We start from the raw sequence: 72,089 nt of genomic DNA on the forward strand, positions 1-72,089 counted from the left end.
GGGGACGGTCTAAAGTTACATCTGTGTAGGACAGATCAGGGACTCATGAAGAAATTACTTTACCGGGTGTAAATCCACGCCACATAATGTAGATCAATAACCAAAATAGATTTTTTCAAAGTCAATGTGTCATATCATAGCTGACACCCCATTCTTTCTGCAGACATCTTTGAATTTTAATTCGGAGCAGATTTTTAAAAGTGTTTTGGGGAAATAGGGACATAAAAACTGAATGAGATTTTACTGAAATCCTGTTACCAAACTTTGGATCTGCACAGTTCTTCCATTAAATGTGTTTTTGTAAAATTTCCACTGTAAATTGTAAAAAAAATAGTCATTGTTCAGAGTTGTATGGGTTGTTAAACTTTGAAATCAATGTTTTTTGTTTGGTATATATGAGTCTCAGCACAATTCTGTCACAGTGGAACAGGTATATGTAGTATAACTTTATGTACTTTACCACTACAATGTAATGCCTGTGCAACTATTATTTTGTATTCCAAGTAAAAGAACATGTATATGAATGTACCGTCCGAAAGCTGATCCTGGACCAGCGTTCAGAGCAAAACGTTAGTTCGTTCTCTCTATTTTCTTGCTTTGTCCTTTTACCAGAGCAGAGGGGATCTCTGGGAAGCGGTGCTCATGACAACCAACATAAACAAGTTTCAGTAGCTATATTTATCCGTTGGTTTCACAAAACGGGGTGCCAAACCCAAGGAAAGCTGCTGCCATTGCTTTCTGTGGGGACCAGTACTATGAAATAATTGGATCTATTTAACAAAGCATGGACGAAAGGTAAGACTTTAACCCTTTCCATTTTGGCACCAGGCCCCTTTGATACCACGAGTTAGTTGGAGTTGGGGACTCTTCCGAAACTGCTGCTGCCTCCCGCCATGCTTCATTGCTTGGATAAGTGGCTAGCTAGCTATTTTGTCAGTCAGCAGGTTGACGCTAGAAAGCAACCATTTATTGAAAAATATATGTCAGTAATTCATTTTATAACAGTACCTAGCTAGTGCATATTGTTGTCGCTATGCTAGCTAACGTTGACTAACTTAACAGGGGGTTTGCTAGCACTAACTAGCTAGATAGTAAGCTGTGTCACTGTGCGTATATGCATGCAATACTGGGTTCATACGGACAAATAAAACATTGCATTCTTACAAGAATTGCTGCTACGTTAGAGAAGCGGACTAATCAGTGGTTTAAGTCGAATTATTAGCTAGCTATCCTGTTGACAGTACGTTAGCTCTGCACTACTACCTGGACCTTTCTATGCACACAACTATTGTGGACATGCAGGGGGGATTGGGACACTGCTATAAGAAATATAGTTCGTATGGTATCGGGGCCAGTGGCGATTTTAGCCCGTAAATCTTGGTGGGGCAAAACATTTTTTAAAGTGGGATGCATGCCAGCAAAGCCACTAAACAATACATGAATTGCACTATAACGGTGACAACTGTTGGGTCTACGTAAAGCTGTTCCAACAGCAGTCCCAACATCTTACCACTGCCACACCTGGCTATCAGTAGAGCCATGTAGCATTTCGCTACACCCGCAATAACATCTGCTAAACACGTGTATGTGACAAATAAAAATCGACTTTATTTGAAGCCTTGTCTGGCAGCGAAACAGTTAATTCAGCCGAATTTACTGCCTTTAAAAAAGCATAGCTGATATGGCTGACTTGCTTAAACAAATGTGGTTTCTAATGACAATTTAGATGCACAAACTATGGAATGGAATAAAGGGAGGACAAGCGGTTAAAAGAGGCAACCCGTAATTTCGATTAAGACATTAATGAGCGAGCTAGAACGGATGTAGGCAATATAACTATTTGTTTAGAAATGTACAGCAACAGTTCTTACAGTGTTCTCCCTGTACACCAATTCAGAACCGTATGATAAATAAAGTGGGTAATAAGCAGACAATGAAAGCTCTTACAATCTTCTATGATTACATTTCTCTAAAACAGGGTAGGGATAGCCCCTTTTATTTTTCAATTTTCACCTAAATGACATACCCAAATCGAACTGCCTGTAGCTCAGGCCCTGAAGCAAGGAAATGCATATTCTTGGTACCATTTGAAAGGAAACACTTTGAAGTTTGTGGAAATGTGATTTGAATGTAGGAGAATATAACACAATAGATCTGGTAGAAGAAAATACAAATAAAAAACCAACCAGTGTTTTTTTTTATCACCATCTTTGAAATGCAAGTGAAAGGTCACTGATAGGCTACATGTGCACCAGCAAGTCAGAACAGTAGGTGAAATTAAGAGGGGTAAATAGACCAAATTATTAGGGTAAGGCACATGGGCTTCTAACATCTTACTACACAACATACACTTAGTATAACTTTATTAGCTACAGTATACATATCAACCTGGCATATTACATCATTTATGCAGCAGCATACAATACATTTTTGGACTCACCTTGTTGTACTGTGCTCACTTGAACAGGAAGGTGGCGCGGCAGTCATTTGTGGGCATATTTTGTCATCAAAGTCTGGAATTTTTCTGGATTCATGGTGCTTTCGAAAACAACTGTGAACAAGGTTGAATCATGATGACGTCATTGATCTTCAGGTCGTAGGTCTAGAAAGAGGCCGGATTAACAATTCCAAGTTGGATGACCATTCAAAATGTATTTTCCCAGTCAGAGCTCATTTATTCCTGACTTCCCAGTTGTCTTGAACTCACTGAAGTCAAGTTTTTGCAGTTCCCAAGTTAACAGTTGTTAGAGCGCGGCACAAATTATGCTTAATTGACAGCATGGCCAATGTTGAACGTTTATCATTTTAAACTTGGAAAAGATCCTATTAATCCCAGATTTGGGACCACATAGCCACTCCTCTGAATAGAAGGCTAGTGATTTATTTGCAATGCTTGCAGTTAGCCACTGTCACTGATTCCTTCCAAACCACTCATTGTTGAATTTTCGATTTCCAACTTGTTGTGTAATGTTTGTTAGTGGTCAACCTATTTCAAGTTTTCATAACAATCGGTAATCTGCATTTTTGGACGCCGATTATGGCCGATTACAATACAATCCACGAGGAGACTGTGTGGCAGGCTGTCCACCTGTTACGCGAGTGCAGCAAGGAGCCAAGGTAAATTGCTAGCTAGCATTAAACTTATCTTATAAAAAACAATCAATCTTAACATAATCACTAGTTAACTACATAAGGTTGATGATATTACTAGTTTAATTAGCTTCTCCTGCGTTGCATATAATCAATGCAGTGCCTATTAATTTATCATCGAATCAAGGCCTACTTCGCCAAACGGATGATGATTTAACAAGAGCTCATTTGTGAAAAATCACAATCGTTGCACCAATATACCTAGCCATAATCATCAATGCCTTTCTTAAAATCAATACACAAGTATATATTTTTAAACCTGCATATTTAGTTAAAATAAATGCATGTTAGCAGGCAATATTAACTAGGGAAATTGTGTCACTTCTCTTGTGTTCAGTGCAAGCAGAGTCAGGGTATATGCAGCAGTTTGGGCCGCCTGTGTGAAGACCATTTCTTCCTAACAAAGACCGTAATGAATTTGACAGAATTTTACATAATTATGACATAACATTGAAGGATGTGCAATGTAACAGAAATATTTAGACTTGGGGATGCTACCCGTTCGTTAAAATACGGAACGGTTCCATATTTCACTGACAGAATAAATGTTTTGTTTTCGAAATGATCGTTTCCGGATTTGACCATATTAATGACCTAAGGCTCGTATTTCTGTGTGTTTATTATAATTAAGTCTATGATTTGATAGAGCAGTCTGACTGAGCGGTGGTAGGCAGCAGCAGGCTCGTAAGCATTCATTCAAACAGCACTTTTTTGCGTTTGCCAGTAGCACTTCGCAGTGCTTGAAGTACAGCGCTGTTTATGACTTCAAGCCTATTGTCGTGTCTTTACTATCATTAACTGAAGACTGATAGTTTTTGTCAAAGATTCTCTGTAATTAGTTATTACATGATTAGACTTAATCCTATAATGATTTTCTGAAAAGTTTACAGGCAGGCCTCTCTCATCTTTTTAAGTGGGAGAACTTGCACAATTGGTGGCTGACTAAATACTTTTTTGCCCCACTGTATGTATGTATGTATGTATGTATGTATGTATGTATGTATGTATGTATGTATGTATGTATATATTTTACATTGTTTGCAAACTGATATGTGACACTTATTAATGCCAAAATAACATGTAAAACAGGTTAAAAATGCTCAGCCCCACCTGCCCTGAATGATGGGTTGCCACTGATTGGGACACTGCACTGCTATTATAGTTCAGTGTTATGCTTTGTTCTGCTCTTGTAAGTTTGTCCAACAATAAACAATGTAGCTACCTAGCTAACAACTTAGCTTGATGTGCATTGTTCATCAAGTCCTTAATCCTAATAACAGTTCAGCCATTATCCACATATTACTTTTCATCTCTAATGTAATGCTGTATTTCCTTTTATATGTGCACTACACCAACGCATCATTCCGTGGTAGCTAGGTATAACCTGTGTAGGCATTACATTGTAGTGGTTCTGTAAGTACAGACAGTTATACTACATAGTACCACAGTTATACTACAGTAGTTATTTCACTGGTAGTCACTCTGATATGAATTAGGCCTATACAATGTAGTCATTTTTACTGAAGTTCTAAACCGTTCAGCTATGTATGCGTAACACCAGTGAAAAGACAACATGGTGATAGGCCTACTCCATAGTAACCATTTATTTGCAAGGGTGTCCTTAAATATTAGATATCTTTATTGCCTTAAGTTCTCAGATAAAGTGTGCAAAACTCTGTGGTTATCTCAAGGAAATATGTGTGAGAGAGAAAAAAACGAGTGAAAATGAGGAACCTTGAGATCTGGAGTGCATAGAAATTAGCATGAAGAACACTATCCTGACCGCGGCCCTCTGCATCAACAGATGGTAAGACTGAGACAGTACAGTGTGTCATCTGTTCAGTGTAGCCACAGCTGCAGAGTTGGTATTGGGCATTGTGCATTTAAAAGGAGTATGATTCTCTGCAAGCTCAGAAAAATGTATACATACATTTAAAAATGGTGCATTATTGAGATCGAGAGCACAATTTATTGAACTCTTTTTATATGATTTAGCAAATATCACTCTACAGAAAATCTATGGTTGATGCTCATCCTCTAATTGAGCAATAAGGCCCGAGGGGGTGTTGTATTTGGCCAATATACCACGGCTAAGGCCTATTCTTAAGCACTATGCAACGCGGAGTGCCTCGATACAGCCCTTAACTGTTGTACATTGGCCATATACCTTATTGCTATTATAACCAGATTACCAACGTAATTAGAACAGTTACAATGTAATTTTTTGTCATACGCGTATGGTCTGAAATACCACCGCTGTCAGCCAATCAGAATGTCAGCCAATCAGAATTCAGGGCTTGAACCACCCAGTTTATAATGTCCCTTATGTACTGAATGCGTGTTAATGTGCATGTGTGTTCTTGATTTACAAGGCCATTTCACAAGACCATTCTGGGGGGAATTTCTAAAATATGACGCATGCACTTCAATGGCATTCTTATTCAATTGCCTTAGTATATTGCTCTAATTGCCACAAACACTGTAGGAATATTTACACTAATTTGCTTGATGTAACAATAGTACACATTGCAACACTGCAGTTTATCACCACAGCCAAATGAGCAAGAGAGAAAACAATGAGTGGGTCAGATTATCACTTAAAAGTCAACAACAGTGCTCAACAGCTTATCTAACTAAATTGGTTAATTATGACTCGTTAAATTAATTTACCAATATTGAGACAGTGAAGTGCTCCAGAGGTTTATTTACACCCCCCCTCAAGCAGTTGCTTTGTTTCATTTTTCTGCTTTGTATGATTCAGAAATGTTTGTAAAAACTCAGCAAAAAATAAACGTCCTCTCACTGTCAACTGTGTTTATTTTCAGCAAACTTAACATGTGTAAATGTTTGTACGAACATAACAAGATTCAACAACTGAGCAAGTTCCACAGATATGTGACTAACAGAAATGGAATAATGTGTCCCTGAACAAAAGGGGGGTCAAATTAATCCAAAGTAACAGTCAGTATCTGGTCTGGCCACCAGTTGCATTAAGTACTGCAGTGTATCTCCTCCTCATGGACTGCACCTTACTTGCCAGTTCTTGTTGTGAGTTGTGACATTTTGGGGGGAATGGCCCTAGCCCTCACCTTCCGATCCAACAGGTCCCAGACGTGCTCAATAGGATTGAGATCCAGGCCCTTCGCTGACCATGGCAGAACACTGACATTCCTGTCTTGCATCACGCACAGAACGAGCAGTATGGCTGGTGGCATTGTCATGCTGGAGGGTCATGTCAGGATGAGCCTGCAGGAAGGGTACCACATGAGGGAGGAGGATGTCTTCCCTGTAACGCACAGCGTTGAGATTGCTTGCAATGACAAAAAGCTCAGTCCGATGATTCTGTGACACACCGCCCCAGACCCTCCACCTCCAAATCGATCCCACTCCAGAGTACAGGCCTCGGTGTAACGCTCATTCCTTCGACGATAAACGCGAATCCAACCATCACCCCTAGTGAGTTTAGGTTGATTTGTAAAAATGACTATGTTTCATTCATCTAGTGTGCTAAGACTTAATTGTTAAGCAGTACACCAACTATGAAAATGTGCCATTTACATTCAGATGTGAACATTTTACTAGACTAATTTGTTGTTTGTATTTTGTAGCAAAATGCAGCCTGTTTTTCCAACGAGCAGAAAACAGTACGACCACACACCCTTACAAACGATGCTATCATATATTTCCGTAATCATGATAATTTGTGACTTCATTATTATCTTTGAATGTAGAATCAGTGCAAATAGATAAAGTATATTTAGCAATGTTGATCAACAAAAAGTAGCCTTTTTGTGTGGCAATTGGTATTCTTTTGAAGAAAAGGCCTGAGATATTAGAGTTCAACCCAGTGCTCTTAACTGCACCATTAGACTGACTGCCCTAATCTCAACTCCAATTAAACAGTCTGACTACCCAGATAATTGATTAAAAGTGTTGGCAAGCAGAATACCTGTGGTGACTGACTTTCTTGTGTTTGGACACTATGGATCTCACAAGCTCTTATTTCCATGTCTGCCTGTGTTTGCAGAGCATGTTTAATCAGTTTTATCGCACTGAAGAAATATCCTATGTATACAATTACCAAGATAATATGAAATGACGTGCATTATGTGAATTTTTCTGATAGGGACCATCTCCTATGATTTTGGATATTGTTGAACTTTGCATTGAGCAACGGTTCAATAGTTAGGATAATTGCTCCCTTTCAGAAGGACATTTTCTAAATGAATATTGATGTATTGACCATGTTTTTGCTGTTTTTCACAGGTTCGATGCTTGAATAGAATCTCCAGATTCATGGCAGCGAGGCAGAATAAAGGTATTGACGAGGTATAGTAATTAAATCATCTCCGGAAATGATAAAATAGTACATTCTAAAATAAATCTAGGCCTAACCTTTGATTAGACAAGTTGACTCATGAAAAGACATGACTTGCGTCTAGGCTATGTTTAATTCTGGCTGTAGTAGTAGTTTTGTTATTGCAGGGTGCCCTATGTTCTGTACAATTTATTTTGTATAATGGATGCCTGTTTATATGAATAAACAGTTTAACAGTGTAAAATAGTCTTAGGGGAATGTATACCAGATTGTGTATAATATCTGAAGTTTTTGCCAAACACATTTTACTCACACAGTATGCTCTTCTCAATGCAAATCTTAGCTCTATCAAATTGTGTTTTCAGCTTTGGAACAACAAAGAAAAGTAGACATTATGCCGAGCAAATCCGTAGAGCAGTATACATTTAACTGTGTATATGCAAGGTGTCTAATCGTGGCTTGTTCCTTGGTACAAGCCATGTAGTTCAAGCCCATAGCTGCTTCTTCCTTCACTTAATGCAGTAATGCTCTTTCAGATGAAATGTCTAAGACATCTCATAATAACTTGGAGCATGCTGTCTAGAGCAGTCACTTGTGACTGTGTGCAAACCCCCCCTCAGCTTGGCGATATTGTAATGAGCAAAATGGTACCGTCACTCCATTATGCATACAAGCCATTGCTGGCAGTGTGCATGTCCCTCAGGCTGCAGTATTCATTAAGGGAAGCTTACCGGGCTGAAAGCTGGAGGCATGTGATAACGGGATATGATTTTCATATTTAATACATTCCTTGGAAGAGCACGCGCGTGCCGCAGATTGATAGAAGAATCAATTGCTACTTTAGTGAAACACTTTCTACTTTGCCCTGCAGCTACCGATGGAATCACTCAGCCAAGAAATGAACTTTTCTTCTTTTTTACCTGCTTTGTGGATCTGCTGGGCAGAGCTGCATGGTCTACAGTGAATGTTATTAAGCAGCTAACTGTTTGGTATTTAAGACTCTTATCAGAAAAGAAACAGAAGCCATGCTTTTTGTTATGTTTGGAGGGAGATTTTTTTTAGCCTTCTCTTCCCCCCTCAGTTCCATAGCAGACAGGAATCGCAACTTGCGCAGAGGATTGCTTATAAGATTAAAGTTAAAGCATGACTCGTGTAACATTCTTCTCAATTAGGGATTTGAAAATAAATAAATATGACCTTGATCCTAAACAATGTTTTGTGAAAAAAAAGTGATACTTTTAAAACACTCAGTTTAGGAAAAAGCCCTTATTACCGGATTTGCAAGTGTTGCATTTAAGGAGAATAAACTGAATAATACAAGCAGAAAATTGTAAGAGCAGTATTATACCAACACAAACTGTTTCCGCTGCTTGTGAATGGAGGGTATCCTTGACCATTTGATGCTATTTTGCCAATCTTGTCTAATTGTTAATGGTACTTCATGTGGTATTCTGATTATATCCCAATTTAATTATATTACCATAGCCATTGGAATTTGCATAGCTAAAATTGAAAGGGGGGCTGTGACTAGAAACATTTTGCTCTTGAGGATTGTATTTGAGCATAATGATATCAAGTAGCAGTCAATTTTCACTTTAATTCGAGTTACACAATACACTTGCATCCCCAACAAATGGTCTCCAAAAATGCCTTGCTATTTATTAGCATTTTGTTATTTGATATTGAGTAACCATGAATCTACATGTATGCACCTGGTTATTTCCTGTTTTTCAGGGAGAGGTATTACATGGCCATCCTCTGGGTGTTTCCCCCTTTCCACATGCCAGGGGTTTATACCAACCATCTGTAATTTTCATGGGTCGGCAGACTTCCAGAGAGTCCAGGGCTGAAGATGCCACCATAAGTGTACACTTACAAGAAGCCGAGCATCATTCGCCCCAATCATCGCTCACGTGCCTCGGAATACCGGCAAAGTGGCCTTTTTGAAGGACTCCAAAGTTTCCAGAGAGGTTGTTGCCGACAGCGGAGCGCATTTATCAGATGACATTTCGGGCTCAAACGATTCCCCCGACGGCTGTAATTTGAGTGACAAACATGAAAGGATGGCAGCAGTGGTTCCATCCAGCTTAACAGCCAGCGCCAGTGTGCCTTTTGGATGTGATTAACAATCTCCTACACCTCGAGTGACCTTGACGAGGCCTGAGAAGAATAGCCTATCATCCCAGCAGTATCAGCCATATGTCTGACAGGAATTCACCTGCAGAATACACTCAGTAGAGGGTCTGCCCACCAGGATAGCATAAAAAAAGAAGTTGGAGAGAGTCTTGCAAAGATCACCAACTCAAACTGACTTGGGAAAATAATCTCAAGATGTGCCAGGTTAGTGATCTTATTCCTGAAAGAAATGACATACTAGAAGATATCCAGACTCTGTATGTTCTCCATTGTTTTACTGTACTCTCTAATACTTTATTTATTAGCAATTTGATTGAAATGTGTGTTCTTTTTAAGAAATGGCTAAAATAATTTGTATTATACTAATAATGATCTATATACACAGTTATTTAAATAGCCTGTTGTGTATGGGTTTTCAGAGAGGAGTGAAGACCTCAGTATATCCAGTTCCAGTGGAGCTGTCAGTGATCAGGAGTGGCAGTGACCTGTCAATCTCCCTGACCGAGTCTGACCTGGCTGAGGTACCAACGGTGCCACATAATGTCGTCTATGTAGACGGCCATAGCAGGAGGACAGACACCCAGGGACAGGGATCTCCACAGCATCAGCATACCCAATCAAGAATCACTTGACACTCCAGAGCCTAGGAACGGATCTGAACCAAATAGAGAATCCATGTCTTAAGGAATACCATTGGAGAGGTACGTATGAGTTACATTACAAGTTTTGCCTTATACTGGGAATAATCTAATCAAAGTTTATTTGTCACGTGTGCCTAATACAACAGGTGTAGTAGACCTTAGAGTGAAATGCTTACTTACAGGCTCTAACCAATGGTGCGGGGAAAAAAAGGTGTGTGTGTGTGTGTGTGTGTGTGTGTGTGTGTGTGTAGGTAAGTAAAGAAATAAATCGGCCATTCCGATTAATCGGTCGACCTCTATTGCGTACAGGGACTATGATGGTCTGCTGACATGTTGAAAATGTCAGTGAAGACACCTGCCAGTTGGTCAGCACATGCCCGGAGCACACTTTCTGGTAATCCATCTGGCCCCGTAGCCTGTGTATGTTGACATGTTTAAAGGTCTTACTCACGTCGGCTACGGAGAGCGTGATCACACAGTCGTCCGGAACAGCTGATGCTCTCATGCATGCCTCAGTGTTGCTTGCCTCGAAGCGAGCATAGAAGTGATTTAGCTCGTCTGGTAGGCTTGTGTCACTGGGCAGCTCGTGGCTGTGCTTCCCTTTGTAGTCTGTAATAGTTTGCAAGCCCTGCCACATCCGACGAGCGTCTGAGCCGGTGTAGTATGATTCAATCTTAGCCCTGTATTGACGCTTTGCCTGTTTGATGGTTTGTTGCAGGGCATAGGGGGATTTCTTGTAAGCTTCCGGGTTAGAGTCCCGCACCTTGAAAGCGGCAGCTCTACCCTTTAGCTCAGTGCGAATGTTGCCTGTAATCCATGGCTTCTAGATGGGGTATGTATGTACAGTGGGGACGACGTCCTCAATGCACTTATTGATAAAGCCAGTGACTGATGTGGTGTATTCCTCAATGTCATCGGATGAATCCCGGGAACATGTTCCAGTCTGTGATAGCAAAGCAGTCCTGTAGTTTAGCATCTGCTTCATCTGACCATTTTTTTCATAGACCGAGTCACTGGTGCTTCCTGCTTTAATTTTTGCTTGTAAGCAGGAATCGGGAGGATAGAGTTGTGGTCGGATTGACCAAATGGAGGGCGAGGGAGAGCTTTGTACGCGTCTCTGTGTTTGGAGTACAGGTGATTTAGAATTTCTTTCCCTCTGGTTGCACATTTAACATGTTGATACCTGTCCCAGACCTGCTGTTTTCAACTCTCTATAGACAGCAGGAGCGGTAGAGATACTCTTAATGATCGGCTATGAAAAGCCAACTGACATTTACTCCTGAGGTGCTGACTTGCTGCACCCTTCACAACTACTGTGATTATTATTATTTGACCATGCTGGTCATTTATGAACATTTTAACATCTTGGCCATGTTCTGTTATAATCTCCACCCAGCACAGCCAGAAGAGGACTGGCCAACCCTCATAGCCTGGTTCCTCTCTAGGTTTCTTCCTAGGTTTTGGCCTTTCTAGGTAGTTTTTCCTAGCCACCGTGCTTCTACACCTGCATTGCTTGCTGTTTGGGGTTTTAGGCTGGGTTTCTGTACAGCACTTTGAGATATCAGCTGATGTAAGAAGGGCGATATAAATACATTTGATTTGATAGAGATTTGGTAGAACTGATTTAAGTTTCCCTGCATTAAAGCCTCCGGCCACTAGGAGCGCTGCCTCTGGGTGAGTGGTTTCCTGTTTGCTTATTTCCTTATACAGCTGACTAAGTGCGGTCTTAGTGCCAGCATCTGTCTGTGGTGGTAAATAAACAGCCATGAAAGTATAGCTGAGAACTCTCTAGGCAAGTAGTGTGGCCTGCAGTTTATCACAATATACTCTACTTCAGGCGCGCAAAATCTAGAGACTTCCTTAGATATTGTGCACCAGCTGTTGTTTACAAATATGCACAGACCGCCCCCCTCGTCTGAACGGAGTGTGCTGTTCTTTCTTGCCGGTGCAGCGTGTATCCCGCAAGCGGAATATCCATGTCGTCATTCAGCCACGATTCCGTGAAGCATAGGATATTACAGTTTTTGATGTCCTGTTGGTAGGATATTCGTGATCGTACCACGTCTAGTTTATTGTCCAATGATTGCACGTTGGTGAGTAGTATTGATGGTAACGGCAGCTTTCCTAGTTGCCTTCTGCGGGTCCAGACGAGGCATCCGGCTCTTCGTCCTCTGCGTCGCTTCCTTTTGCGAATAATTGGGATGTCTGACCTGTGGGGTGTTTGGAAAATATAGTGTGAGTCCTGCTTGTTGTTGTTGTTGAAGAAATCTTCGTCTAATCCGAGGTGAGTGATCGCTGTCCTGATATCCATCATAACAAACACTGTTCTTTTCATTGTTGATACATTTTGCTACATTTTCTTCCCAGTCTAACTATTTGTTTAATTTGGGCAGTTTATTGTTGAGTGAATTAAACAGAGGGGCAAGCTAAAGCAGCAAAACTACAGCTCTACTTTAGGATGTTCCAGAGTGGCCAAACTGAATTGGACTGTACTGGGGATTATGCTCAAGACTATTGACTTGTGCCACATCTGCAGCTGACAGAGAGGATGATGGGAGTCACGCTCCACGTGATCCACCGCACTCAGTTCAGCTCAACAGCATGGGCCTTAGCCTCAGCGCAACTTATAGGGAGGGTTTAGGACCCGTGACAAACATTATTGCCATAATCCAAGATAATGCTGTAACCAAGCAATTTTCTGCTTGAGAGACCTCAGGAAGTCTGTGTGGAGGAGGATATTTGTGGCTCCATAGTGTTCTGGAGGGTGGGCATGTGGACTGGCACTCACACTAAGAAATCCAGCACTTGGTGTCCTCTAATTGTAAGGATCGCTTGGGATGGATTTCACTGTGAAGGGAGTGTGCATTTCCGTCCATCAATCCAGACCTTTACTGTCCTCTGAAAAAGTCTGATTGTAGTCTATAGACCTAGCTTTAATAAACAGCTGTCCTCTATATGTGTTATGATAGTTCTCAGTATACTGTATGTGTTGGTAGAATAGTAACTGTTGGGGGGTGAAACTCAAATGCATATGTACAGTATAATAAACAACTGTAGCTTGTAAGTGATTTGGATTTTGCAAAGCATTGTGTAGATTCCTCAATGCATAGGCCTTATATATTATCTTGTATTTTACAAATGTTTTCCAAAGCCACATTGTTAACATGGAGCCCTGTATATGAGGGGAAAAACAAGGCTTTGATGTAAAGCTCAGAGCAGCCTGTCTCCAGCGCCACGCCACCTCACGCAACGTCAAGGTTAGAGTTTATATCGCTCTTCCCATTCAGCTCCCAGGCAGGAAAACAAGCCTTGGCAATTCATTCCATTATTCCATTTAATTTCCTCCTGGTGTGACCTGGGTAAGGGAGGAGAGAACAGAAATACACTTGGTTTTCTTCAGTAGTCCTAATAACGGCTGGAGTCTTTCAAACAGGGATGTCGTGTTGTACTCATCAAATCAATGTTTATTCGTCACGTGCACAGGATATTGATGTAAAGGGTAGAGTGAAATGCTTACTTGCAAGCTCTCAATGTATTACAATGGAGCAGTATAATTCTCAGTATTAAGAAATAAGTAATACAAATTAGTTTAAAAACAATTGTGACGATGATAATATGTATACAATAAGAATACAGTGCATTCGGAAAGTATTCAAGACCTCTTGATTTTTACCACTTTTGTTACGTTACAACCTTATTCCAAAAAAACATGTCATTGTTTTTTCCCTCATCAATCTACACACAATACCCTATAATGGCAAAAAAATGTGTTTTAATAGTCTTTGCAAATGTATTCTAAAACCCCCCCCTGGAAATATCACATTTATGTAAGTATTCAGACCCTTTACTCAGTACTTTGTTGAAGCACCTTTGGCATTGATTACAGCCTCGAGTCTTCTTGGGTATGATGCTACAAGCTTGGCACATCTGTATTTGGGGAGTTTCTCCCATTCTTCTCTGCAGATCCTCTCAAGCTCTGTCAGGTTGGATGGTGAGTGTCGCTGCACAGCTATTTTCAGGTCTCTCCAGCGATGTTCAAGTCCGGGCTCTGGCTGGGCCACTCAAGAACATTCAGAGACTTGTCACAAAGCCACTCCTGCGTTGTCTTGGCTGTGTGCTTAGCATCATTGTCCTGTTGGAAGGTGAACCTTTGCCCCAGTCTGAGGTCCTGAGCGCTCTGGAGCAGGTTTTCATCAAGGAAATGTTTTGGTACCCTTCCCCAGATCTGTGCCTCGACACAATCCTGTCTCGGAGCTCTACGGACAATTTCTTTGACCTCATGGCTTGGTTTTTGCTCTGACATGCACTGCCAACTGTGGGACCTTATATAGACAGGAGGATTTTTATTCATTTAATCAATTAAATGAATAAAAATTAAATCAATCAAATGTTTCTTCAAATGCAGTCTCATAAACCATCAATCGCTATGATGAAACTGGCTATCATAAGGACCGCCACAGGAAAGGAAGAAGGAGAGTGATGGAGTGCTGCATCAGATGACCTGGCCTCCACAATCACCCGATCTTAACCCAATGGAGAGGGTTTGGGATGAGTTGGACCGCAGAGTGAAGGAAAAGCAGCCAACAAGTGCTCAGAATATGTGGGAACTCCTTCAAGACAGTTGGAAAAGCATTCCAGGTGAAGCTGGTTGATAGAATGCCAAGATTGTGCAAAGTTGTCATCAAGGCAAATGGTGTCTACTTTGAAGAATATAAAATGTATTTTGATTTGTATAACACTTTTTTGGTTACTACATATTTGTTCTTTCATAGTTTTGATGTTTCCACTATTATTCTACAATGTAGAAAATAGTAAAAATAAAGAAAAACCTTTGAATGAGTAGGTGTGTCCAAACTTTTGACTGGTACTGTATATTAACCTTTATTTAAGCAGAGAGTCCCCATTGAGCCCAGGGTCTCTTTTCACAAAGTATCCCAGCTTATGCAATTTCAAATACAAAACCAGTAAAATACAGCACAACACAAATATTCTGTAATCCATGGCTTATTGTTAGGGTATGTACGTACAGTGGGGACGACGTCCTCAATGCACTCATTGATAAAGCTAGTGACTGATGTGTACTCCTCAATACCATCGGAAGAATCCCGGAACATGTTCCAATCTGTGATAGCAGAACAGTCCTGTAGTTTAGCATCTTTTTTATAGACCGAGTCACTGGTGCTTCCTGCTTTAATTTTAGCTTGTAAGCAGGAATCGGGAGGATAGAGTTGTGGTCGGATTTACCAAATGGAGGGCAAGGGAGAGCTTTGTACGCTTCTCGGTGTGTGGAGTACAGGTGATCTAGATTTTTTTTCCCCCCTCTGGTTGCACATTAATTAACATGTTGATGGAAATTTGGTAGAACTGATTTAAGTTTCTCTGCATTAAAGTCTCTGGCCACTAGGAGCGCCGCCTCTGGGGGAGTGGTTTCCTGTTTGCTTATTTCCTTATACAGTTGACTGAGTGCGGTCTTAGTGCCAACATCTGTCTGTGGTGGTAAGATTAACAGCCACGAAAGTATAGCTGAAAACTCTCTAGACAAGTAGTGTGGCCTACTTCAGGCGAGCAAAATTTTGAGACTTCCTTAGATTTCGTGCACCAGCTGTTGTTTACAAATATGCACAGACCGCCCCCCTCCCGTCTTGTGCTATTTTATCTTGCCGGTGCAGCGTATATCCCGCTAGCTGAATATCCATGTCGTCATTCAGCCCCGATTCCGTGAAACATAGGATATTACAGTTTTTGATGTCCCGTTGGTAGGATATTCGTGATCGTACCTCGTCTAATTTATTGTACAATGATTGCACGTTGGCGAGTAGTATTGACGGTAACGGCAGCTTTCACATTGGCCTTCTTCGGGTCCTGACCAGGCATCCGGCTCTTTGTCCTCGGTACCTGCGTTGCTTCCTCTTGCAAATAACAGTGATGTTGGCCCTGTGGGGTGTTTGGAGAATGCCTTGTGCGTCCTCCTTGTTGTAGAAACAATCTTTGTCTTATCCGAAGTGAGTGATCGCTGTCCTGGCGGCAGGGTAGCCTAGTGGTTAGAGCGTTGGACTAGTAACTGGAAGGTTGCAAGTTCAAGCCCCCGAGCTGACAAGGTACAAATCTGTCATTCTGCCCCTGAACAGGCAGTTAACCCACTGTTCCTAGGCCATCATTGAAAATAAGAATTTGTTCTTAACTGACTTGCCTAGTTAAATAAAGGTAAAATAAATATCCAGAAGCTCTTTTTTTGCCATAAGATACAGTTGCAGAAACATTATGTACAAAATAAGTTACAAATAAAGCGAAAAAAAAACACATAATAGCACAATTGGTTGGGCGCCCGTAAAACTGCTGCCATTTATTCCGGCGCCATTTTGGAGCTCCCCAGGGGTGCGTGCTCAGTTCCCTCCTGTACTCCTTGTTCACCCACGACTGCATGGCCAAGCACGACTCCAACACCATCATTAAGTTTGCAGACGACACAACTGTGGTAGGCCTGATCACCGACAGCCTTTAGGCAGGAGGTCAGAGACCTGGCCGGGTGGTGCCAGAATAACAACCTATCCCTCAATGTAACCAAGACTAAGGAGATGATTGTGGACTACAGGAAAAGGAGGATCAAGCACTCCTCCATTCTCATCGATGGTGCTGTAGTGGAGCAGGTTGAGAGCTTCAAATTCCTTGGTGTCCACATCAACAACAAATTAGAATGGTCCAAACACACCAAGACAGCTGTGAAGAGGGCACGATAAAGCCTATTCCCCCTCAGGAAACTAAAAATATTTGGCATGGGTCCTGAGATCCTCAAAAGGTTCTACAGCTGCAACATCGAGAGCATCCTGACTGGTTGCATCACTGCCCGGTACGGCAATTGCTCAGACTCTGACCGCAAGGCACTACAGAGGGTAGTGCGTATGGCCCAGTACATCACTGGGGCTAAGCTGCCTGCCATCCAGGACCTCTACACCAGGCGGTGTCAGAGGAAGGCCCTAAATTGTCAAAGACCCCAGCCACCCCAGCTATAGACTGTTCTCTCTAGTACCGCATAGCAAGCTGTACCGGAGTGCCAAGTCTAGGACAAAAAGGCTTCTCAACAGTTTTTACCCCCAAGCCATAAGACTCCCGAACAGGTGATCAAATGGCTACCCGGACTATTTGCATTGTGTGTCCCCCCCCAACCCCTCTTTTTACGCTGCTGCTACTGTCTGTTTATCATATATGCATAGTCACTTTAACTATAGATTCATGTACATACTACCTCCATTTGGCCGACCAACCGGTGCTCCCGCACAATGGCTAAACTGGCTATCTGCATTGTGTCCCACCACCCGCCAACCCCTCTTTTACGCTACTGCTACTCTGTTCATCATATATGCATAGTCACTTTAACCATATCTACATGTACATACTACCTCAATCAGCCTGACTAAGTGGTGTTTTTGTGGATTTTTTTTCCTTAATGAATTTACATACAGATGTATGTAGCCTCACTATTGTATATAGCCTGTCTTTTTTTTTTACTGGTGTTTTATTTCTTTACTTACCTATTGTTCACCTAATACCTTTTTTGCACTGTTGGTTAGAGCCTGTAAGTAAGCATTTCACTGTAAGGTCTACACCTGTTGTTTTCGGCGCACGTGACAAATACACTTTTATTTGAACAATTACATTCCTCAGTAAGAAAGTCCCCAATCAATATTTTAAATTCTCCTAGCGGCACAGTAGAAACTGTTCTTGAGGTGTCAGGTCACAGTTATTGTGTGTTCTTACTTACAACAGTTAATAGTTATACTTATTGTAGTGTTATTTGCTCCACCAGGTCAAAACCATTGATACAACTAGTATTATTTTCCAGCATTTTCCATTTTCTTTGTGTGTGAAAAGAAATAGCCTGAAAGACACCAATCACTCATGTGAGACCATTACATGTGGGAAATCATGGTGAAATATCCACTGTATGCAGTGTCAGTGTAATATTGCTCCCAAGAGTCTGACCCTTTCATCCCTACTAACAATGCACTCCTGATGATGTCAAGACTCTCTAAGACACAGACAGCCACACCAAACGTGTGGTTTGAGACCTCGCGATGAAGCTCTCACAGCAATACGGAGAGGTTTGGTGCACACAACAAATTCTCTTTTCTTTTGTAAAAAGGTCCTTTATTTGAAGAGCACTGACAAATAACGTGGAGAGAAAGATGATAACTATGAGGAGGGAGGGGGGGGCAGAGCTTTTGCCCAAGCTACTTCAGTTGCATTGAAGAGGACTTAGTGCCGATGGATGGTGCACTGCAGAATGTCATGGATATAATTCAAGCTGCCAGCTTAATCAGGATGTTACCAGGAAACAACCTGCAAAAAGGAAGGAGCAATTGTTTGCTGACCCCTAACCCCAGAGCCCATTATAGATTGTCATAAATTATTTTAGCCCCTTTTATGTTGGGTGGCTCAGGATTTCTGCTGGGGTTTTTGGGGAATTCAATGAGGGACACCCAGAGCTTAATGCTCCACATGCATTAGGCACCCTTTTCTCATAACCTCACATGGACAGATTAAAGTGTAAATCTCCCACCAAAATCAATCATCTTTGGGTAATTTCTTGTTGGCACTTGGAGGTTGGACTATGTTATCTGTCCGAATTTGGTTGAAACTGGTATTTTTTTAATAATAGTTTTATGAGTCCATGTGTTTTTTCCAGGCCCTAAAGTAGATTTTGAGGCAGCCACCTTGTTATATTGAAATGGTGTGACTTTTATGTAAGTTATGAACCCCCTGTTTATTAGTTGACATTTTAATGTTTCCAGTGCTGAGGCACTTTATTTCCCTGCCTGGTACTCTGCATAAATTGACATCGAATTGAATGGTTGAGCCCATCTCTGACATTGGTTAACATGTCAATCAATTCAAATGCTACCATAGTACCTTGATCTCTTACACACACACATTAGGACATTCCTTGAGTACCAAGTTGAAATCAAATTAACTGGAAAAATCTGTGAAATCCATCAGCCATTTTTGTCTCTGTGTGTTCATTTGACCTGTATGTTATTTTAGGCTGTCCATCCTGGTGTTCTTCCTTCTACTGGAGAGCATCGAACAACTATTCCACAGAAGAGAAAGAAATGTGTACTGGGTCTCATTAGTTGGTGATAGCAAATGTAAAAAAGTGGTCAGGTAGAAATTATAGTGGTCTTAAGTTTGGCTGCAATTCTTTTCATTATCAACCAGTGTTTGTGGAGCTGGAGGAAAATGTATTCTCCTGCCACCAAGGGCTCTCACTTTTAAATTAAGTGTCATTCATTTAAGTGTCATTGCAGCACATCTTGGTTTCTAAGGGTTTTTGAAAGACACTGGATTGTCATAATAACCACACTTTGCAGCTGAATCATGGTTGTTCTGGCTTTTGGGAGTCAGGTAAATTCAACGGCTATTTGGCATTTGAAACTAAAGTGACAATTTGTCTTGTGATGTTCCATTTGTGTACACAATAAAGATCTAACAACATGTATCAATAAGTGTTTGCCATCGAAAGCAAGAAAGGAAATAACATCTTGCCCAATTATGTCCTTTTTGCCAGATTGATCAGAACTACTGTCACCTAGTTGTCAGCTTGTGAGTTTTAGTCCTGCCATGGCCTTTGCCATGAGTTTACTGTGTGTGGTGTGGCTCATCCCTAATGTGGAGTGTACTGAGAACAGCTGCTGTGCTCTGTACCCCTGACCTTTGGGCTGCTGGACTGAGCTCCGGGTTCCATGGCGATGGCTCACTCTGCTCTACATGTTCGGCAGCCTTTGTAACGCCAGGGAAGGCTTGAATGGAGAGGACCTTGATACATGTGGAGCAGTCGTCCTTCACCAGCTTCAGAGGTTGTTAAAGACCACATCAAAGGGTTGGTTGCCTGTTACCTGAAGAGATAGTTAGCTTTAACTGGTCGACCACTGAGCCCAGGAAAATAAGGTACGGCTTCTGTGAACTCTGCACCAGATAAGGCATTTTGATGTCACTGTTTTTGAAAATGTGATTTAAACTTTTAATGCATTCTTTTCATTTGTAAATGGAGTTGTGTGGTAGGTGAGGCAGTTCAAATGATCTTCATTGTCATGCTGGTTAGCACAGTAATCTTGGCCTTTTGAAATGAAGCCATGTACCGGATTTCTTTCTTTGCGTCCTTGATATTTTTTTCTAGAGAAAATTATGATTGATATTAATTTGTATAATTACTTAATCATTATTCAATATGGCAAATATGTGCAATAAGATCACAGGTTGAAAAGGTTTCAGTCGGTCTTGCTGTTTCAGGGTCCCTCAGTGTTATATTTGCTAAATCTTGCAACTAGCCTGAGTGAGTCAAGATGGGGATATTTTGAACTCTCTGTTCCTGTAATAACTGTGAGCTATAATTGAGTCATTCAGACCAGAGATATCAGTGCTCTACAAGTGACCGAGTTCAATAGACCAATCTTCCCGTCGAAATGAAAAGTGAACTGATTCAAAGAGGAATTCCACTTTTCAGACAAAGAGCAGATTAGTTCCTGTGTGTTTTTCTTGACAGTTAGAGTGGAGTTTAGATGTCGGGGGTGAGAACACATTTAGAACAGGTTGCGATTGGATCGAATGGCCGTGAACTGGCCTCCATCCTCCACAAATGTAAAAGTAATTTGTGTAACCTCCAGCAGTAGCCTAACTGTGTGTGTGAATGTGATGAGCAAATTAAACTCTATCTGTGACTTTGGTTTCTTTTGATAATCAGGAGCTCCAGATTGAACCATAGCTCCAAGCTCTGCTATGCTCTGCTAAATAAAGTATCCTGATGTGTTTTATACCCTACAGTGATCACTTGACTTTTTCTCCGTATGTAGCCAACCTCTGTTTCATTAGGTTAACTTCCATTCACAAATATCAGTTAAGTTCCAATTCTTTTCAGTATATCAAGATGTCAAACTATACCACTTTTTATTTGTGTGTACCATGTGTTTTTCTTTCCATCTACAAGGTTTTTCACCATACATGCATGAATGAGCAAAAACCATGCAGAACATGATGGTTTATGTTTGTAAAGTGTTTACAGTATATAGATAAGACAGTATAAGTACATTATCTCACTGTAACGAAAGATGTTTATGTTGTATCTTACTATGTTACATATCCATTGAGACAACAGGCCTGTGTTCCTCACGATGCTGTGTGTCTCCACCCCTGTCCTCCACGCTGCAGCTCCTGTCTCCCACCTGACGCTGCTCCTCTGGGATCACTGGTTCAAGCACACCCTTCTGCTGAAGGACCACCATGTCCTCACCACCGAGCGCCTCGTCCAGCTGTTCACTCCACTGCTACTGCCGCACAATGCCTCCTATAGCACCAAGGTATGCATCTCACAATACACTAGTACAGTTTCTTTTACATACAGTACAGACTCCAGGGGTTTGAATCCCAGTTTTTTCCCACTTCTGGCTTGTTACTGTAGCAGTCTTCATGCACTGCAAGCACATAGGGCTCTAAAGTGCTACCAATTTGGTTGCATATGCTCTAAAAATGTTGTTTTGCGACCTGGAATTTTAATTTGGGAGCACCAGTGCCCTAAAGACAAAAGCGAGCGCATATTCGTTAACATCATGGTTGTACGGAAGAGTATTAGGGCCAAGTAATGAAAAGAAAAAAAGGGATAAGTCTTGGTACCAGTTTAGGTTTTTTGCACATATAGTACTTTGAAAACTTGAAATACAAGGATAAAGTTGAAACTTTGAGAATAAAGTTACAATGAATTTTTTAGGATAAAGTCTAAATTAAATGGCAATATTTTGAGAAAGTCAATTTAACTTTACAAATTAAATCCAAATAGTAAATTAAATGTTTTATTTTGAAGACTTTACATTTTATTTAGAGAATGAAGTAAAAATATTGAGAGTAAAGTAAACATTTTGAGAATTAAGTCGCAATTATATTTCCAGTGTTTAATTGCATAGCTACCTGGCTCCATGTTGCTGTGCACTGTAAAAAGGCCTTAGATGACCTGGTAAAACCTATGGCTTTAGTAACACGGTTTCCACCGACATAACATATGGCTAAAGCATCTATGCAGCAATTTATTGCAATACCATATGGTTTCGTTTTGTCATATGTGTCCATATGCCATATCGCCTTGGGACCTTTGGTCGTGTACTGCCGTCAGCGTCGTACGTGCCTAAGCTTCACACCTTGAGGATCGATTGACTTGGTTGTAGATCTGTTGTATAGTGTCTTGTGTTACTACGAAACCTCCTTCTGAAAATATCCAATCGGCTGCGCAACCTCTTCAAGGCCATAATACCAATAATATGGTTACTATGTAGTAAAAGACCAAGGATTTCCTTGTTACTGAAGCCAATTCTAAAATATAGTTTCACCAGGCCATCTAACTCAGGCATTTCAACGGTGGCGTGCACAGCAACAGGGAGCCAGGGAAGGATGCACTTAACCAAATCCCCTACTTTAGTCTTGACATTCAACTGTGACTTTATTCTCCAAAATGTTTACTTCATTCTCTAAATATTGCCACTTTATTCACAAAATGTTACAACTTTATTCTCAAAGCATTTAGAGTTTTTAGAAGTACTGTCTGTGCAACAATGAAAAAACTCGAAGTACCACCACCCTCTATGTATTTTCCTCTTCACTTGGCGGTAAGACTCTTCTGTGTGGCTGTACCATTACAACAGTGAAAACGGCTTCTAGCCCAAACAGTTCCAAAGACATGACTCATATTACCTGCGCAACTTTTTCTTTCTTCCAACGGCAGATCGGTGGTCCTTATTTTACATTCAGAAACCATGTCGCGGGCCATTCTAAAACTATTCGCGGGTCATTTGTTTACACTTTGTACAGTCATGTTACCTCTTAGCTAGCTAGCTAACAACCTGGTAACTTTACTAGTAGGCTATATCTGAACATTTTGGGGGCACAGAAAGAAAGGAAAAGGGATAGCTTCTTCAGGAGATCATTGATCTTAGTAATGAATGAATGACTGATCTCATGCATGTCATCAGTCACAAACATAGGAAAATAGTGTTTTTATACAATGTAGAAACCTAATATTCAATAACATCTATTTGTATGAACATTTTAGCTTTTTATAATAAACAAATTAATTTACAGGGTTACATATTTGTTTCAATGGCACAACATGTGTTTCAGAAGTAGCTAAAACATACAGTTTTGGCCCAACATATACTACCGTTCAAAAGTTTGGGGTCACTTAGAAATGTCCTTGAAGGAAAAGGTGTACAGAGGCCCATTATCAGCAACCATCACTCCTGTGTTCCAATGGCACATTGTGTTAGCTAATCCAAGTTTATAATTTTAAAAGGCTAATTGTCCATTAGAAACCCTTTTGCAATTATGTTAGCATAGCTGAAAACTGTTGTCCTGATTAGAAGAAATAAAACTGGCCTTCTTTAGACTAGTTGAGTATCTGGAGCATCAGCATTTGTGAGATCGATTACATGCTCTAAATGGCCAGAAACAAAGAACTTTCTTCTGAAACTCGTCACTCTATTCTTGTTCTGAGAAGTGAAGGCTATTCCATTCGAGAAATTGCCAAGAAACTGAAGATCTGGTGCAATGCTGTGTACTACTCCCTTCACAGAACAGCGCAAACTGACTCTAACCAGAATAGAAAGAGGAGTGGGAGGCCCCAGTGCACAACTGAGCATGAGGACAAGTACATTAGAGTGTCTAGTTTGAGAAACAGATGCCTCACAAGTCCTCAACTGGCAGCTTAATTAAATCATACTCGCAAAACATCCGTCTCAACGTATACAGTGGAGAGGCGAATCCGGGATGCTGGACTTATAGGCAGAGTTGCAAAGGAAAAGCCATATCTCAGACTGGACAATAAAAATTAAGATGGGCAAAAGAACACAGACACTGGACAGAGGAACTCTGCCTAGAAGCCTCTTCACTGTTGACGTTGAGACTGGTGTTTTGCGGGTACTATTTAACAAAGTTCTTTGTTTCTGGCCATTTTGAGCCTGGAATCAAACCCACAAATGCTGATGCTTTAGATACTCAACTAGTCTAAAGAAGGCCAGTTTTATTGCTTCTTTAATCAGAACAACAGTTTTCAGTTGTGCTAACATAATTGAAAAAGGGTTTTCTAATGATCAATTAGCCTTTAGCTAACACAACGTGTCATTGGAACACAAGAGTGATGGTTGCTGATAATGGGCCTCTGTACGCCTATGTAGATATTCCATATAAAAATCTGCCGTTTGCAATAGTCATTTACAACACTGTATTTCTGATCAAATTGATGTTAAATTGATGTTATTTTAATGGACAAAAAGTTTGCTTTTCTTTCAAAAACAAGGACATTTCTAAGTGACCCCAAACTTTTGAACAGTAGTCTGTATGTGTGATATGTAGGCCATATCTCAATCGATAAAAGTAAAGAATTCTGGTACTCCTACATTTTATGTTAGGACACCATTGCCACCAATGAAAAGGTTCATTTAGAGCCCTGCAAGCACGTCATGCATTACAAGGATATCTTAAAACATTTTTACTGACACCTACAGTGTTAAACCTCAGACAACACGATATCAGGGGCTTTCGTATGTTAGTTGTCTTTCAAAGATAGCAGCCATTGTATGGACAATCGGTGTTAAGAAGGAGATAGCACTTTGGGCCTCTTTGTCTCTGTGGGTGTGAAACATAGTGATTCTCATTCATCAGATTACTACACAGGGTGACCTTGACCGAAGGGAAACTCTGACCCATGCACTAATCGCAAATAACAGTCTCTGCCCAGTCTCCTTTCATCCTGTGGCTTATTCTCCTGAAAACACAGGCCTTTAATTTGTTATTAGCTGAACTATTGCTGAGGCCTAGGCCTGTGTGAATGAGGCAGGCATTAGACCTTCTTCACAACCGAGGCGGGAGTCTTTGAAAGTCCCTACTCATTGACCTTGCAACAGAGTATGCCTAATTAAACGGCCGATGAAATTAGTGACTATTCACCAGGCCCACAGAGGCTGAAATCTTGAGATAAGAGCATCTCATCTTCCTTCCTGAATCGTCTCTGTTACTTTCTTTGTTTGTGTGCTTAGGGTTTTCATTTAACTGAGACACATGTAACTGTATCACAAACCAAATCAATGTGTAGGTCTATACAGATTAATCTCTTAACATTTGATGGAGTGGGAAATATCTGTTCTTCCCAACAAAGGATAAGTTTATTTCTTGTAATATAATCAGTTTTGAAAAACAACTATCTTATTTGAATTCAATTTCCTGACGCAAGACAGAGAGGCAGAGAGAGGCTCTAGAAGCTCTTGAAAATATGAACTGACAAAGAGAAGGGAGGTGCCGCCATCCTGATCATCATGTCCAAGTGCACCAGGAAGAGCTCGAGTGTGTGTCTCTCTCTTGCTCGCTCTCACTTTCAGGGATTTATTGGCATGGGAAACATGTTTACATTGCCAAAGCAAGGGAAATATATAATAAACAAAAGTTAAATAAAAAATGAACAGTAAACATTAGACTTACAAAAGTTCCAAAATAATAAAGACATTTCAAATGTCATATTATGTGTGTATATATATGCACAGTGTAGTAATGATGTGCAAATAGTCTCGCTCTCTCTCTTTCTCGCCCTATCTCTCACAAACACACAGAGCAGCTTATTCTCCTTCACTCTCATACACGAGAGCAAACTGAATTTCTATTCACGTCTTGCCACACAGCCTTCACCACTCTGTAACAAACGGGAGCATGCAGCTCGCATGCACACTCAAAGAGGCCCTTTGAGTATTCAAGGACCAACAGTTGCATTCATTGATATTTAAAATGCAGTGGTTTGGGTTTGTGAGAGCTCTCTCTGCTCTGTGGTACATTTGACTATATTTAAAAAGAGAAATATCTGGAATAGGGATCAGGACATTTTTGATTGTCAATGTTGAAGAGGAGATCAGATTGGAGTTGGTGTTTGTTCCCCTCTCAGGATATGAAAGCCTGTACACACTGTAAGTCTCCCAATGACCTGCCTATAACAACTAATATTGTACATGTACTTAAAGTTTGTGTCTAAAATCCTCCTGATCATCCCCTTCATATTAGTGCTCATTAAAAGTTGTGAACAGCCATCTGAGCTGAGAGGCAGCCTTTGAAGACAAGAGAGGGCCTATCTCTCAGATGATGATGGCTGGTTTGATATGGTGAAAGGAATCTGTATGTCATCACACAGTATCCTCGTCTCCCAGGAGATAAGTGGAGAGGAAGGAAGAGAGCAGTTTGTCTCTATCCTCTCTGCCAAGTGGAGATATCTTAACGTATTTCACATTAATGTGAGGATGATTGCATTCTTTAGGCGCTTGTCTAATCTCATGCGAGAGGGAGAGAGAAATGTGCAGTGCTCGTTCAGGATGTGTGCAGTGCTCTGTACCACAGCCAGGCCTGGTAGATTACTTGTTTAATTGGTCGTAGTTCAATTTGACTCTCCCTTCACAATGTGGAAGCAATTAGAATGTGGTTTTAATTTGCCATGGTTGCAGGCCAAAGTGCTGCTGAGGACACTTTTGTCCCGTTCCAGTGAGGAGTGCCCCTCGGTGGAATTGGCGAGTGAGTCGTCATCCTGTGGCCTTCCCTCATTCCCCTATGACAGTGCTGTGGAGGTCAGACCTGCTCAGGAGCACAGCGCTGCAGGAATGCAAGGTCATTATTGCTCTCTCACCATGTCTGGCTGGCCACTTGGTACAGTAGCTAATGTGCTAGTCCAAGTAGTAATGCATCACTCTCCAGGTTATGATAGTGAACTGTGTAACCAGTCAAGACTAAAACTAATGAGGGAAGTTGGGAGTATGACCCTGTCCAATGATGCCTGTGTTTTTAGACTAGAACTATTTCAATCAGAAGCAATTTGCAGATATTTCAAGTTTAGTTTTCACAACATCACAAACAGAAAAAAGTCCGAATGGTGCCATTTCTGTTAAGTATGAGCAATCGCTATACTGAAATGAAACTTCCCTCATATGACAAAGAATCACAACACTTTTAACGTAGGCCTCTTTCTGAAGCCCTGGCAGCCCGTCTTCATAGGGCCCTCTATTCAGACAAAGGGAAACCCAGAGTCCCAGCCTCCCCCTGTCTCTGAGCTCTGTGTGGGGCTCCCTTTCTTACAGGACTACAAAGTGGTGAAGAGGACAGCCAGGACGAGAGCCCCGTGGAAAGTATTCCTATTGGAGGTAAAAAGGCAGTGCTGAGCCCTGCATTCAGAGTTCTTGTGTAGCGTTGGTTTTCCTCTCACAGCCGCTGATAATGGGCTCTTTTAAATGGATGGCTGTGGCAGGATGATCAAGGTCAATCTGGGGTCAAAGTCCCACCTGTAGAGCTGTGCAATTCCTCTAATTATCCTGAAGAAACAGTGCATGTTTTCAGCTGGCCAGAGTAGAGGCGTGGCCAAATTGATCATTCACACCCATATAATGCAGCGGTTTCATTGTCAGGACACTGGGGTGTAGCTAGAGATTGGCCATTGGTTCTTATTATCTTCTAAACAATGCTATGCAGCAGCATACTTGAAAAGGCGAGATGTGAAGGCATGCTGAAAGCGGCGTGGGTTCCAGTTCACACCAGAATCTCAGAAACACTTGGCTAGCATAGATTTCATACTGAGCATTTCATCTGTGAGTATCTCCAAGGGCGCAAGCCCACAGAACCAGTCCAGTTTCAAATCATAACTAATCAAAAGAAAAATATTTTTTGAAAAGAGACATTTGCCATCCAGTTTCATGGCTGGAGCCACTGCTGTGTAACAGTGAGTGTTGTCTATCTGTTACCACACACTGTCAGCACAAACGGAAGGTAATGAGTTAAGAATGTGTGGCTGTATATGCTTAAAGTGACATGCATTTATTATTTCTACAAACAAAACAACTACAATGGACAGATACTTAGATATACAGTGCCTTCGGAAAGTATTCAGACCCCTCGACTTTTTCCACATTTTGTTACGTTACAGCCTTATTCTAGAATGGATTAAATAAATAAAAAATCCTCATCAATCTACACGCAATACCCCATAATGACAAAGCGAAACAGGTTTTTAGATTTTTTTTTTGCAAATGTATTAAAAATAAACTGAAATGCCTTATTTACATAAGTATTCAGACCCTTTTTCTATGAGACTCGAAATTGAGCTCAGGTGCCTCCTGTTTCCATTGATCATCCTTGAGATGTTTCTACAACTTGATTGGAGTCCACCTGTGGTAAATTCAATTGATTGGACATGATTTGGAAAGGCACACACCTGTCTATATAAGGTCCCACCGTTGACAGTGCATGTCAGAGCAAAAACCAAGCCATGAGGTCAAAGGAATTGTCCAGAGAGCACAGATCTGCGGAGGCACAGATCTGGGAAGGGTACCAAAAATGTCTCCAGCATTTAAGGTCCCCAAGAACACCGTAGCTTCCATCATCCTTAAATAGAAGAAGTTTGGAACCACCAAGACTCTTCCTAGAGCTGGCCACCCGACCAAACTGAACAATTGGGGGAGAAGGGCCTTGGTCAGGGAGGTGTTGTCACTCTGACAGAGCTTCCTCTGTGGAGAAGACAACCATCTCTGCAGCACTCCACCAATCAGGCCTTTATGGTAGAGTGGCCAGACGGACGCCACTCAGTAAAAGGCACATGACAGCCGGCTTGGAGTTTGCCAAAAGGCGTCTAAAGGACTCTGACTATGAGAAACAAGATTCTCTGGTCTGATGAAATTTGAGATTGAACTATTTGACCTTAAAGTGTCCCGTCTGGAAGAAACCTTCCCTACGGTAAGGCATGGTGGTGGCAGCATCATGCGGTGGGGATGTTTTTCTACAGCAGGGACTGGGAGACTAGTCTGGATCAAGGGAAAGATGAAAAGAGCAAAGTACAGAGCGGTCCTTGATGAAAACCTGCCCCAGAGCGCTCAGGACGTAAGACTGGGGCAAAGGTTCACCTTCCAACAGGACAATGACCAAAGTACACAGCCAAGACAACACAGGAGTGGCTTTGGGACAAGTCTCTGAATGCCCGGACTTGAACTTGATCAAACATCTTTGGAGAGACCTGAAAATGGCTGTGTACCGACGCTCCCCATCCAACCTTTTATTTATTTATTTTATTTTACCTTTATTTAACCAGGTAGGCAAGTTGAGAACAAGTTCTCATTTACAATTGCGACCTGGCCAAGATAAAGCAAAGCAGTTCGACAGATACAACGACACAGAGTTACACATGGAGTAAAACAAACATACAGTCAATAACACAGTATAAACAAGTCTATATACAATGTGAGCAAATGAGGTGAGAAGGGAGGTAAAGGCAAAAAAGGCCATGGTGGCAAAGTAAATACAATATAGCAAGTAAAACACTGGAATGGTAGTTTTGCTATGGAAGAATGTGCAAAGTAGAAATAAAAATAATGGGGTGCAAAGGAGCAAAATTAATTAATTAAAATTAAATACAGTTGGGAAAGAGGTAGTTGTTTGGGCTAAATTATAGGTGGGCTATGTACAGGTGCAGTAATCTGTGAGCTGCTCTGACAGTTGGTGCTTAAAGCTAGTGAGGGAGATAAGTGTTTCCAGTTTCAGAGATTTTTGTAGTTCGTTCCAGTCATTGGCAGCAGAGAACTGGAAGGAGAGGCGGCCAAAGAAAGAATTGGTTTTGGGGGTGACTAGAGAGATATACCTGCTGGAGCGTGTGCTACAGGTGGGAGATGCTATGGTGACCAGCGAGCTGAGATAAGGGGGGACTTTACCTAGCAGGGTCTTGTAGATGACATGGAGCCAGTGGGTTAGGCGACGAGTATGAAGCGAGGGCCAGCCAACGAGAGCGTACAGGTCGCAATGGTGGGTAGTATATGGGGCTTTGGTGACAAAACGGATTGCACTGTGATAGACTGCATCCAATTTGTTGAGTAGGGTATTGGAGGCTATTTTGTAAAGGACATCGCCAAAGTCGAGGATTGGTAGGATGGTCAGTTTTACAAGGGTATGTTTGGCAGCATGAGTGAAGGATGCTTTGTTGCGAAATAGGAAGCCAATTCTAGATTTAACTTTGGATTGGAGATGTTTGATATGGGTCTGGAAGGAGAGTTTACAGTCTAACCAGACACCTAAGTATTTGTAGTTGTCCACGTATTCTAAGTCAGAGCCGTCCAGAGTAGTGATGTTGGACAGGCGGGTAGGTGCAGGTAGCGATCGGTTGAAGAGCATGCATTTAGTTTTACTTGTCTTTAAGAGCAATTGGAGGCCACGGAATGAGAGTTGTATGGCATTGAAGCTTGCCTGGAGGGTTGTTAACACAGTGTCCAAAGAAGGGCCGGAAGTATACAGAATGGTGTCGTCTGCGTAGAGGTGGATCAGAGACTCACCAGCAGCAAGAGCGACCTCATTGATGTATACAGAGAAGAGAGTCGGTCCAAGAATTGAAGCCTGTGGCACCCCCATAGAGACTGCCAGAGGTCCGGACAGCAGACCCTCCGATTTGACACACTGAACTCTATCAGAGAAGTAGTTGGTGAACCAGGCGAGGCAATCATTTGAGAAACCAAGGCTGTCGAGTCTGCCGATGAGGATGTGGTGATTGACAGAGTCGAAAGCCTTGGCCAGATCAATGAATACGGCTGCACAGTAATGTTTCTTATCGATGGCGGTTAAGATATCGTTTAGGACCTTGAGTGTGGCTGAGGTGCACCCATGACCAGCTCTGAAACCAGATTGCATAGCAGAGAAGGTATGGTGAGATTCGAAATGGTCGGTAATCTGTTTATTGACTTGGCTTTCGAAGACCTTAGAAAGGCACGGTAGGATAGATATAGGTCTGTAGCAGTTTGGGTCAAGAGTGTCCCCCCCTTTGAAGAGGGGGATGACCGCAGCTGCTTTCCAATCTTTGGGAATCTCAGACGACACGAAAGAGAGGTTGAACAGGCTAGTAATAGGGGTGGCAACAATTTCGGCAGATAATTTTAGAAAGAAAGGGTCCAGATTGTCTAGCCCGGCTGATTTGTAGGGGTCCAGATTTTGCAGCTCTTTCAGAACATCAGCTGAATGGATTTGGGAGAAGGAGAAATGGGGAAGGCTTGGGCGAGTTGCTGTTGGGGGTGCAGTGCTGTTGACCGGGGTAGGAGTAGCCAGGTGGAAAGCATGGCCATCCGTAGAAAAATGCTTATTGAAATTCTCAATTATGGTGGATTTATCAGTGGTGACAGTGTTTCCTATCTTCAGTGCAGTGGGCAGCTGGGAGGAGGTGTTCTTATTCTCCATGGACTTTACAGTGTCCCAGAACTTTTTTGAGTTAGTGTTGCAGGAAGCAAATTTCTGCTTGAAAAAGCTAGCCTTGGCTTTTCTAACTGCCTGTGTATAATGGTTTCTAGTTTCCCTGAACAGCTGCATATCACGGGGGCTGTTCGATGCTAATGCAGAACGCCATAGGATGTCTTTGTGTTGGTTAAGGGCAGTCAGGTCTGGGGAGAACCAAGGGCTATATCTGTTCCTGGTTCTAAATTTCTTGAATGGGGCATGTTTATTTAAGATGGTTAGGAAGGCATTTAAAAAAAATATCCAGGCATCCTCTACTGACGGGATGAGATCAATATCCTTCCAGGATACCCCGGCCAGGTCGATTAGAAAGGCCTGCTCGCAGAAGTGTTTCAGGGAGCGTTTTACAGTGATGAGTGGAGGTCGTTTGACCGCTGACCCATTACAGATGCAGGCAATGAGGCAGTGATCGCTGAGATCTTGGTTGAAGACAGCAGAGGTGTATTTAGAGGGGAAGTTGGTTAGGATGATATCTATGAGGGTGCCCGTGTTTAAGGCTTTGGGGAGGTACCTGGTAGGTTCATGGATAATTTGTGTGAGATTGAGGGCATCAAGTTTAGATTGTAGGTTGGCTGGGGTGTTAAGCATGTTCCAGTTTAGGTCGCCTAGCAGCACGAACTCTGAAGATAGATGGGGGGCAATCAGTTCACATATGGTGTCCAGAGCACAGCTGGGGGCAGAGGGTGGTCTATAGCAGGCGGCAACGGTGAGAGACTTGTTTTTAGAGAGGTGGATTTTTAAAAGTAGAAGTTCAAATTGTTTGAGACCTGGATAGTAGGACAGAACTCTGCAGGCTATCTTTGCAGTAGATTGCAACACCACCCCCTTTGGCAGTTCTATCTTGTCTGAAAATGTTGTAGTTTGGAATTAAAATTTCTGAATTTTTGGTGGTCTTCCTAAGCCAGGATTCAGACACAGCTAGAACATCCGGGTTGGCAGAGTGTGCTAAAGCAGTGAATAGAACAAACTTAGGGAGGAGGCTTCTAATGTTAACATGCATGAAACCAAGGCTATTACGGTTACAGAAGTCGTCAAAAGAGAGCGCCTGGGGAATAGGAGTGGAGCTAGGCACTGCAGGGCCTGGATTCACCTCTACATCGCCAGAGAAACATAGGAGGAGTAGAATAAGGGTACGGCTAAAAGCTATGAGAATTGGTCGTCTAGAACATCTGGAACATAGAGTAAAAGGAGGTTTCTGGGGGCGGTAAAATAGCATCAAGGTATAATGTACAGACAAAGGTATGGTAGTATGTGAATACAGTGGAGGTAAACCTAGGTATTGAGTGATGAAGAGAGAGATATTGTCTCTAGAAACATCATTGAAACCAGGAGATGTCATTACATGTGTGGGTGGTGGAACTAATAGGTTGGATAAGGTATAGTGAGCAGGACTAGAGGCTCTACAGTGAAATAAGCCAATAAACACTAACCAGAACAGCAATGGACAAGACATGTTGACATTAAGGAGAGGCATGCTTAGTCGAGTGATCAAAAGGGTCCAGTGAGTGGAGAAGTTGGTTGGGGGTCACAGCGATTTAGACAACCTGACAGAGCTTGAGAGGATCTGCAGAGAAGAATGGGAGAAACTCCCCAAATACAGGTGTGCCAAGCTTGTTGAAGCAGCCTCAAGTCTTCTTGGGTCTGCTGCTACAAAGTACTGAGTAAAGTGTCTGAGTAGTTATGTAAATGTGATATTTCAGTTTTTTAAATTTTTTTATACATTTGCAAAAATGTCAACCAGTTTTTTTTTTTTTTGTCATTTTGAGATATTGTGTGTAGATTGATATGGAGAGATAAAAACGATTGAATCCAGTTTAGAATAAGGCTGTAATGTAACAAAATGTGGAAAAAGTCATAGGGTCTGAATACTTTCCGAATGCACTGTATTTTTCACATAAATGTTACATTGTTTAATCATTTCTGTAAGGCCAAACATTAATTTGTTGCCCACAGAGTCCAAAGTATGCGATCATTAGCCAACTCTTGACATTTCTAGCCTGAAACTGGGATTAAAATGACTATATTGCTATGCTATTATGTTGATTTACAATGGTGGACAAATTTTACAACCTTTCAGCTTCTTTATTGATTTTGAAGACTGTGTAGTTGTCAAATATGATACCTAATCCACTGTATATAGAAGTAGTTAGTGTTTTATTTAATGAAAATCACCCAATCTCTTCTGAGTAGGAGTGCCTGCCAACCTGATACAGAGATAATGTGGAGGGTGAATATGGTGTGTTGGAAACTGTTTCTCTTCTTGGCTTGCGCATGTACACTACTTACATACACAGTTTAGCCTGCCCTGCTCTGAAGACCCAAAGAGCCAGCCATCAGTGTGTGTTGTCTCATCAAACACACAGCCTCTAAAAGTTGGAAACTTGGGTCTTGAGTCAATATTTAAATGGGGCATTTTGTGTTTTTTGAACAGAGACGACAAAAGCATATCAGCTGCTTAAACACACCTACTCATTCAAAGGGTTTCTTTATTTTTACTATTTTCTGCACTGTAGAATAAGAGTGAAGACATCACAACTATGAAATAACACTTGGAATCATGTAGTTACCAAAAAAGTGTTAACCAAATTCAAATATTTCTTCAAAGTTGCCACCCTTTGCCTTGATGACAGCTTTGCACAATCTTGGCATTCTCTCAACTAGCTTCATGAGGAATGCTTTTCCAACAGTCTTGAAGGAGTTCCCACATATGCTGAGCACTTGTTCAAATATAAAATATATTTTGATTTGTTTAACAGCTTTTTTGTTACTACATGATTCCATATGTGTTATTTCGTAGTTGTGATGTCTTCACTATTATTCTACAATGTAGAAAATAGTAAAAACAAAGAAAACCCCTTGAATGAGTAGGTGTGTCCAAACTTTTGACTGGTACTGTATGAGAAAAAAAAACATCAAGCGCTATGATGAAACAGCTTATCATGTAATAGATTTATTGATTGATTGATTTAATTTGGCAGTTAATAAAACACATATACTGCATACACATTACATACATTTTAATAATGTGACCGGGATATTACAAAACACTCCCTAAATTCCATGGTGCAAAAACATTACAACATTTAGGCTACATAGATACCGATACATTACATACAGACATGAAGAAAGTTGTTATATTGCTCGATCATTAGCCAAATTTTGACATTCTTTTTCAAATTTAATTATGAAGATAGATGCACAAATCAAAATGTTTGATCTTTGTTTGCTCTTTAAGGAATAAATGATGGCTATGAAGTGGATAGTGGGAGAGTTGAGTACTCCTCTCATCAAGACCCTTCCCCTTGGTATAACATTATTCTTCTTCTTCACTCCCTTTATGGGAAATAGGCCACCAGACACCAAAGTGGATGATGTACATTTGCATGTGGCTCTAATAATTCCCTGTTAATTTCCGTTAGATCAACGGTGTGCCACCCATTAACTTGTGCATGAAAACAAAAGGCCAGACTGTTATCAAGCCTAAAGTCTGCTCTCACTAAAGGGTTCATGTTTCAGGAGGCTAGCTTTAAAAGCAGACCGTTGTGGTACTATGTGTACAAATTGTGTTTAAACAAATATAAAATCAAGTATATTATAATAACTGTTTTTAAAGGAAGACTCACAAGGATGAGTTTTAAGGTGACACATCCTTTTAATTTCCAGAGCTTCCACACGTCATGAAGAGCATTTAGGCTGTTCAAATCAAAGCATTGAGTGGTAGGAAAAGAACATCTAAATAGCTCCATGTTTTCACACATCTGAATATCAACATGACTTCATCAAAAATCTGCAATTGTGCGGTCCCCAGAGCGCCTCTTCACCGGGAGCCCATTTGTGAAGGTAATGGCTGCGTAAACGTTATGAGGAATAATCTTCTCTGATTTCATGTGATTACTGGGCACCACGCTGACACAAGGGCCCAATGTGTTCGTCTCCCTGGCCAGGCCAGCGGGCTCTCCCAGTCTACCTATTAGCAGAGGAAAAGACATAATGGCCCAGCTCTATTGAGGCGCTGCTGTCTGCCAGTGCCAGCCCAATGACTGAACCTCTTTAATAAACATGAGCCAATTTCAGACTCCAGACCCTCTGATGGCTCCCGTCTCCACCGTCATTAAGGCGCATAGTAAGCCCAAATCTAAGGCGATAAAACAAGTGTAAATGTAGAGGAAATGGCAAGAATCGCAGCTCTGATTGGCCACTGTGGTCGTGGTGGTCCTGTGCATAAATGATTGAAATGGGACTAATGAGTAGTTTTGCATGCTTGACATCTAATCTGGTCAGGCAAAGAGTGAGTTGTTGTAGGGTGACTACTGAGAGTGGTCACCATCATACCTCTTTCCTGCTCCTCTGTGATGCCACTCCCCCCCCCTCCCCCCCGATGCTTATGTTTTAAGCATTCCACTTACTACAGTCACTTCTTGCGCTTTATTGCTTCAACAAGTGGTCTCAAAGTCCTGCACTTGAACGGAAACATAACACTGCAGGATGCTCTGCCCTTCTCTTTCTCTCTCTCTTGTTCTATCTCAATGTCTCTCTCTCCCCATCTCTTTTCCCCTTCCTCTATTCCTCCCTGTCACTTCTTCTCTTACCGTCTCCTTATGTATTTTCCTTTCTTCCCTTCTTCTCCCTTTTTCATTGTTTGCTTTATTTTGTCAGTGAGCCGACAAATGCCATCAAAATACTCTGTGGCTGGAATCCAAATAAAAAACGGCCTCCACTCTGTTGTCTTAGACAATAATTATGATTTGCCAGTTAAGCCTAGACTACAGCTGAGGGATTGTAGTTTAAAGCAGAGGCTTTGGTGAAAAAAATGCATTTATAGCCCTTTGTGTGGCTCCTCATTATGTGTGGGCCCGATTCATTAAGTAATTGGTTTGCAGTTGTTTACATGAGTATTAAGGCTCTCTATTCAGGAGCCTTTGAGAGATACATTGTGCAAATGTTGCATGTTATGAATGCAGAATGAGAGGCGGGGGCCAGTCCTATTGGCCAAGCACTACACTCGGCTGAAAAGCAAGAGAAAAGCGCTGGGTGCTGCTTTGCATAGCAATGACTTTGCCTTAATACGCTTTAAAGATTAAATATATGCAGTCTATACACGATACAAAGAGATACTCTTAACACATTTATATGTGCTCATTTCACTATTATGGCATTGGAGAGAATTGAGGTCTTTCATATTCTGTTTTTTTCCTCTCGCCTCCACGCAATGTTTTTCAGCAAGACACTTTATAGAATGTGCTGTTTTATTGTATTATGAATCACAGCCAAGCAGACAGATCTGCAACATTTTTTTAAGGATTCATCCATTAAAAATCTTTTGCTGCCATTGTGAGTGGTGAAGCAAAATCACTTTGTGGTTGAGTGGGGATGAAAGGAATAATGCAGGAAGGAGTGAGACTTAATAAGCAGCTGCACTCCATGTAAAGACCACTTGTTCCCCTTTGTCTGCGGGTGCATGCCTCTGCTTCCTCTTCTGCAAGAAACTTTGTGCTGTTTTTCTTCCTTTACTGTAGGCATTTCAGATGGCGTTTCTTTTCTCTTATTTTTTCTTCTGTTTTTTTCTTATAAAAAAAGCTACAGAAAACATAGTCCACCCACACAGACAGTGTGGTGAAGAAGGTGCAACAGCGCCTCTCAACCACAGGAGGCTGAAGAGATTTGGCTTGGCCCCTAAAACTCTCACAAACTTTTACAGACGCACAATTGAGAACATCTTATCGTGCTGTATCACCGCATGGTACAGCAACTGCACCGGCTGCAACCGCAGGGCTCTCCACCGGGAAAAAACTACCTGTTCATCCCGCTATCATCCAGAAGGTGAGGTCAGCACAGGTGCATCATAGCTGGGATTGAGAGACTGAAAAACAGCCTCGGCCTGTTCACCACGCTATCATCCAGAAGGCGAGGTCAGTACAGGTGCATCAAAATTGGTACGAGAGACTGAAAAACAACTTCTATCTTAAGGCCATCCGACTGTTAAATAGCCATCACTAGCCAGCTTCCACCCGGTTACGCAACCCTGCACCATAGAGGCTGCTACCCCATATACATAGACTTGTAAACACTAGTCACTTTAATGTTTACACACTGCTTTACTCATCTCATATGTATATACTGTATTCTATTCTACTGTCTTTTAGTCAATGCCACTCCGACATTGCTCAATCTAATATTTATATATTTCGTAATTCCATTTTTAAACTTTTAGATTTGTATCTGCGCTGTTAGATACTACTGCACTGTTGGAGCTAGGAACACAAGCATTTCGCTACACCCGCAATAACATCTGCTAAAGATGTGTATGTGACCAGTAAAATTTGATTTGATTTATCTCTCCCTCTCCAGTCATCAGTGGCTGCTATGTTTGTGATGGCGTGTCCCTGCTTGACAAAAACCTTAACTTGACAATTAGTGTGTGGAGCGTTCCCTTGGAGAACAGTATGTGCTCATCACTCAGACAAAGTGTCATAATCAGAAGTTAGCCCTCTGTGGAAGAGGCAAGAGGAAACGATGTGTGTGGCTCTCTCGCAGAACAGGGAGGGAGAGCAGGAGGGAGGGAGAAAAATAGAGAGATTGCCCCAGAAAGAGGCAGGTAAAGAGACAGACAAACAGGGAGAGATTAGATAGAAATGTGGTAAAGGACTTTTGGCAGTGAAAGACCCACAGGGGCAAACTGCTTTATTTCAGTGCACATTCCTGGCAAAGTTAGACAAACACCCAGTCTGAAAACAAAAACTTGCTCCTACCCCTCGACACTTCTTACTGGCCCTTCATTTGTAGATCTGAAAGCATCGACATTGTGTAAGCAATATGGGTGTAACTCCATATACTGTAACCCACTGCAATGGTCTATGATTTGATTTGGGACCAGATAAGAGAAACAGGCAGTGATAGACAGAGAACGACAGAATGGCAGGCAGCATTGAGAGGCTACTGCCAGAGGAGGTCACTCTCCTGCATTGGGTTCCTCTTCATTCGCACCATGCCCAACACTCACCATGCCCAACACTCACCATGCCCAACACTCACCATCAAGTATCCATCTGTCTAATCCCTGGTTAATCACACAATATCATGTCTTTTCATTTCTATTCATGACAAAAGTAAAGTTTTGTTTTTCATAAAAGGAACATTTTATTAGAAAATAATTTGTCACATCCCGATAAGTAATTTGTCTAACTTAGGTAGTTTAAAACAATTTGATAATGTAGTGTAAACTTGTGAATAATTTGAAATGGTCTAGAATTCAATTGAATATATTTAGGCTATTCCATTTGACTTCTGTCAATCATTGTTGTGTTCTGTTCTGTCAAGCAGCTGTGATTCCAATGAAGGAGCTGCCTGCTATCAATGAATGTAATTGAGTGTGAATCTGTGGCACCATTTTTACAGCTCTAGCAGTTCCTCTTCATGGCCAGCAGAGAGCACTCACATGTTAGAGAGCACAGAATGGAAGCAGTGAATGCCCAGGGTTGCCTCACACTGTTGGCCCTCTGAGTGCTAGCTACATCCTACTATAGTACTCTGCTGTTTTAAACGTCTAAACAGACCTAAACAATTTAGCTGTGGGTCATAGCTGGGAATGGAGTAGGAGTTGATGGGGTGATGGGTCTCCCTCTTTTTACCCTTTTCCTTTAGACTAACGCTGGGCTAGAGTGCCTGTGCTATTAGCATTTCTTTGTGGGTGTTAGCAGCTTTAAAAAGACAGGGTAAATTAAGGCAGCATTCTCTACCAGCCTGTGCCAACAGTATATTAAATACCAGTAATAAGCATCATTTTCCCAGACAGAATCAACCCTGTATAGCTTTTCCATTATTTAAGCACATCATCAAATTTAATTCCAATGAACTCATTACAAAAACAAAACAACAGTCCAAATTCACAATCATTATATAGTGCAATTTGGATGGATAGCATATGATAAGTAAAGGATAGAGTCATAAGCCTATGTCACCTTTACATAGAGACTAGCAATAAGTATGTCTAATTGCGGAGAATAAAATCGTATTTTTGAAATGCAGAAGGATAATACGGGTGTTTATTTGTGTTATTGTGGAATTCCCATATAAGGGGTAGTAGACATGATGGGTTATATTAATATATACTTGTTTTGCATCATTTGTGCCAAAGTTTCATACAACATTTCTCCATTCTGCAAGGAATATAACATAATGATAGATAATAATCAAATGTGAGAAAAAGCATGAAGTTGTGATTGAACGATGGCAGTCCTTCTCACAAACCTTATTGTAATGTAGATATAACATAAGGTAAACAGTAATATGTAACAATCACAAAAAACAAGGACGGAGACTCTCCAGAAAGGAGGCATTTCAGTGGTAGCTATAATTTTCATAATTTCCCACATTACATTCAACCCGGCCTACCAGAGTCTGCTAAACAGTGGCCGGCCCAGTCTGTCTTACATATTCAGATCATTGCCTCAATTAAGGCAAACTCCGCATAAGATGAACTGACATAAATGTTTATGGAAATGGAATACTAGATTGAAGGTCATCGGCGTCCTGGGCCCACTATGGTAATGGCCCAGTCTTGAAAATCAGCCAGTCCCTGTCTGAAGTGGAACAACTGATAGATCAACCCCCATGCTGCTTTGGGAAGTTATATAAAAGAATATTCCAATTTATTCCCGGAAACATGATTTTTTTTTGACCATCATTACAGTGGCGGGAGAAGAAGTAACATGTTGCTGTAAATGGCTGGATATTAAAGAGGGAATGTGAATATATAGACATATTGACCATGTCTGTGTTTTCACTTCCTTGTGTTACCCAACTGTTGTAAATTCAGTGTGGTTAAAATATCGTAGCCTAGAATGCTATGCCGTAACAGCTGATGTTGAATTATGTCAAATAAGTCCCTGTATGAACGAAAAGGACCCGTGTTTGACAGGCTATGTTAGTGTAGAAGCAGGCTAAATGGGAAGTAGCAGACCAGACATCCTTGTCTCCCTCTTTTCTGTTCCATCTTCACTTCATCTAAAGCAGTGGTTCCCAAACTTTTTATAGTCCCGTACCCCTTCAAACATTCAACCTCCAGCTGCGTACCCCCTTTAGCACCAGGGTCAGCGCACTCTCAAATGTTGTTTTTGGCCATCATTGTAAGCCTGCCACACACACACTACACTATACGATACATTTATTAATCATATGAATGAATTTGAGTTTTTGTCACAACCCGGCTCGTGGGAAGTGACAAAGAGCTCTTATAGGACCAGGGCACAAATAATAATCAATAATTTTCCTCTTTATTTAGCCATCTAACATATAAAACTTTATTTGTTAATCGAAAATAGTGAATAACTCACCACAGGTTAATGAGAAGGGTATGCTTGAAAGGATGCACATAACTCTGCAATGTTGGGTTGTATTGGAGAGAGTCTCAGTCTTAAATCATTTTCCAAACGCAGTCTGTGCCTGTGTTTAGTTTTCATGCTAGTGAAGGCCGAGAATCCACTTTCACATAGGTGGTTGCAAAGGGCATCAGTGTCTTAACAGCGCGATTTGCCAAGGCAGGATACTCTGAGCGCAGCCCAATCCAGAAATCTGGCAGTGGCTTCTGATTTAAATTCAATTTTCACAGAACTGCTTGTTGCAATTTTGATGAGGCTCTTGTTCAGATATCGGTAAGTGGATTGGAGACAGGGCATGAAAGGAATAACGAATCCAGTTGTTGGTGTCATCCATTTTGGGGAAGTACCTGCGTAATTGCGCACCCAACTCACTCCGGTGCTTCGCTACATCACATTTGACATTGTCCGTAAGCTTGAGTTCATTTGCACACAAAAATCATACAATGATGGAAAGACCTGTGTGTTGTCCTTGTTAATGCAGACCGAGAAGAGCTCCAACTTCTTAATCATAGCCTCGATTTTGTCCCACACATTGAATATAAACTCAGCAAAAAAAGAAGCGTCCCTTTGTCAGGACTCTGTCTTTCAAAGATAAGATACAAATAACTTCACAGATCTTTATTACAAAGGGTTTAAACACTGTTTCCCATGCTTGTTCAATGAACCATAAACAATTAATGAACCTGTGGAACGCTCATTAAGACACTAACAGCAATTAAGGTCACAGTTAGGAAACTTAGGACACTAAAGAGGCCTTTCTACTGACCCTGAAAAACACCAAAAGAAAGATTCCCAGTGTCCCTGCTCATCTACGTGAACGTGGCATGAGGCATGAATCATGAGGACTGCAGATGTGGCCAGGGCAATAAATTGCAATATCTGTACTGTGAGATGCCTAAGACAGCGCTACAGGGAGACAGGACGGACAGCTGATCGTCCTCGTAGTGGCAGACCACGTGTAACAACACCTGCACAGGATCGGTACATCCGAACATCACACGTGCGGGACAGGTACATGATGGCAACAACAACAGCCCGAGTTACACCAGGAATGCACAATCCCTCCATCAGTGCTCAGACTGTCCGCAATAGGCTGAGAGAAACTGGACTGAGGGCTTGTAGGCCTGTTTTAAGGCAAGTCCTCACCAGACATCACCGGCAGCAATATCGCCTATGGGCACAAACCCTCCGTCGCTGGACCAGACAGGACTGGCAAAACGTGCTCTTCACTGACTAGTCGCGGTTTTGTCTCACCCAAAAGGGTGATGGTCGGATTCATGTTCATTATCGAAGGAATGAGCGTTACACCGAGGCCTGCACTCTGGAGCGGGATCAATTTGGAGGTGGAGGGTCAGTCATGGTCTGGGGCAGTGTGTCACAGCATCATCGGATTGAGCTTGTTGTCATTGTAAGCAATCTCAATGCTGTGCGTTACTGGGAAGACATCCTCGTGATACCTCATGTGGTACCCTTCCTGCAGGCTCATCATGACATGACCTTCCAGCATGACTGCCACCAGCCACACTGCTCGTTCTGTGCATGATATCCTGCAAGACAGGAATGTCAGTGTTCTGCCATGGCCAGCGAAGAGCCTGGATCTCAATCCCATTGAGCACGTCTGGGACCTGTTGGATCGGAGAGTGAGGGCTAGGGCCATTCCCCCCAGAAATGTCCGGGAACTTTTTTCGAAAAGTACAGACAATTTTTTTAAACATTTGATTTGAAGCTCAACTTGCACTAAGACAACCTCATGGATGTTCTTATGAAAAAATGATTTAGTCAGGACTAGCTACAAGGTTGCACAAACTGATGACTTAACCATGTAGCTATTGTCTGTCTGGTATTCCTTAAATTAAACACCATTTCAATGAAAAGCAAAGAATGTTGCTGGAGTGTTTGATAATAGTGGATTTCTGGAAACAGGTTAATGAGACTTAATCTAATCTTATAGATGTTGAAGTTCCCTTATGCCCAGAATTTCTCCGACGTAAAGGGGACTTGAACATTACTAAAGGGACAGATTTTAGAGTTGCATAATAGCTGCTAAGACAATCTTGCAAGGTTGTTTTTAGCCTGTAATGAAGCCTGAAACATTTTGATTTTTAAGATGTTCACTGCAAGATTACAATCAGCTTCTTCTATCACGTTGACAAATTGGATCAGGGCTGTGAATCTTATTTCATATCTGTAGCAAAGTTCTACCTTTTTGAATTCGTTGAAGTTCATTTATATTTGTCTAAAGTCCAAAAACAAATTATTTTAAATAAATATAGGAATTTTCTTGCATAGAGCATATCTCATTTAATCATATCTGAATGTGTACCCTTTGAACAAAAAATGTGTTATCTAAAACACTTGCTCTCAGTTTCAGGAGGACATACTGTATGCAAGGTGCCCTTTCAAATGCAGACAGACAGGCTGATTATTTGTGATTGCATCCTTGCTTCGTCCCCCATTTCCCCCCCCCCTTTTTTTTTTACCTTGGTTTCTTGACTGGCTCTGTTTTGATTTGCCTGCTCTGAGTGTCAAAGGTTTTCAGAAGTATACTCTCTTTTCTTGCCTTGAGGCATAGGGGTAGACATCCTCCAAATATCTGCCGGGAAGCTTATTGATATGTCAACGTGATGGTTGCAATATAATGGTAATGCCAGCTATGTAATTGAATGCATGTATTGAATGCATGTATTGGAAAGCAATCTTCTCACTGTTGGAAATGGGTAGGGAGTTTTTCTGTTTGTTGTTTTTTGGGGTGGTGTGGCAAAAGTAGAAACGTAGTTTGTAAGATGGAGTGGCTTTCAATAGGATCAGAACCAACGTAATTGAGTTCATATACTCAGTGTACAGCAGTCACATTTGGCTGGGCTTGGAGAGAAGGGGGTAATTGTGAGGATGGCAATCAAAGGGGTCATGCGTTTGAATTGAGGGACACATGGATGCAGATGGATGAACACCGTGCGTGCGTGTGCGTGTGTGTGTGTGCAAACTGTCCTATTTTTGTTCCATCTCAAATCAAATATTTTAACTGTTGAACATAAAAGTATAAACAGGCCATATGGATGTACAATAACCACGACAGATGATGGGGATATATTGTGGTGGTTGTGAATAGGCTCTGTGATGATGTAAATTGAAGAGGAGGCCTTTAAAAGTAGAACAGCCTACTGCATATGCATCAAGGCACATCAAAGCCCTTTCAGGGGTCACACATTTACATAGCGATATCACTGATGCTATGGGAACCCAGCAACCCTGTCTTTGGACCACTTCTGAATAAAGAGGGGGCTTGTGGAAGTCCTTCAACGTGATTAGAACAGGAGTCAAGGAAGTTTCCTTTGGTTTTCCTTCCCTTTAAAACAGGCTTAGGCTTGGAAGTCTGGCTCCTCAAGTTCCTGATAGGCATCCTTGTAACATGCGTGTTACATACACATTTTGGTAAAGGCACTGGTACAAGAAACTAGGCCTTTGATGGTGTGAGTTGTACATTTGATTGATGGGACATGCATAGAGCTAAAATGGTCCTCCATCTCTGCTGCCTTTATTCATGGTGTTTGTGTGATTTCACTGACTGTGACAATGATATCCGTTTTATCCTTGAAGGCCATTTAATTATTATGTGCCTGACTTATTGGACACAACTGCCGTACACTATTTAAGTGCCCTCAATGTCAAAGATCACTGTCACAATGACTGACTATTGCTTTTTGAAATTATGCTTATTCACTTTTCTGTGCATTTTCAGGAGAGAAAAGACAAAACTGAAAACCTACTCTGCAGTACAGTCTAAAGGTGAGTTAGGAATGCAGACACATCCGTCCTAAATAATGCTGTCTCTATTTCTGTTTCTCATCCTGAAGTAAGCTAGTTGATAGCAATATTATGAACCACTTGAGATGTTATGCTAATGACAGAATCATCCATCTATGCGTGGTTCACAAATGGGTGTGAAAAGGGCACATGGACAATTATTCAATATCTTGCTCTCTGTTATAGCAATGCTACATCTGTAATTAGTATAGATTTCACAATGATCATATCAGTTCTTGTTTGGATTTGAATACCCCCATCTCTGCTTTTATGAATGTCATGATTCAGTATCATGCCTCAAATGTTGGTTCTGTGTTATTTATATTTTTGGGGAGATTCAGACGATAGCAACTCCAAGATAGAAGCTGCCTTACGTCCTCAGCCCTACAATACGAACAATGACAACTCTGAGGATTATTATGACTGACTACCTGAGTAAAGGGATTATTATTATGACTATTATTTTAACCCCCTTTTCTCCCTAATTTCGATCTTGTTTCATCGCTGCAACTCCAATGGGCTCGGGAGGGAAGGTCGAGTCATGCGTCCTCCGACACATGACTCGCCAATCTGCGGTGCTTAACACTCGCCCGCCTGCCAGCCACACCAATGTGTCGGAAGAAACACTGTTCAACTGACGACCGAGGTCAGCCTGCAGGCGCCCGCCACAAGGAGTCGCTAAAGCACGTAGAGCCAAATAAAGCCCCACCCGCCAAATCCATCCCTAACCCAGACGACGCTGGACCAATTATGCGCCACCCTATTGGACTCCCGATCACGGCCGCTTATGATACAGCCCGGGATTGAACCTGGGTCTGTAGTGACACCTCTAGCACTGCGATGCAGTGCCTTAGACCGCTGCGCCACTCGGGAGGCTAGAGAAAAGGGATTCTTAACAGAAGCTGCTGAGAAAGCTTTAGAGAATGTCACCATACTGTTTAATTTTTTTCTTCCATCCATTACCCTTATCTGGCTAGATCATTTTAACATTGTAAAATGTATGCATACTGTATCGTACAAGAATAATAATAATAAACCTGATGCCTCTTACTGTGGATAAAGTATGTGAAGCGTTTTTTTTAAACACGCCGATGTTAACCCTGCTTCAGTCTCTTTATCTGAACGACTCTTACAACTCATAATAACAGCTTGAAATAGATTAATCTGGTCTTTTAAAGCGATTTGTTTGCACTAGGCTGGAAATCATGCATTTTGAATGCTGCTAGCATCTCCGAGTGGTCTGCATCTAGCATGCTTGAGTGTAGTGATGTGAGTCACCTGTGAAATGACAAAGCACAATGGCCACTCTGGATGTTACCAAACGACCGGCAGACCTGTTGAAGTGGCCCATCGCCCAGGACAAGATAATAATTTATTAAATTCCTATAGTACTTTTCATGGTATCTCAAAGACGTATCGTCGTGTTTACAGTAGAAACAACGGATCACAATGTATGTTTTTGGGGCTGTTTAGTGAAGTTGTAGTTATGTACAAAGATGATATCAGACCTGTGTTAGTTTTCTTTTTCATTTACCATGTGCCTTTTCATTTTCTATGACATTTCAAACTCCTTAATATCTTATTGCTTTAAGGAATGTTTTAGTACAATCATGTTTTATTTTTGTATGCTTTTTGATCAAATTATTGTTGGAGTAGACATGCAGTACTCAGAAACATAATTAAATTTGATATGAAAAAAAGATGTGCTCTTTGTTGGTTCACTTTGTTTAACCCCTCAACCTGCCCTCCCTCCCATCTACCCTTTTCCTTTTCACTCTTAAAGTAATAGTAACAGTACCTTTCACTCTTAAAGTAACAGTACCTCTCAGTGACGGTGGCTGTGTTCAAGAGAAACAAAACTGTAATGTGTCATGGGTAAATTGTGACTGACTGACTGATCTACAAATAATAATGATTTGTTATTTATAATGCAATATTCTAGATCAGTCAGTTGGCAGTTGCCTGCACTGTCGGCTGCAATGTCAAACAATCTCAATTAATATTTACTCCACACACAGAAATGCATACAAAGCACTCCCTTGCACTACATTTGGCAAATCTGACCATAACTCTATCTTCCTAATTACAGCTTACAAGCAAAAACTCTTAACAGGAAGTACCAGTGATGGGTTCAATACAGAAGTGGTCAGATGAAGACGGTTGCTAAGCTACAGGACTGTTTCACTAGCGTAGACTGGAATATGTTCCGGCATTCATCCGATGGCATTGAGGAGTTGACCACATCAATCACCGGCTTCATTATTAAGTACATCAACGATGTTGTCCCCACTGTGACCATACATACATTTCCCAAACAGAAACCATGTATTACGGTCAACATCCGCGATGAGCTAAAGGTTAGAGCTGCCACTTTCAAGAAACGGGACACATCCGGACTCTTATAAGAAATTCCCGCTACGCCATCCGACGAACCATCAAACAGACAAACTGTCAATACAGGACTAAGATTGAATCCTATTATACCATCTCTGATGCTCGTTGGATGTGGCAGGGCTCACAAACTATCACAGATTACAAAGCGAAACCCAGACACGAGCTGCCCAGTGACGCGAGCCTACCAGATGAGCTAAATGCCTCCTATGCTCTCTTCGAGGCAAGCAACACTGAACCAGACATTAGAGAACCAGCTGTTCCAGACGACTGTGCGATCACGCTCTCCGTAGCCAATTGGAGTAAGACCTTTAACAGGTTAACATTCACAAGGCCGTAGGGCTAGACAGATTACCAGGACGTGTACTCCGATCATGCATTGACCAGCTGACAAGTGTCTTTACTGATATTTTCCAACTTCCCCCTGGCCCAGTCTGTAATACCTACATGTTTCAAGCAGACCAGCATAGCCCTGTGCCCAAGAATGCTAAGGTAACCTGTCTAAATTACTTTTGCCATGGAGCACTCACATCTGTAGCCAAGAATAGCTTTGAAAGGCTGGTCATGGTTCACATCAACACCATCATCCCAGACACCCTGGACCCATTCAAATTCTCATATAGATCCACAGTTGAAGCAATCTCTATTGCACTCCACACTGCCCTTTCCCACCTGGACAAGAGGAACACCTATGTGAGAATGCTGTTCATTGACTACAGCTTAGCGCTTAACACCATAGTGCCCTCCAAGTTCATCACATGGTTCTTATGGTCATAAAAATCCTGGAAAAGTCATGGAATTTTAAAATGGTGTTTTCCAGGTCTGGAAAAGTTTGACAATTATTACATTACAAAGTCATGGAAGTTAACGTAATAATTTCTGATAATGTCATTTATTTAATAACAACCAATATATCAGCCAGGATCGGAATGACACTTTAGCAGGTCTGTGTTTGCATGCGTCACCTGCATGTGTGCCTTTGCTCAAGGAGAGAGAGACAGTTGGACATTGCAGCAGCAGGTAGGCCTATAAAATATGATAGAGAACAGACTAACTAGGGAGCCAATTCAAAACACATCTGAACCCTTTAGTTAACTGTTTAGCTATTATTACCATGTATTAATGTTTTCATCATGTCCCAATAAACTATCCACCAACACGAGCGAATAAGGCCATACAAAGTTAATTAATTTAAATTATTATTTTTGATGAAATGTACGATTCACTTCACCATTGTATTAGTTGGGACTTGGTTCAACTGCTGTGAATCAAAATAATACTTTTCCCCTTATCGCGAGCATACATTTTAGGAAAATAGATTAGATGTAGCCTTTCTTTTGGTTTATGTGGCTACAAAACTGGTTTGTTTGGGCTTCCTATGTATGGGACATTGCAACACAATATATGCTAGTCAGCTTGCAAAGTAAACACTTCTAAGGTAGTTAAGATATACTGTATATAACTAAACTAGAAAAGGTACATTTCCTGAAGAAGATTTGTGGGCTTGCTTCACTGAACAAAATATTTGTAGCCTGCCATAGCCATTTGATCTTTGATATATTGAATGAGTTCATTATTTAAAAAGGCATAAAATGTATCTCGTCGTAATGTTGCAATGTTTTACATCAAGAGTGGTCAACTATCCTCCAGGAGAGCTAATGGATGTGCAGGCTTTTTTTCTAGTCCCCCTCTAACAAACCACTTTTTTAGACTTGAACTGCTCAACCAGACCTTGATAAACTGTCTCTGACGTGTTTAAGCAGGGCTTGATCAAAAGCCTGCACACACAGTAGTTCTCCAGACTGAGGGTTGACCACATGTGTTTTATTCAGTTGCTTAACAGGTATTCTACTTAGGGTTGGGGTTAAGTTCCTTGCTCAATGACGAGACGGTACATGGGATCAGAGAGCAGCCTCCCAGTGTTGATTCCACATTATGTTTACTTTTTTATACATACATGGACATGTCGCCAATTGTTGGTCATGGAAATTTAATGAAAGTCATGAAATTGTCAAAATGTGTATGACCCCTGTCGTCACAAAGATAAGGACCCTGGGACTAAACAACTGGATCCTGGACATCCTGACTGGCCGCCCCCAGGTGGTGCGGGTAGGCAACAACACATTCGCCACGCTGACCCTTAACACGGAGGCCACTCATGGGTGCATGTTCAGTCTCCTCCCATACTCCCTGTTCACGCGTGACTGCAAACGACTCCAACACCATCATTAAGTTTGCAGAAGAAATACCGCTGGTAGGGCTGATGGCCGATGATGATGAGACAGCCTATAAGGAGGAAGTTCTGAACATCTCTAAAACTAAGAGCATTGTATTTGGAACAAATCATTCCTTAAGTGCTAGACCTCAGCTGAATCTGGTAATGAATGGTGTGGCTGTTGAACAAGTTGAGGAGACTAAATTACTTGGCTTTACCTTAGATTGTAAACTGTCATGGTCAAAACATATAGATTCAATGGTTGCAAAGATGGGGAGAGGTCTAGCCGTAATAAAGAGATGCTCTGATTTTTTTTTGACACCACACTCCAAAAAGCAAGTTCTGCAGGCTCTAGTTTTGTCTAATCTTGATTATTGTCCAGTCGTGTAGTCCAGTGTTGCAAGGAAAGACCTAGTTAAGCTGCAGCTGGCCCAGAACAGAACGGCACGTTCCGCTCTTCATTGTAATCAGAGAGCTGATATAAATACCATGCATGTCAGTCTCTCTTGGCTAAGAGTTGAGGAGAGACTGACTGCATCACTTCTTGTTTTTATAAGAAACAATGTGTTGAAAATTCCAAATAGTTTGCATAGTAAACTTACACACAGCTCTGACACACACACTTACCCCACCAGACATGCCACCAGGGGTCTTTTCACAGTCTCCAAATCCAAAACAAATTCAAGAAAGTGTACAGTATTATATATATAGAGCCATTATTGCATAGAACTATGTTCCATCTCATATTGATCAAATAAACAGCAAAGCTGGTTTCAAAAAACAGATAAAGCAACACCTCACCTCATTTGACCTAGATAGTTTGTGTGTATGCATTGATATGTAGGCTACGTGTGCCTTTAAAAAATATATGTAGTTCTGTTCTTGTCTAATGATGTTCTATATTATGTCATTCTGTATTATGTTTCATGTTTTGTGTGGACCCCAGTAAGAGTAGCTGCTGCTTTTGCAACAGCTAATCAAATACCAAATACCTGGCAGTGCGGTGCCAGAACAACAACCTCTCCCTCAACGTCAGCAAGACAAAGGAGCTGATTGTGGACTACATGAAACGGAGGGCCGAGCACGCCCCCATTCACATCGACGGGGCTGTAGTGGAGCGGGTCGAGAGCTTCAAGTTCCTCGTTGTCTAGATCACTAAGGATCTATCATGGTACACACACGAACACAGTCGTAAAGAGGGAAAGATAACGGCTCTTTCCCCTCAGGAGGCTGAAAAGATTTGTCCTTATCCTCAAAAATTACTACAGCTGCAACATTGAGAGCATCTTGACTGACGGCATCACCTCCTGGTATGGCAACTGCCTGGCTTCCAACCGCAAGGCTCTACAGAGGGTAGTGTGTACGGCCCAGTACATCACTGGGGCCATGCTCCCTGCCATCTGGGACCTCTATACATGCTGTGCCAGAGGACAGCCCTAAAAAGTATTAAAGACTCCAGCCACCCAAGTTATAGACTGTTCTCTCTGCTACCGCATGGCTAGCGGTTCTGATGCAGCAAGTCTGGAATCAACAGGACCCTGAACATCTTCTACTCCCAAACCATAACACTGGTAAATAGTTAGTCCAGGTAGCTATTTGGTTAACTGTTTAACTATCTGCATTAACCTTTTTTTCCACCAACTTTTTTGACTCATCACGCTGCTGCTACTGTTTATTTCCTGTCACTTTATTCCTAGTTATATTTAAATACCTCAATTACATCATACCCCTGCACGTCGACTTGGTACTGGTACCCTGTGTATATAGCCAAGTTATTGTTACTCATTTAGTATTTGTTATTACTTTTATTATTACATGTTATACTTTTCTATTATTTATCTATTTCCTTTCTCTCTGCATTGTTGGGAAGGTCCTGTAAGTACCTATTTCACTGTTAGTCTACATCTGTTGTTTACGAAGCATGTGACAAATAAAATTTGATTTGAAAATTAATTTCACTGGTTAACATATGTTGGAAGTCACCTTGGAAGTCACTTAATCAATGTGGCATGTCCACAGACTGGCCCTCAACCCGTTCTACAGTTCTATAAATATCCTGTTTCTCCTATCTTGTGGGAGGTTGTCTTTCTGAATCGTACATGAAAGTTCATCTGTATCATGTCTGTAGAATATTGAACATTTGTATAGCCATGTTATGTTGTATATTGTAAAAGCCCATGGCATTTAGTACATCAGTAGGATTCCATTAGTCAGCTTTTAGGTGACTTTATATGCCTGAACCTTCTGAAGCAGGACTCCACACTCATTACCAGTAATGGTTTCAGCCAGCCCTGGCCTCACGCAGAAAGGGAACATGGCAGAATAATTTGGAGTTTGCTAAAAGGCTGCCTAACATAATATCCATGTTAAGGAGCAGGTCAACAGATACGACAGATAGCTCTGTGAGAGTGGAGGTATACTGTACTAATATGTAACAACACAATAAACATTTGTAAAGAGAACTTTTCCTGATTTACTCTTCGGTGAGAGGCGGTGCCTGTACGCCACGTTTACCTCTTAGCTTTTAACACTATGGTAGCAGGCTGTGAATCATGACATGTCAGGGGAGATTGTGATTCAAGATTCAATGACCTCTTACAGTGTACATACTTAATGGATAGTACAGAAAATATTAGACCATCAGCCCTTTGAACATACAGTATCGTTCAAACGTTTGGGGTCACTTAGAAATGTCCTTGTTTTTGAAAGATCCAATAAAATAACATCAAATTCATCAGAAATAAAGTGAAGACATTGTTAATGTTGTAAATGACTATTGTAGCAGGAAATGGCAGATTTTTTCTGGAATATCTACATAGGCGCACAGAGGCCCAATATCAGCAACCATCACTCCTGTGTTCCAATGGCACGTTGTTTTAGCTCATCCAAGTTTATAATTTTAAAAGGCTAAGGCTAATTGATCATTAGAAAACCCTTTTGCAATTATGTTAGCACAACTGAAAACTGTTGTTCTGATTAAAGAAGCAATGAAACTGGCCTTCTTTAGACTAGTTGAGTATCTGGAGCATCAGCATTTGTGGGTTCGATTACAGGCTCAAAATGTCCAGAAACAAATAACTTTCTTCCGAAACTCGTCAGTCTATTCTTGTTCTGAGAAATGAATGCTATTCCATGTCTGAAATTGCCAAGAAACTGAAGATCTCGTACAAAGCGGTATACTCCTCCCTTCACAGAACAGCACAAACTAGGTCTAACCAGAATAGAAAGAGTGGGAGGCCCCGGTGCAAAACTGAGCAAAAGGGCAAGTACATTAGAGTGTCTAGTTTGAAAAACAGACACCTCACAAGTCCTTAACTGGCTTCATTAAATAGTACCTTTAAAACACCAGTCAACAGTGAAGAGGCGACTCCGGGATGCTGGCCTTCTAGGCAGAGTTCCTCTGTCCAGTGTCTGTGTTCTTTTGCCCATCTTAATCTTTTCTTTTTACTGGCCTGTCTATATATGGCTTTTTCTTTGCAACTCTGCCTAGAAGTCCAGCATCCTGGAGTCGCATCTTCACTGTTGACGTTTGAACGGTAGTGTATAGTAGGAGTTCTGTTGTTGAAGCATGAAACATGGGCTACTTGCTATATGGGTCATTTTCCATACGATCATCACTCCCAATTACAAAGCCAGAGTCTCTTTAAGATGGGATTGAATACATGCAATAGAACGTGTTGTTCGTATTACAATAGATATGTCTACCATTTTTCTTTTTAAATCTATCTACAGCCCTCTGATGTTTGTGTGGCCATGCAGAATGCACTCAATATGACAAACCATTTAACCAGCACTTACGCACTTTCAATAGAGTGTGTGTTCCCATAACAATGGCAATCTAATGATCAAGTCTGTGGTAGTATATAAGCATATGAGTCATTTCTTGACATGGCTGTCATCAAACGTACACTGTACTTTCCTATGTGCCAACTGCTCTCAATATAGGTCAAGCACCGTTCTCTTTCTGTTGCAATTTTGTACATTTACACCAAGAGTAGCTTTGAATTGCATCTATTGAACATCAAGTATTGAGTAGATCACCGTTGTTAAAGACACCTGCCTTCAGCAGGGTGCAGATAGAAATGGAATGACTCGTTTTTTGTGTCTTGCAATTCTATTGGCAACACCCTGTAGGCCTATGTTCCTGTTGAAAATGCCCCATATGACTTTATGGCACCCGAGGGTGAAAGAGCTGTAGAAGTGAAAATCTCAATAGAGTTCCGCTTTGGAGCAGACTGTACTGTATATTCTAAAGAACTCTATGCTTTGGTTTCCCCTGTATGATATTGTCACGAATATTACCGAAGGTGACTCCCCTTCTTGTTCGGGTGGCGCCCGGCGGTCGTCGTCACCGGCCTACTAGCTATCACCGATCCTTTGTTCTGTGTTCGTTTGGTTTTGTCTAATTGGTATCACCTGTTTCTTGTTTGGTTGTTAGGGTGGGGTTATTTAAGTTTGTTCAGCCCGCTTCTGTTTCGTGCGGGCTTGTTCGTCTGTTTTGTGTTAGAGTGATTTTTGTTTGCATTTCGGGTTTCGCGCTGTCCGTTATTATTTCTGGTCATTTGTTTCCTACTTTTGTTCATGTTATTTTTCCTGGACATTAAAGCGTGTTTTTCCCACATCATTTTGCTCTCTGCGCCTGAATCCACACCTCTTCACTCATTGAACGTAACAGAAGCCCGCACCTTAATATGGAGTCAGCAGGAGCAGCGACCACTCCTCTTCCCACGATGGAGGAGAGAGTCCTTCATCACACGTCTATCCTCCATCGCCTAGGATCAGCAATGGATCAAATGATGGAGAGGATGGATCGTTGGGAGAGGAATGGTCTCCCTACTACCGCACCGACCCTCCCACCAGCAACTCTACCATCTCCCCCATCTGGATCCGGTTCCAGCGCTCTGCGCATTACGCCTCCGAGGGAGTACGATGGAGCAGCGACGGGGTGCCAGGGATTCCTGCTTCAACTAGAACTCTACCTGGCCACCGTTCGGCCGGCTCCCTCGGACGAGGAGAGCGTGTGTGTCCTCATCACATGCCTTACGGGTAGAGCCCTTGAGTGGGCCAATGCGGTCTGGAACGGGCCCGACTCAGTGAAGGGCAATTACCCGGAGTTCACCCGCCGTTTCCGGGCCGTGTTCGATCACCCTCCAGAGGGTCGAGCGGCGGGTGAGAGGTTGTTCCATCTCAGGCAGGGGACGAGGAGCGCGCAGGACTTCGCGCTGGAGTTCCGGACCTTGGCCGGTGGAGCAGGGTGGAACGACAGGGCCCTGATAGACCATTACCGGTGTAGCCTGAGAGAGGACGTTCGCAGGGAGCTGGCTTGTCGGGACACTACACTTAGCCTGGATGGACTGATAGACCTGTCGATCCGGTTGGACCATCTGCTAGCTGCTCGCGGACGTTCTGAAAGGGTCCTGTCAGTTCTACCTCCTGACCCTCCCGCTCATATCCCGATGGAGCTAGGAGGGACCGCGTCTAGGGAGATCGGAGGAGGAGGCTCCTCCTGTACCCGTTGTGGCCGGAGAGGGCACACGTCTGGTCGGTGCTGGAGGAATTCATCTGGGAGTCGAGAAGGCAGGCAGAACACTCCTCGGTCACCCCAGGTGAGTAAGCACCACACTCTCCCAAAGTTTCCTGTTGGTCACATGTTCTTATTAATTTGTTTCCTTAATTATTCTCCTTCTCTCTCAAGTTTCCTTCTCTCTCAAGCATAAGGCACTGGTAGATTCAGGCGCAGCTGGGAACTTTATAGATCGCGGACTCGCTCAGAGGTTGAGGATTCCGTTAGTAAAAGTAGACGCCCCTTTTCCCGTGCACTCTTTAGATAGTCGACCATTAGGGTCAGGGCTGGTGAGGAAAGCCACAATTCCGTTGGAGATGATTACGCAGGGGAATCACAAGGAGCGAATTAGTCTGTTCCTTATCGATTCACCTGCGTTTCCGGTGGTGCTGGGGATTCCCTGGCTAGCTATTTACAATCCTACGATTTCGTGGAAACAGGGAACTCTCCAGGGGTGGTCTGATGAGTGTTCAGGCAGGTGTATAGGGGTTTCCATCGGTGCGACAACGGTGGAGAGTCCAGACCAGGTTTCCACCGTGCGCATTCCAGCTGAGTATGACGATTTGGCTATCGCTTTCAGTAAAAAGAAGGCGACCCAATTACCACCCCATCGTCAGGGGGATTGCGTGATAAACCTCCAGGTAAACGCTGCACTCCCCAGGAGTCATGTGTATCCTTTATCCCAGGAGGAGACGGTGGCTATGGAAACATATATCACCGAGGCTCGGGGACAGGGGTACATTCGGCCCTCCATGTCACCTGTCTCCTCGAGTTTCTTTTTTGTGAAGAAAAAGGATGGTGGTTTGCGTCCGTGTATTGATTATAGAGGTCTAAATTCCATCACGGTGGGTTTTAGTTACCCACTACCTCTCATTGCTACGGCAGTGGAATCATTTCACGGAGCGCAGTTCTTCACGAAACTGGATCTCAGGAGTGCGTATAATCTGGTGCGTATTCGGGAGGGAGATGAATGGAAAACTGCATTTAGCACTACATATGGCCATTATGAGTACCTCGTCATGCCATACGGGTTAAAGAATGCTCCAGCTATCTTTCAATCCTTCGTGGATGAGATTCTCAGAGACCTGCACGGACAGGGTGTAGTGGTGTATATTGACGATATTTTGATCTACTCCACTACACGCACTGCGCATGTGTCACTGGTGCGCAAAGTTCTTAGACGACTGCTGGAGCATGACCTGTACGTGAAGGTGGAGAAATGTGAGTTTTCCAAACGATCAGTTTCCTTCCTGGGTTATCGCATTTCCAGCTCTGGTTTGGTAATGGAGGGTGACCGCGTAAAGGCCGTGCATAATTGGCCGACTCCGACCACGGTAAAGGAGGTGCAGCGGTTCTTAGGGTTTGCCAATTACTACCGGAGGTTTATCCGGGGTTTTGGTCAGGTAGCAGCTCCTATTACCTCACTGCTGAAGGGGGGGCCAGTGCGTTTGCAGTGGTCAGCAGAGGCGGACGGAGCTTTTCGTAGGTTGAAGGCAATGTTCACTGAGGCGCCGGTGTTGGCGCATCCGGACCCTTCTTTGGCGTTTATAGTAGAGGTGGACGCATCCGAGGCTGGGGTTGGAGCGGTGCTCTCACAGCGTTCAGGTGCGCCACCGAAGCTCCGCCCCTGTGCCTTTTTTTTTTTTCGAAGAAGCTCGGGCCAGCGGAGCGGAATTATGATGTGGGGGACAGGGAGTTGTTGGCTATGGTTAAGGCCCTGAAGGTGTGGAGACACTGGCTTGAGGGGGCTAAGCACCCTTTCCTTATCTGGACTGACCACCGTAACCTGGAGTATATCCGATCAGCTAGGAGACTGAATCCTCGTCAGGCAAGGTGGGCCATGTATTTCACCAGATTTCGTTTTACTATCTCGTATCGACCAGGTTCCCTCAACACTAAGGCCGACGCGCTGTCACGACTCTATGACACTGAGGACAGGTCCATCGATCCTACTCCCATCATTCCGGCAGCTAAGCTGGTGGCACCAGTAGTATGGGAGGTGGACGCGGACATCGAGCGGGCACTAAGGGAGGAACCTGCGCCTCCACAGTGTCCGGAGGGTCGTAGGTACGTGCCGCTCGCTGTTCGTGATCAATGGATTCGATGGGCTCATAGTCTACCCTCGTCGGGTCACCCAGGTATTTCTAGGACAGTGCGAGGTCTTCGGAGGAAGTACTGGTGGCCCACTTTGGTGAGGGATGTGCGATTCTATGTCTCCTCCTGTTCGGTGTGCGCCCAGAGTAAGGCTCCTAGGCACCTGCCACGAGGTAAATTACAACCTCTCCCCATTCCACAACGGCCGTGGACCCGTCTATCGGTGGATTTTCTTACTGACCTTCCCCCCTCTCAGGGTAACACAACGATCCTGGTCGTTGTGGATCGGTTCTCTAAGTCCTGCCATCTTATCCCATTGCCCGGTCTCCCTACGGCCCTACAGACTGCGGAAGCTCTTTTCACCCATGTCTTCCGGCACTACGGGGTGCCCGAGGATATAGTTTCTGATCGGGGCCCCCAGTTTACCTCCCGTGTATGGAGGGCATTTATGGAACGTCTGGGGGTCTCGGTCAGCCTGACCTCAGGGTATCACCCAGAGAGTAATGGGCAGGTGGAGAGAGTGAACCAGGAGGTGGGTAGGTTTCTGTGGTCGTATTGCCAGGACCGACCAGGGGAGTGGGCGAGATACATTCCCTGGGCAGAAATGGCCCAGAACTCACTAAGCCACTCCTCTACCAACATGTCACCATTTGAGTGCGTGTTGGGGTACCAGCCGGTCCTGGCACCTTGGCATCAGAGCCAGACTGAGGCTCCTGCGGTGGAGGAGTGGGTGCAGCGCTCTAAGGAGACCTGGAGGGCTGTCCAAGAGTCATTACGCCAAGCGAGTGTAAGGCAGAAGAAGAGCGTTGACCGTCACCGCAGTGAGGCTCCCGTGTTTGCACCTGGGGACAGGGTCTGGCTCTCGACCCGAAACCTGCCCCTCCGCTTGCCCTGCCGGAAGCTGGGTCCGCAGTGTATAGGGCCATTTAAAGTCCTGAGGAGAATAAACGAGGTTTGTTATCGATTATTACTTCCTTCATATTATCGTATTAACCCCTCGTTTCATGTGTCTCTTCTCAGGCCGGTGGTAGCTGGTCCCATGCAGGAAGGTGAGGTTCCGGAGGTCCCTCCGCCACCTCTGGACATCGAGGGGTCCCCGGCGTACACGATACGAGCTATTCTGGACTCGAGACGCCGGGTGAGGGGCTTGCAGTACTTCGTTGACTGGGAGGGGTACGGTCCGGAGGAGAGGTGCTGGGTTCCGGTGGGGGATATTCTAGATCCATCTATGTTGAGAGAGTTCCATCGCCTCCGTCCGGATCGCCCGGCGCCTCGGCCCCCGGGTCGTCCGTCAGGGGAGGGGTACTGTCACGAATATTACCGAAGGTGACTCCCCTTCTTGTTCGGGTGGCGCCCGGCGGTCGTCGTCACCGGTCTACTAGCTATCACCGATCCTTTGTTCTGTGTTCGTTTGGTTTTGTCTAATTGGTATCACCTGTTTCTTGTTTGGTTGTTAGGGTGGGGTTATTTAAGTTTGTTCAGCCCGCTTCTGTTTCGTGCGGGCTTGTTCGTCTGTTTTGTGTTAGAGTGATTTTTGTTTGCATTTCGGGTTTCGCGCTGTCCGTTATTATTTCTGATCATTTGTTTCCTACTTTTGTTCATGTTATTTTTCCTGGACATTAAAGCGTGTTTTTCCCACATCCTTTTGCTCTCTGCGCCTGACTCCACACCTCTTCACTCATTGAACGTTACAGATATCTGACACTGACATCTAAAGTATGTCATTTTGCTCACTGGGTTATTTATTTTACCTGCACATTCCTTGTGTACAGTATCTGAAGGAAACATTAGTTTGTCACTTTGGTAAAGGCTTCGGTCTAAAGTGCTCTCTCAAAGCCTTTTCATGACTTCAAACATGTAATAGGTATTGCATCCTCTGGTAGTATTCTCCCCACCAGGGAAAGCACTGTCACTGTATTTTCATTTGAAGAAACATATTGACATTGAATTTTCAAATCTAACTGCCAATGATTTTTCTACACCTGCAGACATAATTCAATATTTGTTTTGCCTGTTAAGAGGATGGCATTTCTCACACACAACCCAAATGTGAAGATGTCTTTTACCTGAAGATAATCATTTTAATACAATGTTCTGTTTTGTTTTGTGTATCAAATCTGCAGTCCATTGAGGGATGAAGAATGCAGCAGCATATTCAGCCAGACAAGGCTTTGTTGCAGGCAAATTATGTAAAAAATAAAATAAAAGTTTCAGCTTTTTGGTTGAATAGTTGAGCATCAAAAATGAGTGAAGGCAGAATCTTGACTGTGGCCAGTTGAGAACAAGTTCTCATTTACAACTGCGACCTGGCCAAGATAAAGCAAAACAGTGTGACACAAACAACACAGAGTTGTACATGGGATTAACAAACGCACAGTCAATAACACAATAAAAATATATATATACAGTGTGTGTAAATGTAGTAAGAGTAGGGAGGTAAGGCAATAAATAGGCCATAGTGGTGAAATAATTACAATTTAGCAATTAAACACTGGAGTGATAGATGTGCAGAAGATGAATGTGCAAGTAGAGATACTAGGGTGCAAATGAGCAAAAACATAAATAACAATATCATCAAATCAAATCTAATTTATTTATATAGCCCTTCGTACATCAGCTGATATCTCAAAGTGCTGAACAGAAACCCAGCCTAAAACCCCATAGCAATGATAGTAGAGACCATGTGAGGATATGACGGAGCAGAGTGACTTGGTGTATTTAGAGGAGAGGGCCTAGAACCGGACCCTGGGGGACACCAGTAGTGAGAGTACGTGGTGCAGACACAGATCCTCTCCATGTCAACTGGTAGGAGCGGCCTACTAGGTAGGATGCAATCCAAGAGTGTGCAGAGCCTGAGACGTCAGCCCTGAGAAGGTGGAGAGGAGGATCTGATGGTTCCAGGTGTTGAAGGCAGCAGATAGATCTTGCGGTCCAGCTTCACCATCTTGAGGACGGCCTCCTCACGCCCACGCCCCAGATGGTCGAACAGGCAGTTGTGCTGCTCAGGTAGACGGTGCAGCATGCAGAACACGTAGCCGCAGCGACAGGAGCAGCGAAATGTTTATTCTGCCAAGTCTGCTGAACCTCCTGCTTTAACCAGTAAAACCAGTGAGTTCCCTGAGGAGAAAAGCGAGACCACTGCTGGTTCTCTACTGGTGGCCAGCCCTGACCAGGAGGGTAGCCGCAGGGACTTTTCTAGAATAAACATTAAAATTGTCATTTTAATCCATAGAGACGTGAAGGAGAAGCTCGTCGGATGTTGATCTCTTCTCGGCTGGGATGAGGTAGTTGGGTGGGTTATTTACAGATGGGCTGTGTACAGGTGCAATGATCGGTAAGCTGCTCTGACAGCTGGTGCTTAAAGTTAGTGAGGGAGATATAAGACTCCAGGTTCAGTGATTTTTGCAATTCGTTTCAGTCATTGGCAGCAGAGAACTGGAAGGAAAGGCAGCCAAAGCAGGAGTTGGCTTTGGGGATGACCAGTGAAATATGCCTGCTGGAGTGCTTGCTACGAGCGGGTGCTGCTATGGTGACCAGTGAGCTGAGATAAATCGGGGCTTTACCTTGCAAAGACTTATAGATGACTGTTGAGGGAATTTTTATCAATGATGACTAATTATGTATACATTTCAATCAGGACTGACTAATCAGAATAATATTATGTTACTGTATATGTACTAATCCGAATACTATTATGTTACTGTATATGTACTAATCCGAATACTATTATGTTACTGTATATGTACTAATCAGAATACTATTATGTTGCTGTATATGTATGAGTTTTCTTTCTTGATCCCAGTACTGAATATAATGTGTGTGAATGTGGTCAAGAGTTAGAACAATGACTGTCTGTTCCTTGGTAGAAATGAATGAACGATATCTTCAGACTGGCTAGAATGCTTATCTACACGAGAAGACCTTGGCTCGTAAATTATATTAAATTGGTAGGGAGGCGGATGTGGGAAGGCTTGAGATACAGCCTTTGTACTGGAACGGAGATGGCACGGGTTGGTGCTGAAACTAATGACGTCATTTTCAGTTTATAACCTGTGGTAAACTGTATCGTATTCAGTACTCTCGTGAATAAACTCTGCTGATTGACTTTAAGACTGGGCTCTGTCCATTATTATAGAATAAGGGTCTTACAAATCCTTATGAATTGACAGAGTGTTTAATTTTAATTGGGTATTAAAACATAGAGCAATTTAATTCCTGTAACAATGACCTGGAGCCAGTGGGTTTGGCGACGAATATGAAGCCAGGGCCAACCAACAAGAGCATAAAACTCTCATATGCAGATAACATCTATGCTGGTTGGGTAGCATACAGGTTTTTAGCAAATGTTCGAAAAAGGCCCCATTCACAAAAGATATTGTGTCAAATCCAGTGCTCTTCAGATCTGCTTCCATGCGTTTGTGAGGGTATTTACATGTCCTGTTTGAAATGTATAAAACCTGTCCATGCAGCATGCCTAGGTCTTTATGAAACGCAACCTCTGGTAGGAGTAGACCATGACAAAAATACATTAGTTTCCATCTCACTTTGACTAACAATATGATGGCATACAGTGCATTTGGAAAGTATTCAGACCCCTTCACTTTTCCACATTTTGTTACGTTACAGCCTTATTCTAAAATGGATTAAATCGTTTTTTCCCCTCATCAACCTACACACAATAACCCAAAATGGCAAAGCAAAATCAGTTTGAGCAATTTGAGCAAATGTATAATAAAAAAACCTGAAATATTACATTTACATAAGTATTCAGACCCTTTACTCAGTACTTTGTTGAAGCAACTTTGGCAGCGATTACAGCCTCGAGTCTTCTTGGGTATGACGGTACAAGATTGGCACACCTGTATATGGGGAGTTTCTCCTATTCTTCTCTGCAGATCCTCTCAAGCTCTGTCAGGTTGGAGGAGAGCGTCAATGCACAGCTATTTTCAGTTCTCTCCAGAGATGTTTGATCGGGTTCAAGTCTGGGCTCTGGCTGGGCCACTCAAGGACATTCAGAGTCTTGTCCCGAAGCCACTCCTGCGTTGTCTTGGCTGTGTGCTTAGGGTCGTTCTCCTGTTGGAAGGTGAACCTTGGGCCCAGTCTGAGGTCCTAAGCGGTCTGGAGCAGGTTTTCATCAAGGATCTCTCTGTACTTTGCTCCATTCATCTTTCCCTCATTCCTGACTTGTCTCCCAGTGCCTTCCGCTGAAAACATCCCCACAGCATGATGCTGCCACCACAATGCATAGGGATGGTATTGACCAGGTGATGAGCAGTGCCTAGTTTCCTCCAGACGTGACATTTGGCATTCAGGCCAAATAGTTAAATCTTGGTTTCATCAGGACAGAGTCCTTTATGTCCCTTTTGGCAAACTCCAAGGAGGCTGTCGTGCCTTCCATCTTCCATCTTCCATCTGGCCACTCTACCATTAAGGCCTGATTGGTGGAGTGCTGCTGAGATGGTTGTCCCTCTGGAAGATTCTACCATCTCCACAGAAGAACACTGGAGCTCTGTCAGAGTGACCATTCAGTTCTTGGTTTCCTCCCTGACCAATGCCCTTCTCCCCCGAATGCTCAGTTTGGCTGGGCGGCCAGCTCTAGGAAGAGTCCTGGTGATTCCAAACTTCTTCCATTTAAGAATGATGGAGGCCACTGTGTTCTTGGGGACCTTCAATGCTGCATATATTTTTTGGTACCCTTCCCCAGATCTGTGCCTCGACACAATCCTGTCTCGGAGCTTTACGGACACTTCCTTCGACCTCATGGTTTGGATTTTCCTCTGACATGCACTGTCAACTGTGGGACCTTATATAGACAGGTTTGTGCCTTTCCAAATCATATCCGATCAATTAAATTTACCACAGGTGAATCAAGTTGAAGAAACCTCTCAAGGATGATCAATGGAAACAGGATGCACCTGAGCTCAATTTCGAGTCATGCATGCTGACCACACTGCTCGTGTCACGAGCACATGTACACGTAAATGTACATGTACATGTTATTCAATCATTGCACCCACACTGCTCACGAGCATCTGCATAGCCAGGCGCTAAAATAGAACTTGGTTCTATTTGTGATGCTTGATGCGCTGCAAGTCTTATCTCTCTCAACTCCTCATTGGTTTTTAGGAGCATATACCCAGTTGGTGATGGTAATGCAGCTTAAAGTTGGTTGCCATCCGCCATATAAAGTCCAAAGAAGAAGATAAAGCCTGAAGGAGGAGGAGAAATTACTAGAAACAAACATGGTTTACACATTTATCTGTGGATGAATTGTTGGAGTAGAGGACCTTGTGCATTTCAGGTCAAATAACAACCCAATGTTTATATCCCAGGACAAATTAGCTAGGAATAGTAAGCTAGTTAGCTAAATTGCCTTACATTTTTAATTTTCTTCGACCTGTCCCCAAATTAATATAGTTGGTTCAGAGTTAATTTTGATATTTCAACCTGTGTGTCCTGATCGCATCTGGGGTGGGTGGACAAAATCAACATGCGTATGTGTGCGAGAGGTCTGATCAGCATGTCATAGCAGAGGGTCTGAATACTTATGTAAATAAGGTATTTCTGTTTTGAATTTTTGTATAAATTTGCAACATTTTCTAAAAACCTGTTTTCGCTTTGTCATTATGGGTTATTGTGTGTAGATTGATGAGGATTTTTACCTTGTCAGCTCGGGGATTCGATCTAGCAACCTTTTGGTTACTGGCCCAACACTCTAACCACTAGGCTACCTGCCGCCCCCATGCTGTAACTTAACAAAATGTGTCAAAAGTGAAGGGGTACCGTTGTTTGTTCAGGTTTTCAAAATAATCTCATTCTTAAATCAAATGTTCCTGCTGTGATAAAAATGATCCACGTATTTTGCCTACGACTCAACACTATACACAAGGGGTGCAAATTTGGTTTGAGAACTGGGGGGGACATAACTTGGCGGTGGATCTACAGGTCCTCCCCCAGAATCTTTTGGGCCATCTAAAGATAAATTCCTGCATTTTTACACAATTCAGGATCCCTGCCGGCCAACCCCTCCCCTAACCCGGACGATGCTGGGCCAATGGTGTGCCGCCTCATGGGTCTCCTGTTCACGGTGCTGCACCTTGAACCAATAGCCTAACAAATGAACAACTCTTGAAAAAATACAGAGACTTTTGATTGTCATTATTAAGACATCCTCTATATCACATTTCAGCTAAACCGACCAGCCAGCCCGAGCTGCCTGTACGCCGGATCGCAAACAGTATAGTCAATAACACAACTTTCGCCCAACACAATTTCCTTCCCAGTTCCCACCTTTATTTATTTTTTGATTTGGAAACACAAAAAAAACACATACACCTCAAATATACATTAATACAAAGAAACAGCCAATCCTCCATATAATTAATCTCATAGGCCTAATAGTACCATAGAGCTCGTTTTACTTGCACACAACGTAGCTGGGTCACCCAATCCTGTCCCAAGGGGTCCATCACCCTGCAGCGCCCCAACCCAACACACCCCACTCAGCTTTAGGATCTTAGTGAAACATAACAGACACCCAGGGCAGCAGAGCCCCAGGGCCAGTACTGAACAGCCCAGCAGCTAGGGATTGCCTAAATATTTTATCTCCCCTGAAGTGGACATGTTTTCAATACACACCTTTTCCCCCTCAGGAGAATGAAAAGAGTTGGCATGGGTCCCCAGATCCTCAAAAAGTTATACAGCGGCACCATCGAGAGCATCCTGACCGGTTGCATCACCGCCTGGGATGGCAACTGCTCGGCATCTGAACATAAGGCGCTACAAAGGGTGCATGACTGGGGCCAAGCTTCCTGCCATCCTGGACCTACAGTACCAGTTTGGACACACCTACTCATTCCAGGGATTTTTATTTATTTAGACTATTTTCTACATTGTAGAATAATAGTGAAGACATCAAAATTGTGAAATAACACATATGAAATCATGTAGTAACCAAAAAAGTGTTAAACAAATCTAAATATATTTTATATTTGAGATTCTTCAAAGTAGCCACCCTTTGCCTTGATGGCAGCTTTGCATACTCTTGGCATTCTCTCAACCAGTTTAATGAGGAATGCTTTTCCAATAGTCTTGAAGGAGTTCCCACATATACTGAGCACTTGTTGGCTGCTTTTCCTTCACTCTGCTGTCCAACTCATCCCAAACCATCTCAATTGGGTTGAGGTCGGGTGATTGTGGAGGCCAGGTCAGACATTGATCCCCCCACCACCACTTTGTTTTTACACTGCTGCTACTCGCTGTTTATTGTCTATGCATAGTCACTTTACCCTCATCTACATGTACAATTACCTTGACTAACCTGTACCTCCGCACATTGACTTGGTACTGGTACCCCCTGTATAAAGCCTTGTTATTATAATTTTATTGTGTTACTTTTTTATTTACAATGTTACTTTAGTTTATTTTAGTAAATATTTTCTTAACTCTTTCTTGAACTTCATTGTTAGTTAAGGTCTCGTAAGTAAGCATTTCATGGTAAGGTTACACCTGTTGTATTCGGCGCATGTGACAAATAACATTTTATTTGATAAGGCATCCAGACCTTATCAAAGTTGCCCAGTATACCCTGCATCTTGTAACAAATGTAATCAAATCTAGTGATACAAATCTAGTGATACATAACTTGACATTGTGGCAGGATAACCAACCTTCCAATTAATGGCAATGCATTTCTTAGTCGCTATAAATGCTTGGTTACACAGTTTCTTCAGATAACAGTATCCAGTATCAATATTTCCAAGCAAACAAAAACGGGGAGAAGGGAGAATCTGTAGACATGCTGAGATAAAAGAACACACTCTGTGCCAGAATTCTGACAGCCTTCACAAGACCATAACATACGCAAATACTGTATGTCCCCTTTTGTATTTTAAATGTCCAGCAGACAAATTACATTTATGAGTGCATGTAATTCAGTTTCACAGGCATATAGTACATTCTATAGATGCTCTTAAACGGCAGTAATTTATGTCTGAGATGATATGAACATGCCTGGGCATTCAAACATATCTGTATACATTCATCATCAATAGCTCCTACCAGTACTTCCTCACAATTTTGTTTGACATGTTTTGTGTCATCGGGAAAAGCCTCTGTCAACCCTTGATACAGTTTGGAAATCGACTTTGGAGGTTCGTCAGACAGCCTTAAAATAGCATCCGGCTTGTCCAATATTTGCTGCACAGAGAGAATAAAGTGTTGTCATGACTCTCCTGGTCAAGAAACCAAGGCCTCAGATCAGCTTGGCAAATGGCTGACAAATAGCCAGACTCCCCTCTCTCCCACAGGAGAGCAGAGGCGGGGCTGGGCCGGTTTTATGACACCTCACACCAGTTGTAAATCCTATGCAGCGGAGAACCCATTCCTGCTCTTCAGTACCAACCAAAGGAATTCCTTTTTCCTCCAGGAAACCTTTGCCGCCAAAACAAAAACATCCAAAAAAGCGAATATTGGAACAATATTTCTAAGATAGGAATGGTCAGTGGGGATCTAAATATTAATCATGTCATATTGCTTTCCATGTTGTGATGTTATTAAAAACTGTATGAACCAAATATTGTAACTTAGGAAGGAAACCCCCTTCGGATGTTAAGTTTCCATCCAATGTGATATTCATACAATATGGTGAACGATGAAACTATTTTTGTTAAGATAGGAATGTCATTTTAGTTTTCTAACAAGATCATAGTTTTCATGTCCCTTGCACATTAACGTTGTGTTTTGCTGGTACTATTTAATGAAGCTGCCAGTTTAGGACTTGTGAGGCGTCTGTTTCTCAAACTAGCCACTCAAATGTACTTGTCCTCTTGCTCAGTTGCGCAGCTGGGCCTCCCACTCCTCTTTCTATTCTGTGAGGACGATCAGCTGTCCTGTCTTCCTATAGCGCTGTCTTAGGCGTCTCACAGTACGGACATTGCAATTTATTGCCCTGGCCACATCTGCAGTCCTCATGCCTCCTTGCAGCATGCTTAAGGCACGTTCACGCACATGAACAGGGACCCTGGGCATCTTTCTTTTTGTGTTTTTCAGAGTCAATAGAAAGGCCTCTTTAGTGTACTAAATTTTCACAACTGTGACTTTAATTGCCTACCGTCTGCACGCTGTTAGTGTCTTAACAACCGTTCCACAGGTGCATGTTCATTAATTATTTATGGTTCATTGAACAAGCATGGGAAACAGTGTGAAGATATTTGGATTTTTATGAATTATCTTTGAAAGACAGGGTCCTGAAAAAGGGATGTTTCTTTTTTTGCTGAGTTTATATATATATATATTATATCTCTCTTTTAGAGTTGAATTCCAGAGATGGTAACTCTAATAACAACTTTGTCCATGGTGCCGCAAATCCTAATTAGTTACTTATTACATGATTAATTTGATTGGATAACAATTAAACATATTCAATAAATAACAGTCATCAGATTAATGTAAGTCACATCACAACAGTGTTGTATCTGCAAAACTTCAACTCCGCCCGTCACAGACTTCTCTTCCCTGGCTGCCTGACCCTGCTGAGACCCCATGTCACCATCTGATCCTCCTAAAATGAGGAATGAAAAATAATTACCTTGGTGTACATATATAATTTATATTATCCAAGAATAGAATCAATGATTTGATAATTGAAATGACCATTATTCCCAGATCCCAGACTGTAACTTTAAACTGCTGTCCTGTAGTTACTGTAGGTCTACCCATCAACTCAAGATGGAACTTTGTATCATTCACTGATACTGTTAATATACTGCAAAATTCACCTCCGTAGACTGGTCTTCCCTGATAATATACTGCAAAATTCACCTGAGCTCCGTAGACTGGTCATCCCTGACTGTCTGACCATACTGGGACCCCTGTCACCATCTGATCCTGTTAAGACATGATGAGCAGTGTCGTGTACTGACTGTGCACTAGAGGGCTGCGGGTCCCGACAGAGATCATTGTGGCGCGGCCTTCATTTCTCATGCTGCGGGCGGTCAGACAGACGATTTGGGATGAATTTGGTTTTTTGGGTCACACAGATTATTTGGAAATGGTCCTCTTTCTGCTTTGTATGCGTTACCCTACCTATTGTATTAGAAGCACATGTTTTTTTTTGCGTTATTCACTTCAGTAGCCTTCCTCTCCTAATTGGACGTGAGAGTTCAAGTGCGCCTAGTATGTGTGGTCTCATTGAAATAGAGGAGGCTGCCTACATGGGTGGATAATCACTTGGTAAATTAGCTTAAATGTGATTAGAATATAGTTTACTACAATGTCTATAAATAAATATTAATAATGTAAAGAACTGGAGTTGAAGTGCAATCAAAAAAATGTAATCTTAATTTAAAAGGAAAGGCACAACGCGCACATAGGTTAGTCTTTTCATTTTCAATAAGTATTGATTACCCATTTATTTGTCTCTGCCTGCAAATCGGCATCCTAAAAGGTAGGCTATATCCTATAGACCTATGCCAAACATAGCAAGTGTTGCTGTCATCATTCTTGCTGCTTCAAGTTCAGTAGCCATATCTGCTAGATCAGGTGCGATTGTGGTCTTACTTAAATAGAGTAGGCTATAGCCTATGCATGTGGGAAAAGCATTTCAGAGGAAATGTACTTCCTAAATAGTTTACTACATTGCCTAGAAATAGGCCTAAATATTGATCACCCATATTTATCTGAAAATCTTCCCTCTCCTAAAAGCTAGGCTATAAAAATATCCATTTGTGAGGAGACATTCAGCCACCTGTTTAGCAAAAAAACATATATACATATCCAGTGCCTTCGGAAAGTATTCAGACCCCTAGACTTTTTCCACATCCCTTCTTCTAAAATTGATTAAATAAATACAAATCCTTAGCAGTCTACACACAATACCCCATAATGACAAAGCTAAAACAGTTATTTAGACATTTTTGCAAATGGATTAAATACAAAAATCTAAAATATCTTATTTACATAAGTATGCAGACCCTTTGCTCTGAGACACAAAATTGAGGTCAGGTGCATCCTGTTTCCATTGATCCTCCTTGAGATATTTCATCTGGGGTCCATCTGGGGTAAATTCAATTGACTGGATAGGATTTGGAAAGGCACACACCTGTCTATATAATGTTTCACAGTTGACAGTGCATGTCAGAGCAAAAACCAAGCCATGAGGTCAAAGGAATTGTTCGGAGAGCTCCGAAACAGGATTGTGTCGAGGCACAGATCTAGGGAAGGGTACCAAAAAATGTCTGCAGCATTGAAGGTCCCCAAGAAAACAGTGGCCTCCATCATTCTTAAATGGAAGAAGTCTGGAACCTCCAAGACTCTTCCTAGAGCTGGCCGTGCCCGGCCAAACTGAGCAATCGGGGGAGAAGGGCCTTGGTCAGGGAGGTGACCAAGAACCCGATGGTCACTCTGACAGAGCTCTAGATGTCCTCTGTGGAGATAGGATAACCTTCAAGAAAGACAACCATCTCTGCAGCACTCCACCAATCAGGCCTTTATGGTAGAGTGGCCAGATGGAAGCCAATCCTCAGTAAAAGGCACATGACAGCCCACTTGGAGTTTGCCAAAATGCACCTAAAGACTCTCAGAGCGTGATAAAACAAGATTATCTTGTCTGATGAAACCAAAATGGAACTCTTTGGCCTGAATGCCAAGCGTTACGTCTGGAGGAAACCTGGCACCATCCCTACAGTGAAGCATGGTGGTGGCAGCATCATGCTGTGGGAATGTTTTTCAGCGGCAGAGACTGGGAGACTAGTCAGGATCGAGGGAAATATGAACGGGGCAATGTACAGAGGGATCTTTGATGAAAACCTGCTCCAAAGCGCTCAGGACCTCAGACTGGGCCGAAGGTTCACCTTCTAACAGGAGAACGACCCTAAGCACACAGCCAAGACAAAGCAGGATTGGCTTTGGGACAAGTCTCTGAATGTCCTTGAGTGGTCCAGCCAGAGCCCAGGCTTGAACCAGATCGAATATCTCTGGAGAGACTTGAAAATAGCGGTGCAGCAACGCTCCCCATCCAACCTGACAGAGCTTGAGAGGATCTGTAGAGAAGAATGGGAGGAACTCCCCGAATACAGGTGTGCCAAGCTTGTACCGTCATATTCAAGAAGACTCGCTGCAAAAGGTGCTTCAACGAAGTACTGAGTAATGGTCTGAATAGTTATGTAAATGTGATATTTTGTTTTTGTATTTGTAATAAATTAGCAACAATTTTTTATTGGGGTATTATGTGTAGATTGAGAAAAAAAACTATTTAATACAGTTTAGAATGAGGCTGTAACGTAACAAATTGTGGAAAAAGTAAAGGGGTCTGAATACTTTCCTGAAGGCACTGTGTATATGTATAATGTGTTGTTGTTGCCTGTTTTGCATGTTATTTTGGCATTAATACGTGTCACATGTCAGTTTGCAAACATTTTAAAAAAAAATGTATATAGAATTTTGTTAATAAAACCGCATACAAATGTGGTCTCCTTTTTGCTTTCTTGAGTAAGGCAGCTCCAAAATGCAGGTATGTCAGCCTAGCTCAGTGCTTTCGGTGGTGGTGGGGCAGCCAGTGGAAAATATGGAACATAGGGGTTGGTAATGTTCTCTAGTTGCGCTTTGGTTGGCTCAGTGTTCTGTCACTCATGGGGACTCTACGCCGCTGTAAAATCATTTCGGAGAGATGGAACTTTCAAGCCCCGTGGGTGCTGCTATAGATTTACATTAGAAGTGCCTATCCAAAAAGACTCAAGGTCATTGGCCACAGTTAAAATTACGTTATATCTACCGTAGCTTTGATTGGGCTGATCATGTCAACATCATACTTTCAAACTCTTAGCTAGCAAGCAGCCATCATCATGAATCAAGTTGACAATCTACTGGCAATGGCATATGAAGAGAAATTATAGATCGGCCATTGGACATAAACATTACACAAGTCGGAAATCGCAAATTCAACATATGTACGTGGTTTGGAAGAAATCAGTGGCTAACTGCAAGCTTTGCAAATCAATCACTAGCCTGCTATTCAGTGTAGAGGGTGTGTGGTCCTTGTCTGGGTTTAATGGTCTCTTTACCAACCTTAAAAGGATAAACATTCACTCACAACACACAATGGGCCAGAAAAGGTTGAATACATTGGCCATGCTGTCAATCAACATGACGTCTGCCACGTTCAAAACAACTGGATACTCAGAACTGGGAAATCTCAGACTTCAGTGTGTTCAAAACAACTGGGAACTCAGTAAAAAAATGAGCTCCGGCTGGGAAAAAAACGTTTTGAAAGGTCATCCAACTCAATTCCAAGTCGTGAACTCTGGCCTCTTTCTAGAGCTCCGACCTGAAGATCACTGACGTCATGATTCTACCTTGTTTTTTTTCAGAATTCCCAGTTGTCTTGAAAGCACCATTATTTCATAGAATGCTAGACTTTGATATCAAAGTTTGATGACATAATTTGCCCACAAGAAGGACTGCCATGCCACCATCCTGTTCAAGTGAAAGCAGCACAACAAGGTGAGTTCAAAAATGTCTTGTATGCTGCTGCATAATATTTGTAAAATGCCAGGGAGATATGTATACTGTTGCTAAGAAAGTAATACTAAGTGTATGTTATGTAGTAAGTTGTTAGTAACCCATGTGCCTCACCCTAATCATTTGGTCCCTTTCCCCCTCATAACTTAGCCTACTATTCTGACTTGGTGGTGCACATGTAGCCTATAGCCTGTTTTAGAGAAATTTAATAATTTAATGTTGTAAGAGCTTATATGTCCACTTTATTTATGCACGGTTCTGACTTGTTGTACAAGGAGAATACTGTAAGAACGGTCCATGTTCTGAATTCTGTTGCTCTACATTTCAAAATTGCTGAACAAATAGTTATTTTGACTACATCTGTCCTAGCTCACTTGTTAATATCTTAATCGAAATTACAGATTGCCTCTTATCCACTCGTTGTCCCCTTATGCCATAGTTTGAACATCTGAATTGTCAGTAGAAACCACATTTGTTTAAGAAAGTCAGCCATATCAGCTATGTGTTTAAAAAAAGGCAGAAAATGAGGCTGAATGAACTGTTTCTCTGCCAGATACGGCTCTGCTGATAA

General features: G+C 42.3%; 1 long non-coding RNA gene across 2 annotated transcripts; it reads left to right on the forward strand.

Annotated features, from left to right (window-relative positions):
- Positions 1 to 624: 624 nt before the first annotated feature.
- Positions 625 to 45,793, forward strand: LOC112261951. 2 transcript variants are annotated; one of them, XR_002955254.2, is made up of 7 exons: positions 625 to 795; positions 7,417 to 7,479; positions 9,203 to 9,808; positions 10,024 to 10,305; positions 21,445 to 21,593; positions 27,384 to 27,446; positions 44,674 to 45,793. It is a non-coding gene; the product is annotated as an uncharacterized LOC112261951 (long non-coding RNA). The 2 variants fall into 2 exon arrangements; XR_002955253.2 differs by lacking the exon at positions 27,384 to 27,446.
- Positions 45,794 to 72,089: the final 26,296 nt, after the last annotated feature.

This window comes from Oncorhynchus tshawytscha, linkage group LG11 (assembly GCF_018296145.1).
Source record: "Oncorhynchus tshawytscha isolate Ot180627B linkage group LG11, Otsh_v2.0, whole genome shotgun sequence".
Lineage (NCBI taxonomy): Eukaryota > Metazoa > Chordata > Actinopteri > Salmoniformes > Salmonidae > Oncorhynchus > Oncorhynchus tshawytscha.